At 38.2% G+C, this 72089-nt stretch overlaps 1 protein-coding gene and 1 pseudogene across 1 annotated transcript; one reads left to right on the forward strand and one right to left on the reverse strand.

Moving 5' to 3' along the window:
* Positions 1-6243: 6243 nt before the first annotated feature.
* LOC129020567 (zinc finger protein 626-like) lies at positions 6244-30169 on the reverse strand. Its single transcript, XM_063658825.1, is given in 3 exon segments — positions 6244-9596; positions 29441-29536; positions 30039-30169. Coding segments are annotated over 3 exon segments (1695 nt in total). The 5' UTR covers positions 30073-30169; the 3' UTR covers positions 6244-8031.
* A 39241-nt stretch (positions 30170-69410) lies between these two features.
* LOC129021041 (zinc finger protein 506-like) overlaps positions 69411-72089 on the forward strand; it is a 14205-nt pseudogene continuing 11526 nt past the window's right edge.

The following is a 72089-nucleotide window of genomic DNA, read 5'->3' on the forward strand; positions in this document are numbered from 1 at the left end:
CTGTTTGATCTCAGACTGCTGTGCTAGCGATCAGCGAGACTCCGTGGGCGTAGGACCCTCTGAGCCAGGTGCGGGCTATACTCTCCTGGGGCACCGTTTCCTAAGCTCATCGGAAAAGCACAGTATTCGGGTGGGAGTGGCCTGATTTTCCAGGTGCCGTCTGTCACCCCTGGAAAGGGAACTCCCTGACCCCTTGCGCTTCCCAAGTGAGGCAATGCCTCGCCCCTGCTTCGGCTGGTGCACGGTGCACTCACCCACTGACCTGCACCCACTGTCTGGCACTCCCTAGTGAGATGAACACGGTACCTCAGATGGAAATGCAGAAATCACCCGTCTTCTTCGTCGCTCGCGCTGGGAGCTGTAGACCAGAGCTGTTCCCATTTGGCCATCTTGGCTCCTCCCCCCGGCTCTTAAAAACTTCTGTTATTGGGAGATACTGTGTTGCTCACTGGGGAAAGGATTTTACAGACCCAGTAGGAGAACAAACCTGCTTAGGACAGCAGTATTATAATGAAGCATTAAGGAAAACTTTGTGGTGGGACAGAGATGACTACAAAGCACATCATCCAAATTCGTTCTCCCATTTCTCTTCTCTAAATTACACTTGGTATCAACTTGCAGCTCCAAATACTTGGCAAGCAGCCCCGGTCTTTATTGGATCTGTTGGCCTCAAGCATGTTGACAGTTGCCAGCTAAATGGACAGGGGGCTGTGTGCTTGGAACAATTAGACCATCTTTCTTCCTACTCTCACTGCAACAGGGGAAAACTTTAGGGTATCCTGTCTCTGATGAAATTAGAAGAAGAAACAAAAGAGATGCAGCCATAAAAAATATATAAAAAATAGGAGATTGGGAAGACACAGGGAAGCCCCCTGAAAGAATAATTCAATACTATGGGCCAGCTACCTGGGCACAAGATGGGTCACGGGGATACTGCACTCTTATTTACATGCTTAAACGCATCATAAGGTTGCAGGCAGTACTTGAAATCATCACTAATGAAAGAGCAAATGAATTAGATTTACTGACCCAGCAAACCACAAAAATGAGAAATGCTGACTATCAGAACAGATTAGCTTTAGATTACCTCCCAGGCCAGGAAGGAGGCGTATGAGGAAACTTCAATCTAACTAATTGTTGCCTGGAAATTGATGACAATGGAAAAGCAATTATGGAAATAACTGCAAGAATGAGAAAATTGGCCCATATTCCAGTTCAAACTTGAAAAGGGTGGTCCCCAGATTCTCTCTTTGGAGGCTGGTTTTCATTTTTCACAGGGTTCAAGATTTTAATAAGGGTGGTTCTGGCCATACTAGGAACTGCCTAATACTCCCTTGTGTCTTACCTCTCCTTGTTAGAAGCATTCAATCAACTATAGAGGAAATAGTAGGTAGGCAAACTACCACACAGCTAATGACTCTGCATAAATATCAAGCTTTGTCTAAAGAAGAAAACTTGTCTCTTCAGGCAGAACTAAGTAATAGTGAAGCCTTCTATTAAACTTCTTTCATAAAGTGCATCAGAAAGGGGAAACTGAGGCAGGCATTTAAAAATAATAAGTACTACAATTATTCACTCCAAGAAAAGTAAAAGCTAAGGCCCAGAATGTGGCAAGGCAAGAGTTAAAAAGAAAAGAACAAGTTTTCCTCTGCCTAGCAGCTCACTTCAAGGACAGTTAGAAGATAACACTGTTTGTATAGCCAAGGCCAAAGGAATGGACTTCAGACACCCTCCTCCCTTCCAGAGCAAGGTTGAAGGAAGAAAAAATAAAAAAGAGAGAGAAAGACAAGTTCTTTTACTGTTACTCTTTTCCCAGGCTTCTTAAGCAGGATTATGTTTTACAAATGTCTGTATTTAGCCAGCTCTTGTTTTCCTTCTGATGCAGCTACAAGGCCACTGGCTAGGTCACAAGTTATGTTATACTATAGATTACATGACTTGTCATTGTATGATTAACTGCTTTTGTTTTCCTTCTGAAAGTCCACTTATAAAAACCCCACTCTGTCTTTGTTCAATGCGTTTTTCTATTTTTTTCTAAATTTACCTGTAATATAGAATTGTTAGCTATGAAGACTTTAACTTATTCAAATATGTTTTATCGGATTTCATTGACATTTAAGTGTCTGAATTATCTGGAGTACTCACATTTTCCATTAAGCTAAATTGAGTACTATAGATAATCTTTAACTAAAATTTTTTCTGAGGCAGAATAAGATTTGTAACATTTTATTATCATATGAAAGAAGTGTATTAACCATGTTTTCAGTAATCACTCCAAACACAGCATTCTCAGTTCCTGTTATGCATCCTGAGTCATTCAGGAGAAATCGGTATCTCTGTAAAGAAGCAAAAGAAAATGCTGAGTGAAGGTGCAGCACACTGCACAGCAATGCTTTCCACATGCACCTATTAGGGTCTTCATTTAATTGGGCTGATATTTGCGTGGCTACTTACTGAATTTAGTCATACTATTTTTGAGCAGCTAATGGTGTCTGTTACCCATTAATTTTATACATTTTCTTTTTTTGAAAAACAAATCTTTTGTTAATTTACTCTAAATTGAGACTACATTTACAATCTTCAATTTTTCAGTGTTAAAGCAAATCAGAGAAGAGCAATGTGTATATAGTGTGCATTTTCCTGTTTATCAAAATTCTTTATTGCATTAGAAACCCAAGGAAGCCAACTATAAAATACTCCCTTTGAATACTTTAGCCAGGATTTTAGACTTCAAAAGGTCAAAAACAATGAGCGAAGTCCAAATCTTGTTTTTGTTTCTTGTTATTCATCTGGCCATTTCCAAAAGCATGACAATTAAGCCAAGTCATTGAAAATATGTGGTTTTGATTAATTTTATCCCATTTGGAATGTTTTCTCTAATTGTTTTATCATGTTAATCTAAAAGAAACTGTCTACATAACTAATTATGTGTTCAAGAAGTATTCATATTGTGTTTGCAGTTTAATCGTTTATTACAGTATAGTAAAATCATTTACAATAGAATTATGAATTCATTGTTTTTAAGGTTTTTCAAATATGAAAACAATTAGGTATGATTTGAAGTAAGTTCAACTCTAGGACATTACCCACTGGTCTTCATGGTATTTCTGTGATGAATAGTATAAAACTGGGTCACCAGAATGGTGCAGACATGCTGATTGAATTAGAATGAGTTCAGCCTTGTTGGTAGACTATTGGTATTCCAGAAGCTGATCATTCACTACAGCTTACTAAATGTAGTTCCATAATGCCAGTGAGCACTTTTAGCCAGGTTACCTTTTTCCTTTCATTAATGTGGTCCTGTTTTGGTCTCCTGTTTCTCTTAAGCTATCCCAGATGAGAGGTGATTATTTCTTGCATGAATGAGATTCCCTTTTTTTCCCTCTACCATAGGATCCTCTTATTCTCCCTACTGGAAGCAACATGCAGAAGGTAGAAATAATGACAATATACAAATACGTTTCCTGCCATGTGGCCACCATAAGCAGCTTACAACATGGCCCACCTAGAAGTCACTTACTTTCAGGCCAGCAGTGGTGTTATTCTATGATGTGTCTCTTTCTCTTAAAAGCACCTCTGATTAAGTTTAGCACAATCAGGATAATCTCCATTTTGGTAAACACAAAGTCAACACATGAGTAACCTAATTTCATGAGTGATTTCCCACCACAGTCACACACATTTTTACACTCGAGAGTATTACACAGCAGGTGTGCAACAGACTGGGAATCCAGGGTATTATCTTAGAATGTTGCCTACCCACCTGAATAAACTTTTAAAATAGTCTTTCTACTGCTTTTGTTATCTACATAAACAAAAATGTCATCTGCAAATAATAACTACTTTCCAGTTTTATTCATTACAAATATTAACTGACATTTTTTTCTGGCTTAAATTATTATTCCTTTATGTGTCATTTTATACATTCACACACACATAGAACAATAAAAATATATCCAATTATTCAATTTTGGTTAAATTTTTATTAAAATAAGCGTTAAAAATAATTTTTGTGTGTGTGTTTGAAGAGGGCTTTTATTGTTGTACTCAAGAGTGTTATTTCTGGAGACAAAGTTGCCTGTGCTTTAATACACAGATTCTGGGGAGAATCCAAGCCATAAGCCATAAAATTTTATATTAATAAATTCAATACAAAGCAGAAAGTATACATTTGCTTTCAGAATATTCAAGGTGTTTAGTTTTCCATTAGTCACCTAATTAAAAACTTATTTTGTTCCAATAATTGTGCTTTTCTTCTGAAAATACGTACAAATGCATACTCACCAAGCACACTCACTCCATAATTTTCTTACACCTAAGGTTTATCTTCAGAAGAATATGTGTATATTTCACTCAATGAAAATTAAAAGTCTTTACATTTGCAGGCAGAGAGACCACATGTTCAAAGAAAACTATATAACAAATATTTATTAATAATTTTTCAGGACTCAGAAATGTAAAAATTATATATTTTTTTCTTTTGAGGAGTCTCATCACTCTGTCACCCACGCTGGAGTGCAGCAGCGCAATCTCGGCTCACTGCAATCTCCACCTCCCGGGTTCAAGTGATTCTCCTACCTCAGCCTCCAGGTGTGCGCCACCATGCCTGGCTAATTTTTCTATTTTTAGTAGAAACAGGGTTTCACCACATTGGCGAGGCTGGTCTTGAACTCCTGAGCTCAGGCAACCCACCTGCCTCAGCCTCCAAAATTGCTGGGATAACAGGTGTGAGACACTGCACATGGCCGTATTTTTTTTTATTTTTTATTTTTTAGTGACAGAGTCTTGCTCTGTTGCCCAGGCCAGAGTGCAGTGGCACGACCTCGGCTCACTGCAACCTCCGCCTCCTGGGTTCACACCATTCTCCCGCCTCAGCCTCTGGAGTAGCTGGGACTACAGGCACCCACCACCACGCCCAGCTAATTTTTTATATTTTTAGTAGAGACAGGGTTTCAATGTGTTAGCCAGGATGGTCTTGATCTCCTGACCTCATGATCCACCCGCCTAGGCCTCCCAAAGTGCTGGGATTACAGGTGTGAGCCACCGTCCCTGGCTTTTTTCTTTCTTTTTGAGATGGAGTGTCCCTCTGTCGCCCAGGCTGGATTGCAGTGGTGCTATCTCAGCTCACTGAAACCTCCACCTCCCAGGTTCAAGACATTCTCCTGCCTCAGCCTCCCGAGTAGCTAGGAATATGGGTGCACCACCATGCCCAACTAATTTTTGTAGTTTTAGTAGAGAGAGAGTTTCACAATGTTGGTCAGGCTGGTCTTGAACTCCTGACCTCATGATCTACCCGACTAGGCCTACCAAGGTCCTGGGATTACAGGCATGAGACATGGTGTCTAGCCCATATTCTATTTATATTTCTGTATAATTTTTATTATGACCATAAAAATCACCCTGTAGTCAATTACAATTTAATTGGACATTTAAAAATAACTAAAAGTGTATAATTACACTGTTTGGAATAGAAGGATAAGTGCTAGAGGTGATGGATACCTTATTTACCCTAATTACAACATATTGTATGCCTGAATCAAAATATTCTCTATAAGACATATATACACATACTATATACTCACAAATAGTAATAATAAATTAAGAAAAATGATTAAAAATTTAACTAATGGGAAAAATATTCTTCATTTGCAGTTTAAAGCTACTGGCAAAGTGACTACTAGTGATGATATTCCACTATATACCAAATAGTATACTTCTTCCATCTTTTACTTACACCATTGAGTAAGGCCAGATAGGTTAAAGTTAGTGGCATAATAATGCTTCATTAAATGCACAATAGTTTTAAGATGGTAAAAAATAAAATAAAATTAGGCTGGACATATTGGCTCACACCTATAATTCCAACAGTTTGAGAGCCCGAGGTGAGTGGATCACTTGAGCTCAGGAGTTTGAGACTAGCCTGACCAATATGGGGAAACCCCATGTCTATTAAAAATATAAAAAATAGCCAGGTGTGGTGTCACGCACCTGTAGTCCCCACTACTCGGGAGGCTGAGGCAGGAGAATTTCTTGAACTTGGGAGGCAGAGGTTGCAGTCATCGTGCTGAGATTGCACTGCTGCCCTCCAGCCTGGGTGACAGAGCAAGACTCCATCTCAAAAGAAAAGTTAAATAAGTAAATAAAATATAAATTAAGTTCACACATAATCTAACAATTTTAAATATATTGCATTTTATTACATAACAGTAAAATTAGTAAAATACAATAATTGATACACTTTAATTTATAATTTCTTTCTCTCAGTATAATGTAGAGAAGTATTACTCTGAACACCTACCTTAAACATTACTTAATACAGGTTAACTACAATGAGCCTCTCCACTTATATTTTTGTCATGCATCTTATATTTTAATGTCCTTACTCTTTTATAGAAAAGGTCATAAAGAATGCCCAACTAATAAAGAATCTCTAATATCTCTGATGCAGCAACAATTGATCACATACTTTCACATGAATATAATAAAGTAACAGCATAAAGTAATTTGAAAACTGTATTACATCATTATTCACTTTTCAAAAAACTTGTTTTCAAGGAAACAAATATACTTTCAATGTAATTACAAAGCTTCAAAAAATCTCCTTTTAAAGTTATATACAAGTTTATACAAATTTATATACAAATTTATCTAACAACTTTAGTTGTGAATTCATTTATATACTCAACACTCTTATTTAATGTAATGTCTGAAGTGTCAGTGCCTTAGTTATTCTGTAAATTCTGATATTTACATACAATTAATTTTGAATGAAATATTTTTTCATGTTTACCACATCTGCAAAAATATATTTTAGTATAAACTCTGGTGTTTTCTAAGCTGCAGTTTTTTTTTTTAAAAATGTTTCCAAATTCATTACATTTGCAGGACTCTTCTCCAATATAAGTTCCCTGATGTTGAGCAAAGCTTGAGCAACTGCTTCAGGATTTTCCTCTAGTACAAAATGTGTGCAATAAACCTCCTGTATATTTGTAATGGTTGTTTCAGAATAAATACTCTTCTTCACTTTAAAGGCTTATATTTTCTGAAAGATTTTTTGACAGTAATTGCACTTTTAATGCTTTTATTAACTATGAACCTTCTTACGTTGAGTAAGATGTGAGTAGGCATTAATGGGTTTTCCATATTCTTTATATTTGTACAATTTTTCTCAAGGATAATAGCTTTCCTGCAAAATTATGTGTACACATTGATTACGTTTTGCCACATTCTTCATGCTTGTAGGAATTTTGCCAGTATGAATTATCTTACTATCAAATGTGGCAACTACATAAAGGCTGTTTCACATTTTATATATTTCTAGGGTTTCACACTAGTATAAAATTTTATCTATAGACAGGATGGAGGTGTTGACAAAAGCACTGTCACATCTTTCAGGTTTGTAGAGTTCCTCTTCAGAATGAATTATCACCATGTCTCTTAAGAATTAAGAACTTGTGGCCAGGCATGGTGGCTCATACCTGTAATTGCAACACTTTAGGAGGCTGAGGTGGGTGGATCATGTGAGGTCAGGAGTTGGATACCAGCCTGACAAACATGGTGTAACCTTGTCTCTACTAAAAATACAAAAGTTAGCTGGGCATGGGGGTGGGCACCTGTAATCCCCCTTACTAGGGAGGTTGAGGCAGAAGAATGGATTGAACCCAGAAGGCGGAGGTTGCAGTGAGCCGAGATTGTGCTACTGCACACCAGCCTGGGTGACAAGAGTTGAAACTCCATCTCAAAAAAAAAAAAAAAAAAAAAGAGAGAACTTGTTATATGCTTTGCCACATTCTTCACATTGTAGGGTTCCTTTCCAGTATGAATTATGTGTAATAAAGGTTGAGAAGTTCCTTAAAAAATTTGTCACGTTCTTTATATTTGTAGGGTTTATATTCCATATCAATTCTCATAGTTAGAAATTGAGGGCTGGTTAAAAGATTTTCCCCATTCATCACATTCACACGGTTTCTCTCCAGTATGAATTATCTTCTGTGTAGTAAGGTGTGAGGATAGGTGAAAAGCTTTGCCACATTATTCACATCTGTAGGGTTTCTGTTCAGTATGAAATCTCTTATGTGTAGTAAGTTTAGAGGAGTGCTTAAAGGCTTTGACACATTCTTCACATCTGTAGGGTTTTTTTCCAGTATGAGTTGTCTTATGTGTAGTAAGGTTAGAGAACTGCTTAAAAGCTTTGCTGCATTCTTCACATTTGTAGAATTTCTCTCCAGTATGAACTATCTTATGTGTAGTAAGGCATGAGGACTGCTTGAAGGCTTTGCCACATTCTTCACATTTGTAGAATTTCTCTCCAGTATGAATTCTCTTATGTGTAGTAAGGATTGAGGACTGGTTGAAGGCTTTGCCACATTCTTCACATTTGTAGGGTCTCTCTCCAGTATGAATTTTCTTATGTGTAGTAAGGTTAGAGGAGCACTCAAAAGCTTTGCCACATTCTTCAAATTTGTAGAATTTCTCTCCAGTATGAATTCTCTTATGTGTAGTAAAGATTGAGGACTGGTTGAAGGCTTTGCCACATTCTTCACATTTGTAGGGTCTCTCTCCAGTATGAATTTTCTTATGTGTAGTAAGGTTAGAGGAGTACTTAAAAGCTTTGCCACATTCTTCACATTTGTAGGGTTTCTCTCCAGTATGAATTATCTTATGTGTAGTAAGGTCTGAAGACCGCTTGAAGGCTTTGTCACATTCTTCACATTTGTAGGGTTTCTCTCCAGTATGAATTCTCTTATGTGTAGTAAGGGTAGAGGAGTACTTAAAGGCTTTGCCACATTCTTCACATTTGTAGGGTTTCTCTTCAGTATGAATTCTCTTATGTGTCGTAAGGGTATAGGAGTACTTAAAGGCTTTGTCACATTCTTCACATTTGTAGGGTTTCTCTCCAGTATGAATTATCTTATGTGTGGTAAGAGTTGAGGAACGGTTGAAGGCTTTGCCACATTCTTCACATTTGTAGGGTTTCTTTTCCGTATGAATTATCTCATGTTTACTAAGGGTTGAGGATGACATAAAGGCTTTGCCACATTTATCACACTTATATGGTTTCTCTCCAGTGTGATTTCTCTTATGTGTAGTAAGAGTGGAGGAGTGTTTAAAGGCTTTGCCACATTCTCCACACTTATAGGGTTTCTCTCCAGTATGAATTTTCTTATGTCTAGTAAGGCTACAAGAGTGGTTAAAGGCTTTGCCACATTCTTCACATTTGTAGGGTTTCCCTCCAGTATGAATTTTCTTATGTGTAGTAACAGTTGAGAACTGCTTAAAAGCTTTGCCACATTCTATTTATTTGAAAGGTTTTTTCCCAGTATGTCCTCTCTTTTTTCGGTTTGAATTTGAAAATTGATGAAAGACTTTCACATATTTATCACATTGACATATTTTTCTCGGGGTAGTTGTCAAACATTGGTTAAGTTCATTATAACCTTCTTTGTGCACCTTACACTCATCCACACTTATACATCCTTTTTTTAACTGTAAATTGCCATGTTCACATTTTTCATATTTTCTCAGTACCACGTTTTGGAAAGAATCTTTTATGCTCTGCTCTGGCCAAAGGTCTTGGGCAAAATGAGAACACATTACTGAAAGAAACAATAAAAACACATTACTTCAATTGGTAGACTCAGATAAATATAAATAAATATATGTAGTTTGTATAGTTTTATGCAAACTACATAAGCAAGATGACACAGGAAAATACCACAAGCTGTAATTTCTTCCTGGACATATGAATTTAACAAAAACATACTGACCAAAATACATTTATAAAAAATTTATAAATAAGTCATGAAGGGCCCCAGGTGAGCACAATGCAAACGGCCAAATAGAAGAAATAGAAAAGTCTGTTACTTATACACAACACAGCTGGTTTTGCTCTCCAGTATAACATTGTGCCTTTAAAGGTAAATTGTTGACTGGCTGGGGTGACTCATGCCTGTAGTCCCAGCACGTTGGAAGGCTGACGTGGGTGGATCAGAAGGTCAGGAGTTCAAGACCAGCTTGGCAAAGATGATGAAATTCAATCTGTACTAAAATTACAAAAAAATAGCTGGGTGTGGTGATGGGGCACCTGTAATTCCAGCTACTTAGGAGGCTGAGGCAGAGAATTGCTTGAACCTGGGAGGTGGAGGTTACAGTGAGCTGAGATTCCCAGAATCTCTAGTTAAGACCACTGATTTCAGACTATGCCAGGACAAGCTATATTATAAAGATTGTAACAGGTAGCATTTTGTTAATGTAAAAATCTCAAAGATTACAATAAATACAAAATATTAGAGCAACATGACCCCATCAAAAAGTTATAAAATTTTTAAAGCAACCACAAAATGTATATAAAGTAATTTTAAAAATTCCCAATAAGCTGTACAGGTCAAGCTTGGTGGCTCATTCCTGGAATCCCAACACACTAGGAGGCCAAGGTGGGAAAACCACATGGATCAGAATTTGAGACCAGCCTGGCCAACATGGGGAAATGCTGTATCTACTAAAAATACAAAAACTAGCTTGGCACAGTGGCATGTGCCTGTAATCCCAGCTACTTGGGAGGTTGACACACAACGCAAGAATTGCTTGAACCTGGGAGGGGACGGTTGCAGTGAGTGAATATTGTACCACTGCATTCCAGACTGGATGACAGAGCAAGACTGTCTCAAAAATAAAATAGGCTGGGCACAATGGCTCATGCCTGTAATCCCAGCAACTTAGGAGGCCAAGGTGGTCTCCTAATTTGAGGTCAGGAGTCCAAAATTAGCCTGGCCAACATGGTAAAAACCCGCCTCTGCTAAAAATACAAAAAATTGGCTGGAATGCTGGCAGCCACCTGTAACCCCAGCTACTTGGGAGACAGAGGCAGGAGAATTGCTTGAACTCGGGAGGCAGAGGTACCTATGAGCTGAGATGGTGCCACTGCACTCCAGAGCCTGGGTGACAGAAAAAGACTCCATCTCAGAAAAACTAACTAACTAAATAAATTAATTAATTTGAATAACATTAGGTAAGTGAAACAGACAGATACTGAAGATAAAAATGAGGATAATAATAAGAAATATTGAAATAGAAAAAACAAAAATTGTGGACATAAAAATTCAAAAAATAATTGAAAAATTTCTTAAAAGGAAAAATGATGTAAACATGAAAAAGCTGAAGAAACAAACTAGGATACACACAAAGATATTTATAACAAACACACATACAAGCAAAACTTCAAAAATCATAGATAAGAGAATTTTAGGAGCTGTAATGTAGGCAGATGTAATGGTGAAGAATTTTTGTATTCAACTGAAGTTTATTTTTTACCACATTCAAATATATTGCTGGATCTTTTTGAAGTTTTATGTAATCCCCCAAGGTACCACTAAGAAAATATTTGTATGGATACACAAAAGAAAATTTAAAAAATCCTGAAAGCATACCAATAGAAAAATCAACAAAACACAAAAACCACAGAAAGAGAAAAGGAGAGACAAAGATATAAGAATCAAATAAAACAATAAAATAATATTAGTAACTTTTTCTCTTTCAGAAAACCATTTAAATATATATATAATTATCTTTCCAATCAAGAGATATACTTTCAATAAACAGGTTTATTAAAAAATTTTAAAAATCAAAAGTCAACTTGCCTTTCTACAGGAGTCAGTTGAGATCTAACAACAAAAAACGACTGAAAGTGGCAAGACAGAAGTAGAATTTCATGTAAATATATATTTTTTAATTTTATTATTATTATACTTTAAGTTTTAGGGTACATGTGCACAATGTGCATGTTTGTTACATATGTATACATGTGCCATGTTGGTGAGCTGCACCCATTAACTCCTCATTTAGCATTAGGTACATCTCCCAGTGCTATCCCTCCCCCCGTCCTCCACCCCACAACAGTCCCTGGTGTGTGATGTTCCCCTTCCTGTGTCCATGTGTTCTTATTGTTCAATTCCCACCTATGAGTGAGAACATGCGGTGTTTGGTTTTTTGTGCTTGCAATAGTTTGCTGAGAATGATGGTTTCCAGTTTCATCCATGTCCCTACAAAGGACATGAAGTTATGATTTTTTAGGGCTGCTTAGTATTCCATGCTGTATATGTGCCACATTTTCTTAATCCAGTCTATTGTTGTTGGACATTTGGGTTGGTTCCAAGTCTTTGCTATTGTGAATAGTGCTGCTATAAACATACATGTGCATGTGTCTTTATAGCAGCATGATTTATAGTCCTTTGGGTATATACCCAGTAATGGGATGGCTGGGTCAAATGATATTTCTAGTTCTAGATCCCTGAGGAATCGCCACACTGACTTCCACGATGGTTGAACTAGTTTACATTCCCACCAACAGTGTAAAAGTGTTCCTATTTCTCCACATCCTCTCCAGCACCTGTTGTTTCCTGACTTTTTAATGATTGCCATTCTAACTGGTGTGAGATGGTATCTCATTGTGGTTTTGATTTGCATTTCTCTGATGACCAGTGATGATGAGCATTTTTTCATGTGTTTTTTGGCTGCATAAATGTCTTCTTTTGAGAAGTGTCTGTTCATATCTTTGCCCACTTTCTGATGGGGTTGTTTTTTTCTTGTAAATTTGTTTGAGTTCATTGTAGATTCTGGATATTAGCCCTTTGTCAGATGAGTAGGTTGCAAAAATTTTCTCCCATTCTGTAGGTTGCCTGTTCACTCTGATGGTAGTTTCTTTTGCTGTGCAGAAGCTCTTTAGTTTAATTAGATCCCATTAGTCAAATTTGGCTTTTGTTGCCATTGCTTTTGGTGTTTTAGGTATGAAGTCCTTGCCCATGCCTATGTCCTGAATGGTATTGCCTAGGTTTTCTTCTAGGGTTTTTATGGTTTTAGGTCTGACATTTAAGTCTTTAATCCATCCTGAATTAATTTTTGTATAAGGTGTAAGGAAGGGATCCAGTTTCAGCTTTCTACATATGGCTAGCCAGTTTTCCCAGCACCATTTATTACATAGGGAATCCTTTCCCCATTTCTTCTTTTTGTCAGGTTTGTCAAAGATCAGATAGTTGTAGATATGTGGCATTATTTCTGAGGGCTCTGTTCTGTTCCATTGGTCCATATCTCTGTTTTGGTACCAGTACCACGCTGTTTTGGTTACTGTAGCCTTGTAGTATAGTTTGAAGTCAGGTAGCATGATGCCTCTGGCTTCATTCTTTTGGCTTAGGATTGACTTGGTGATGCGGGCTCTTTTTTGGTTCCATATGAACTTTAAGGTAGTTTTTTCCAATTCTGTGAAGAAAGTCATTGGTAGCGTGATGGGGATGGCATTGAATCTATAAATTACCTTGGGCAGTATGGCTATTTTCATGATATTGATTCCTCCTACTCATGAGCATGGAATGTTCTTCAATTTGTTTGTATCCTCTTTTATTTCATTGAGCAGTGGTTTGTAGCTCTCCTTGCAGAGGTCCTTCACATCCCTTGGAAATTGGATTCACAGGTATTTTGTTCTCTTTGAAGCAGTTGTGAATGGGAGTTCACTCTTGATTTGGCTCTCTGTTTGTCTGTTATTGGTGTATAAGAATGCTTGTGATTTTTGTACATTGATTTTGTATCCTGAGACTTTGCTGAAGTTGCTTATCAGCTTGAGGAGATTTTGGGCTGAGACGATGGGGTTTTCTAGATATTCAGTCATGTCATCTGCAAACAGGGACAATTTGACTTCCTCTTTTCCTAATTGAGTACACTTTATTTCCTTCTCCTGCCTGATTGCCCTTGTCAGAACTTCCAACACTATGTTGAATAGGAGTGGTGAGAGGGGGCATCCCTGTCTTGTGCCCATTTTCAAAGGGAATGCTTCCAGTTTTTGCCCATTCAGTATGATATCGGCTGTGTGTTTGTCATAGATAGCTCTTATTATTTGGAGATACGACCCATCAATACCTAATTTATTGAGAGTTTTTAGTATGAAGTGTTGTTGAATTTTGTCAAAGGCTTTTTCTGCATCTATTGAGATAATCGTGTGGTTTTTGTCTTTGGTTCTATTTATATGCTGGATTACATTTATTGATTTGTGAATGTTGAACCAGCCTTGCATCCCAGGGATGAAGCCCACTTGATCATGGTGGATAAGGTTTTTGATGTGCTGCTGGATTCGGTTTGCCAGTATTTTATTGAGGATTTTTGCATCGATGTTCATCAAGGATATTGGTCTAAAATTCTGTTTTTTGGTTGTGTGTCTGCCAGGCTTTGGTATCAGGATGATGCTGGCCTCATAAAATGAGTTAGGGATGATTCCCTCTTTTTCTATTGATTGGAATAGTTTCAGAAGGAATGGTACCAGCTCCTCTTTCTACCTCTGGTAGAATTTCATGGTGAATCCATCTGGTCCTGAACTTTTTTTGGTTGGTAAGCTATTGATTATTGCCTCAAATTCAGAGCCTGTTATTGGTCTATTCAGAGATTCAGCTTCTTCCTGGTTTAGTCTTGGGAGGATGTATGTGTTGAGGAATTTATCCATTTCTTCTAGATTTTCTAGTTTATTTGCACAGAGGTGTTATAGTCTTGCTAGTGGTCCATCAATTTTGTTGATCTTTTTGAAAAAGCAGCTCCTGGATTCATTGATTTTTTTGAAGGGTTTTTTGTGTCTCTATTTCCTTCAATTCTGCTCTGATCTTAGTTATTTCTTGCCTTCTGCTAGCTTTTGAATGTGTTTGCTCTTGCTTTTCTAGTTCTTTTAATTGTGATGTTGGGACGTCAATTTTAGATCTTTCCTGCTTTCTCCTGTGGGCATTTAGTGCTATAAATTTCCTTCTACACACTGCTTTGAATGTGTCCCAGAGATTCTAGTATGTTGTCTTTGTTCTCGTTGGTTTCAAAGAACATCTTTATTTCTGCCTTCATTTCATTATTTACCCAGTAGTCATTCAGGAGCAGGTTGTTCAGTTTCCATGTAGTTGAGCAGTTTTGAGTGAGTTTCTTAATCCCGAGTTCTGGTTTGACTGCACTGTGGTCTGAGATACAGTTTGTTATAATTTCTGTTCTTTTACATTTGCTGAGGAGTGTTTTACTTCCAGCTATGTGGTCAATTTTGGAGTAGGTGTGGTGTGGTGCTGAAAAGAATGTATATTCTGTTGATTTGGGGTGGAGAGTTCTGTAGATGTCTATTAGGTCCACTTGGTGCAGAACTGAGTTCAATTCCTGGGTGTCCTTGTTAACTTTCTGTCTCGTTGATCTGTCTAATGTTGACAGTGCCATGTTAAAGTCTCCCATTATTATTGTGTGGGAGTCTAAGTCTCTTTGTACATCACTAAAGACTTGCTTTATGAATCTGGGTTCTCCTGTACTGGGTGCATATATATTTAGGATAGTTAGCTCTTCTTATTGAATTGATCCCTCTAACATTATGTAATGGCCTTCTTTATCTATTTTGATCTTTTTTGGTTTAAAGTCTGTTTTATCAGAGACTAGGATTGCAAACCCTGCCTTTTTTTTTGTTTTCCATTTGCTTGGTAGATCATCCTCCATCCCTTTATTTTGAGCCTATGTGTGTCCCTGCATGTGAGATGGGTTTCCTGAATACAGCACACTGATGGGTCTTGACTCTTTATCCTATTTGCCAGTCTGTATCTTTTAATTGGAGCATTTTACCCATTTACATTTAAAGTTAATATTGTTATGTGTGAATTTGATCCTGTCATTATGATGTTAGCTTGTTGTTTTGCTCGTTAGTTGATGCAGTTTCTTCCTAGCCTTGATGGTCTTTACAATTTGGCATGTTTTTGCAGTGGCCGGTACCAGTTATTCCTTTCCATGTTTAGTGCTTCCTTCAGGAGCTCTTTTAGGGCAGGCCTGGTGGTGACAAAATCTCTCAGCATTTGCTTCTCTGTAAAGTATTTTATTTCTCCTTCACTTATGAAGCTTAGTTTGGCTGGATATGAAATTCTGGGTTGAAAATTCTTTTCTTTAAGGATGTTGAATATTGGTCCCCACTCTCTTCTGGCTTGTAGAGTTTTCTGCTGAGAGATCAGCTGTTAGTCTGCTGGGCTTCCCTTTGTGGGTAACCCGACCTTTCTCTCTGGCTGCCCTTAACATTTTTTCCTTCATTTCAACTTTGGTGAATCTGACAATTATGTGTCTTGGAGTTGCTCTTCTCGAGGAGTATCTTTGTGGCATTCTCTGTATTTCCTGAATTTGAATGTTGGCCTGACTTGCTAGATTGGGGAACTTCTCCTGGATAATATCCTGCAGAATGTTTTCCAACTTGTTTCCATTCTCCCCGTCACTTTCAGGTACACCAATCAGATGTAGATTTGGTCTTTTCACATAGTCACATATTTCTTGGAGGCTTTGTTCATTTCTTTTTATTCTTTTTTCTCTAAACTTCTCTTCACGCTTCATCTCATTCATTTCATTTTCCATCACTGATACCCTTTCTTCCAGTTGATTGCATCAGCTACTGAGGCTTCTGCATTCATCATGTAGCTCTCATGCCTTGGTTTTCAGCTCCATCAGGTCCTTTAAGGACTTCTCTGCATTGGTTATTCTAGTTATCCATTCCTCTAATTTTTTTTCAAAGCTTTTAACTTCGTTGCCATTGGTTCGAATTTCCTCCTGTAGCTTGGTGTAGTTTGATCATCTGAAGCCTTCTTCTCTCAACTCGTGAAAGTCATTCTCCATCCAGCTTTGTTCTGTTGCTGGTGAGGAGCTGCGTTCCTTTGGAGGAGGAGAGGTGCTCTGATTGTTAGAGTTTCCAGTTTTTCTGCTCTGTTTTTTCCCATCTTTGTGGTTTTATCTACCTTTGGTCTTTGATGATGGTGACGTACAGATGGGTTTTTGGTGTGGATGTCCTTTCTGTTTGTTAGTTTTCCTTCTAACAGACAGGACCCTCAGCTGCAGGTCTGTTGGAGTTTGCCAGAGGTCCACTCCAGACACTGTTTGCCTAGGTATCAGCAGCGGTGGCTGCAGAACAGTGGATTTTGGTGAACCGCAGATGCTGGTGCCTGATCGTTCCTCTGGAAATTTTGTCTCAGAGGAGTACCCGGCCATGTCAGTTGTCAGTCCGCCCCTACTCTGGGGTGCCTTCCAGTTAGGCTACTTGGGGGTCAGGGACCAACTTGAGGAGGCAGTCTGCCCATTCTCAGATCTCAAGCTATATGCTGGGAGAACCACTACTCTCTTCAAAGCTGTCAGAGAGGGACATTTAAGTCTGCAGAGGTTACTGCTTTCTGTTTGTCTGTGCCCTGCCCCCAGAGGTGGAGCCTACAGAGGCAGGCAGGCCTCTTTGAGCTGTGGTGGGCTCCACCCAGTTTGAGCTTCCCGGCCTCTTTGTTTGCCTAATCAAACAACTAACTCGGCAATGGTGGGCACCCCTCCCCCAGACTTGCTGCCACCCTGCAGTTTGATCTTGGGCTGCTCTGCTAGCAATGAGTGAGATTCCATTGGTGTGGGACCCTTCAAGCCAGGTGAGGAATATAATCACCTGATGTGTCATTTTTTAAGCCCTTTGGAAAAGCACAGTATTAAGGTGGGAGTGACCTGATTTTCTAGGTGCCATCTGTCACCCTTTCTTTGACTAGGAAAGGGAATTCCCTGATCCCTTGTGCTTCCTGGGTGAGGCAATGCCTCGCCCTACTTTGGCTTGTGCACAGTGTGCTGCACCCACCGTGCTGTGCCTACTGTCTGGCACTCCCCAGTGAGATGAACCCAGTACCTCAGTTGGAAATGCAGAAATCACCCGTCTTCTGTGTCATTCACGCTGGGAGCTATACACCAGAGCTGTTCCTAATCGGCCATCTTGGCTCCTCCCCCCTTATATAAATATTAACAAAACGAGAAGAGAAGGGGTCAAGATAATATTACAGAAGATACAAGTTAAGTTAAAAGCTGTCATACTTTATAAAATGTATTTAAGTCAAAACTTCAAAAAGACAAAGAAGGACATTAGATTCATTCACTGGGAACCTATTACAAATTTGTATATACATGTGTGTATTTATCTGTGTGTGTCTCATATTGGGGTTTCAGCTATATAAAGCAAATACTAACAAAACTGAATAAACACAAAGAGAGCAATATAAATATAGTAGGATATTTCAATACTCCATTTTCTGTAATAAAACAAGAGAGAATATTAGTAAGGAAACAGAAGACTGGAAGGCAGTAAAAAACAATTATTTCTAATGAAGGTATAGAGAACACTCCTCAACAAAACCAGGATACACAGCCTTCTCAATAGCTCATACAACTTTCTTCTTTATAGACCACCTGTTAGGCCAAAAACGAAGCCTTAACACATTTTTTAAAACTGAAATTTTATAGATCACTTTCTATGACAAAAATGGAATTAGAGTATAAAACAATAATATAAATAATTGATAAATTTAAAAATATTCAGAAATGATATAACACAGTATTAAGCATGCACTTGTTGAAATAACTGGGATGGCTGCGGTGGCTCAGGCCTGTAATCCCAGCACTTTGGGAGGCCGAGGTGGGTGAATTTAACTCCATCTCAAAAACAAACAATTGAAAAAGGAGCAATATTGTGAATATGTCTACACTGTTCAATTTATTCTACAGAATTAATGCACTATATTTCAAATTTCTCATTGCACTTTTGAATAAAAACAGCAAATCCAGAAGTATATGGAATCTAAAGAGACAATAAAGTACTCAATAATCTTCAAGGAATAATGTTGGAGGCATTGCAATTTCTGATTTGTAAACACATCAAAAAGCTACAGAATTAAAACAATTTGGTATGAGTATAAAAGTGAAAAAGTAGAACGATAAAACAGAATGCAGCACATGTTAGCTTTCACATAATTATTGCAGCATTGTTACTGAAAGCCTATAGATTATAGCAACACAAATTTCTGTCACCAAATCATTCAGTAGATAGAAAAATACTGGAATCTCATTCAGTTTTCAAATAGCAGAAAACAGTCTAACTATTAAGATAAATATTGATGACATTATGCAAAATAAAATGAGCCAGCCAGAAAAAGACATAGATTATATGAGACATGTAAAGCAGTTATACTCCTAGAAACAGAAAACAGAGTAGTGTTTGAAAAGTGCCACGAAATTGGATGAATTGGTAGTTGTTTAATGTGTAATGAGATTTAGCTTTGCAAGATAAAAACATTCTAGTGATGTTGCATAACAATGTCAATATAATTAATATGACCAAACTGAATATTTAGAAATATATACTTGTCACTCTAACTCTCAGGCAAAACTGCAGTGGCATTATCTCAACTCACTGCAACCTCCACCTCCTGGGTTTAAGTGATTCCCCTGCCTCAGCCTTCTCAGTAGCTGGAATTACAGGTGAGCGCCACCACGCCTGGCTAATTTTTTGTATATTAGTAGAAACAGGGTTTCACCATGTTGGCCAGGATGGTTTAAATCTTCTGATACTGTGATCCACCCACCTCGGCCTTTGAAAGTGATGGGATTACAGGCATAAGCCACCGCGCCCAGCCTAGAAAATTTTATTGTTAATTTTGCTATGTGTTTTTGACACATAATGCATAAGTAAAAAATAAACAATAATACCTAAAAGAGATACAGAGTAATTATTGTTTTTAAATTATCTTCAAATTCAAAAATGTTTATCTGACACAAAATTAATATAGATTCACAAATAAATAGATGTTGAAATTGGGAGAGATTTTATGACTACTCACCTAGACAGGATTAAAAAACTGTTACAGGCCAGGCAAAGTGGCTCATGCCTGTAATCCCAGCACTTTGGGAAGCCAAGGCAGGCAGACCACCTGAGGTCAGGAGTTTGAGACCAACCTGACCAAAATGGTGAAACCCTGTCTCTAAAAGTACAAAATTAGCCAGGTGTGGTGGCACATGCCTGTAATCCCAGCTACTCAGGAGGCTGAGGTAGGAGAATGGCATGAACCCAGAAGTCGGAGGTTTCAGTGAGCTAAGATCCCACCATTGTACTGCAGCCTGCATAACAAGAGTGAAATTCCCTTTCAAAAAAACCAAAACCAAAAACAGAAACAAAAACCTGTTACACCAGACCTACACAACAAATGTACAAGTGACACAAAGCTACAGGGATAATATTTATACAGGCAAAGACACACAGAAACAATTATATTGGCAACAGATACATGGCTTTTTCATATTTAATTTTGCTCTTCACTGTCTTAAATTATACAGAGTTAAATATTGTTATATACAATTATAATATAAACTAAAAAATATATTGTTATATACAATTATAAACTAAAAAATCAACACATAACTGATGTGATATGACATTCCCAAAAATATATAACACAAAATATTAAATTACAAAAAAATTAAAACATGGGATGTAAAACAAGTAGATCAATGTATTCATGAAAGGAATCTTAGAATATAAGGTAAAGTAATACAGAGGTTACTTGAAGATTAAAAAAAAAAAAAAGCTGAGAACTTCCCAAACTTTGATGTAACAACAACAAAAACTTCTAACTAGTAATACTCGGTTCAAAATTATTTTACTTCAAAAAGAATATAAAAATAAAAACTTTCCAAAATAAAAGTTGAGACTGTTCATCACCATTAGCACAGTCCTACAAGATATAATATACAGGGTTGTGCACCCTGGCTCACGCCTGTAATCCCAACACTTTGGGAGGCCAAGACAGGTGGATTGTCTGAGGTCAGGAGTTCAAGACCAGCCTGAATAACATGGTGAAACACCGTTTGTACTAAAAATGCAAAAATTATTTGGGCATGGTGGCACATTCCTGTTGTCCCAGCTACTGAGGAGGACAAGGCAGGAGAATTTCTTGAAATCAAGGAGGCGGAGGTTGTAATGAGCCAAAATCATGCCATGGTACTCCAGCCTATGACAGAGAAAGACTCCATCTCAGAAAAAAAAAACAAAAACAAAAACCGCCAGGTGCAATGGAGCCCACTGCACTCCATCCTGGGCCACAGAGTGAGACTCAGTCTCAAAAAACAAAACAAAACAAAACAAAAACAAAAAACATCAAAATGATTATTCATAAAACCTTTAAAATTCTTTTATAGAATATAAAAAACAATATGTAAATGTGCTTAAATCGGCCAGGCTCAGTGGCTCATGCCTGTAATCCCAGTGCTTTGGAAGGCCAAGGGGGGAATCACAAGGCCAGGACTTCGAGATCAGCCTGGCCAACATGGTGAAACCCTGTCTCTACTAAAAATACAAAAATTACCCGGGCATAGTGGTGCACACCTGTAATCCCAGCTACACGGGAGGCTGAGGCAGGAGAATCACTTGTACCTGGGAGATGGAGGCTGCAGTGAGCTGAGACTGTTCCATTGCATTCCTGCCTGGATAACAGAATGAGACTCTGTCTCAAAAAAAAAAAAAAAAAAAAAAAATTCTGCCTAGATTTGTTAATATACCATATTAAACAATTTTAATATCAATAAACAACTGGCAAATGTAGAGACATAGTTTTTGTATTAAATTGAAGTTGTTATAAAATTAAAACATATTGTTTTAACTTTAAGATGTATGTAATCTCCAGCTTTCAAGATGATTACAAAGATAATATTTATAGAAAGTATGCAAAAGAAAATAAAAAATAATGCATGCCAGTACAAAATTAAATAAAAATTAAGAAAGTAAAATGGGAAATGAGAAAAATAAAACTACTAGAAACACATAAAACAATAATAATATAACTGGAAAAAACAACTTCATTTCTTTAAGCAATCATTTTAAATATAAATTAATTAAACTACTTAATAAAATAAAATGTAACCTTAGGACTTTAGAAGACCAAGGTAGGCTGATCACTTGATCCTGGTTCAAGACCAGCCTGGGCAACATGGAAAAACTCTGTCTCTACTGAAAATACAAAAAAGCTATCTGGGTTTGATGGCACATACTAGTAACCCAGCTACTTGAGAGGCCAAAATGAGATGATAATCTGAGTTTGGGAGGTCTGGATAGCAGTGAGACATGCAAATCAGCCTGGTTGACAGAGTGAGGCCCTATTTCAAAAATAAATGAGGCCAGCTGTGGTAGCTCATGCCTGTAATCCCAGCACTTTGGGAGGCCAAAATGGGCAGATCATCTGAAGTCAGGAGTTCAAGACCAGCCTGGCCAACATGGTGAAACCCTGTCTCTACTAAAAATATTAAAAAATTAGCTGGGCATGGTGGCGTGTGCCTGCAATCCCAGCTACTCTGGAGGCTGAGGCAGGAGAATTGCTTAAACCCAGGAGGCAGAGGTTGCAGTGAACTGAGATTGCACCATTGCACTCCAGCCTGGGCAACAAGAGCAAAACTGCATGTCTAAATAAATAAATAAATAAAATTATATAAAGAAAAAGAAATAGAAAGCCTGAGGAGTTTTTTAAAAAACAATGCTGCCTATGAGAGACTCATTTTAGCATTCAGTCAAATAGGCTGAAGTAACAGAATGGAAAAAACGTATATTCCATGAAAATAGGAACCACAATTGAGTGGGGTAGTCATAATTAGACATAACATGCTTTCAGTTATGTTCTACTATGAGACAAAGACTGATATTATATTATGACAAAGTGAGTTGATGTACCAGAAATCTATAATATTTATCTTTCTATATGTATATGTGTATATAACATCAGTGCTCCAAAATACGTAAAGCAAATATTGACAAAAGTGAAGCAAGACATACATAGCAACATAATCATTGTAGACATCAAGACCCTATTTGCAATAAATGGAAAATTCAGATAAAAAAATAAGAAACAGAAAACTTAGAAAACATTATAGACTATGTTAATTATTTTGCAAATAGAGGAATAATTGAGAGTACGTTATTTATAACGAAAAGGGGTTTATTTGGCTCACAGTTTGGCAGGCTGTATAAGAAGTGTGTGTCAACATCTGCCTCTGGTGAGGATCTCAGGAAACTTAAATAATCATGGTGAAAAATAAAGAGTAACTGGATGTATTATATGGTAAGAGACAGAGCAAGTGTGAGGTGAAGGAGCCAGGTTCTTTTAAGGAACCTACTCTCATTTGAATTAATAGAGTGTAAACTTTTTGATTACCAAGAAAATATACCAGCCATTCATGAGAAATTTGCCCCTGTGACCCAAACATGTCCCACCAGGTCCTACATCCAATATTAAGGATTTATACTGCAGCATGAGGTTTGGAGAACATGGATATCCAAACCATATTATAGACCAACTAGGCTTCACAGATGCATACAAAACTTTCCAGTGAAAACCAAGATAATACAAAATATTCTTATTTGCATCTGGTGTGTTCTGTTAGGACACATACCAAGTTTTATTAAATTCAGAAATACTGCTTGGGTGCCATGGCTGTTGTCTATAATCCTAACACTTTGGGAGATCAAGGTAAGAGGATCCATTGGTGCCAAAAGTTTAAGACCAGCCTGGGCAATGTAGTCAGATCCAAACACTACAAACAAACCAACCATTAAACAGACGTGTAGTGCATATCTGTAGTCCCAGCTACTCAGAAAACTGAGGTAAAAGGATCACTTGAGCCCAGGAGGCTGAGGCTACAGAGAGCCAAAATTATGCCACTGCACTCCACACGAGGTGATGGTAAGATCTTGTCTCAAAACAACAAAAACAATCATTTAAAAAAGACTAAAATTACACACTGTGTGTTTTCTAACAAAAACTGAATGAAACTAGGAATTAAAAGCAAAAGTCAAACTGGCAAATTCAAAACTGTGTATATGAAACACACTCTTCAACATATTCTTGCTCAGGGGTCAAAAAATTTCATTTTTCACAAAATGTCAATAAAGTCTAGAGTTAAAAGCTACAGAACATAAACAATGTAGTACTAACACAAAGATAAACAGATGAAAGAACAGAATGGAGAGCTCAGAAATGAAACTTTCTGTATATGATGAAATGATCTTCCACAAAGTTGCCATGAGTACAAAATGGAGAAAAATAATCTCTTCAAAAAATGATGTTGAAAAGTGAATATCAACACCAATAAAATAAAGTTGGATTATTTCCTTGAATGTTACAAAAATATATTTTTAATAAAATACTTAGACATAAAATAACTAACAAATCTTTTAGAAAATAATACAGGAAAGAGACATGACATTGGTCTTGGCACCATTTTCTTAGACACAAAATTAAATGCCTGAGCAACAAATGAAACAGAAAAGTTTACACTAGACTTCAAAATTTCTGCATATTAGAAACAATTCAAGAGTAACAACATCCCTTAGAAAATGGGTAAAACATTTGCCTATTACATGTGAAAGAAATTAATATTCAAAATATATAAACTACCCTTAAAACTAAACAATGAAGTTGAATAACTTGATTTAGAAATGGACAAATGAAATTTTTATTAGAAAAGTACACAAATAAAAAAAGCATTTGAAAGGACACAGAAAATTACTAGTTTATAGAGAAATGAAAAAAAAAAAAACACAATGACAAACAAAATCACCTCACGCACATTAGAATGGCCACTATAAATTTTTTTAAAAACACCAAATCTGTTGATGATGCAATAAAAATGAAACCTAAGTTGAATGTTGGTGGATAACAAAGGTGCAGTCATTATTTTAAAAAGTTATAAATGTTTCTCATTTATAAATCTATATCCAAAATATGTAAAAAAAGCCAGGCACAGTGGCTTAAGCCTGTAACCTTAGCATTTTGGGAGGCCAAGTTGGGGGCAGATCACCTGAGGCCAGGAGTTTGAGACCAGGCTGTCCCTGTCTCTACTAAAAATACAAAAAATTAGCTGGGCATGGTGGTGGGCACCTAAAATCCCAGTTACTTGGGAGGCTGAAGCAGGAGAATCGCTTGATCCCAGGAGGCAGAGATTGCAGTTAGATGAGACCACACCACTGCACTCTAGCGTGGGTGACAGAGTGAGACTCCATCTCAAAAAAAAAAGCAACACAGGACCTGGAAGACATATTTGAAAATCTATCTTTATTATACCAGTATTCAAAAAAGCCAAAAGGCTGAAGCAACCCAGATGACTCTTGATTTAAAAATACATCAAAAAATGTAACATATACATAAAATGGAATATTATTCCACCTTAAATAAAACAATCTTGTCACATTTTAAGATAAACATTGAGAATATTATGTCACTTGAATAATCCAGTAACAAAATTATGGATACTGTATGATTCCACTTAAATGAGATACCTTAAGTAGTCAAAATCATAAAAACAGAAAGCGGAAGGTTTGTCTGTCAAGGGCTGGAGAGAGGGTAAAATGAGCAGTTGTTATTTCATGGGTATTGAGTTTTAGTTTTGCAAAACGTAAAATTTCTAGAAGTCTTTTGCGTAACAATGTGAATATACTTAACATGCCTGAAATGAACAGCTTGTTTATTTTGAGACAGGGTCTCACTCTGTCACCCAAGCTGGAGTGTAGTGGCACAATTTTGACTCCAGCTCAAATCTCCCATGTAGCTGGGACCACAGCTGCACACCATGATGCCTGACTATTATTAATTTTTTTTTTATAGAAAGGGGTCTCCGTATGTTCCCCAGGCTGGTCTCAAACTTCTGGGCTCCAGGAATCCTCCTGTCTTGGCCTCCCAAAATCCTGAGATTACAGACGAGAGCCACAACCATGCCTGGCCCTGAAATGTACACTTCAATAAATTTAAGATGGTAAATGTTATGTTACGTGTTTTTAAAACAATGTTTAAAAAAAAAACTGAAAAAAATCCAGAATTATTAATCTTTTTGAAAATTACCTTCAAATCACTACTAAAGTGTTTCTCTCACAAAAGGAAATATATATTCATCATTAAACCCATGTTGAAAATAAGACTATCTTCATGACTACTCACTTAGACAAGATAAAACTACCATCAAAAATCAGCTAAGAATATAAGATAAGCCATAACTAAAACTGGGGTCATATTTATAGATAAACACACATACACATATGTAATCTGATTGTGATAGACACGTGCAATTTATCTCTTAAACCTGAAATGGACTTAAAGTGTACAAACAGAATTGCAAATTCTCTAAAATTATAATATGTAAGTAAAACCAATAGGCACAATAAACTGATGTTAAGAAACCTACACTGAGGCCAGGCTCAGTGGCTCATGACTATAATTCCAGCACTTTGGAAGGCCAAGGTGGGTGGATCATGAGGTCAGGAGTTTGAGATTAGCCTGAACAATATGATGAAACACCATCTCAAATAATAATGTAAGAATTAGCCGGGGGTGGTGTCGTGCCTGTAGTCCCAGCTACTCGGGAGGCTGAGGCAGAAGAATGGCTTGAACTTGGAAGGTGGAGGTTGCAGTGAGCTGAGATCACGCCAGTGCACTTTAGCCTGGGCAACAGAGCGAAACTTCCTCTCGAAACAGCAACAACAACAGCAACAACAAACAACAATAAACAAAAAAACTACACTGAAGAAACATGCTAATACAGAACTTCAAACAATACGACAAATGTTTACTCATAAAATCTGGTGTAACACATGGACGTATCATTACAAAAATTTGTCAGGTCAGGCACAGTGGCTCATGCCTGTGGTCTTGCACTTTGGGAGGCTGAGGCGGGCAGATCACCTGAGGTCAGGTCGACCAGTCTGTCAACATGATGAAACCCAATTCTCTACTAAAAATTACCAGGCATAGTGGCACATGCCTGTAATCCCAGCTACTTGGGAGACTGAGGCATGAGAACTGCTTGAACCTGGAAGGTGAAGGTTGCAGTGAGCCAAGATCGCACCACTGCACTCCAGCCTGGATGAGAGAGGGTAACTCCTTCCCAAAAAAAAAAAAAAAAAAAAAAAATTTGTTGAAGTAACTGCAATCTTTAACTAGTATTATGTACTCATCATATACAGCTATTTTGAATCATTAGCATGCACTGTGTAGCAGTAAAATTTTGAGAATATGCAGTATAATTATAAATAGATTCTAATGAGAAACTTTTAATAAATTAGCATTTAAAAGAAACTGGAGCTTCTTTTCATGTTTTAAATATATGCTATTCTTACACAAAACGAAACTGCTGTATTCTAACTTTAGAAGCAAAGAATAGCCTTACATTGTTAAACACAGAAAAATATATATATATATTTTGCAGAATAGGGTTAGACCCTCTGATATGTAAAACAAATATTAGGAAATAAACTCATTATTTATATACAGGGTGAAGAAAGTAGATGAAAATTCCATAATTTTATAACTACTTATAACTAGTAACAATTTATGTTTATATTTAGTAACTATAACTATTTAGTAACTATTTTCATAAATATGGAGTGCTTACTAATTATCTAATTTACTTTCAGCATACCGTGCAAATTCTAGCATATTATCCTAAATAACTGAATCTAAAATTACAAATTTGAAATAGAATATAGAAAGAAAAAATGTATAAGGAAAGTGACATCAGTAAGATAAAAATAATAAAAGTGCTCTATTTTCATATCCCCTTATAGCAAAAAAAGTCAGCCATCCCTGACCAAAAATGACTTTATGAGACAACCAGGCATTATGGTTCACACCTGTAATGACAGCTACATGGTACATTACTGTTGGAGAGAAATGCTTCAGGCCAGGATTTTGAGACCAGCCTTGGTTATGTAGCAAGACGCCATCTCCAAAATAAGTGCCTCTAAGAGAGATTTGAGATCCAGGGATGCAGTTGTGAAACCCTATTAAAGCTTAAGTTTGAGACGTGTTCTATTCAGAAGGCAGGCCCTCATTCAGGTGGGAAATTACAGGACCCCCATTCTTGGCTACAGACCAGGATAGGGTTCACCCAACTTGGTCCCACTGAGAATTCTGAACTTACTCTGTAACCACCACAAACTCCTCCCAAGCCAGAGTCTGGCAGAGGTCCTGCTATTCCAGAGACCTGGAGGAAGGCATCTATTTACAGCCATGTAGGCAGGCCTGCAGACCTTGGCCTTTACCATGGTCCCTGAAACAGTTCACTGACTCAGTTTCAGTTACACAAGCGACAGTTTATGGTCAGTTCTACCTATATAGAAACCCACACAGTTACCTGAGGAAATGCTCTCTGGTACTCACTGAAAGCCACACTCATCCACATCCTGATTTAAGGCCCAGCATATGCAGACCTGACTGCAAAAACATGCCCTAATGTCTGCCCTACAGAGCAAAGTCCTGAAGGATATGCAATCTGTCCAAAGATAAAATGGGAATTACAACTACCCAAGCCCCTGTAACAAGCCAACTGAAGGTGAACCCTAGTGGAGACCCAGCAGCCTTGTGACCAAGCTACAACCCCTCTTCACTACAAATTCAGAGGGCATCTCATCACCCTAAGGGCCTAATAAAAGAAAATCTTTACAATCTAAAATCAGTTTATGAAAACTTGAAGAGGTGTCTGCTCCATCAAATTCAAACACCAATACAAAACTATATTGTGCCCATTTTCAATGCTTCTCTTTTAATGTAGCACTGGAAGTATGGGCAGAAGAATTAGTCAAAGAAATAAATAAATCCATTGAAATTAAAAAATAAGTAATCTTATATTTAAAAAACCATAAATGGTACATTAAAACCTCTCTAAACTAATAAATACACTCAGTAAATTAGCAAAATATAAAATTAACATACAAGTGTATCTATGGTTTCATACACTTAAACTATCTAATAGAGGAAGAAAATTTTATTGACTATACCTTAAATAATAAATTTCTGAGGAAAATATTAACCAAGGAGGTAAAAAAAATCTACAATAAAAAAAGGAAAAATTAGAAAAGATACAAATAAATTTTCAAATATTTTGTCTATGAATTGAAAAAATGAATATTATTTAAGTGCCATATTATCCAAAGTAATCTATAGATTCAATAAACTTCCTATTAAAATTGCAGTGGTACTATTTTCACCATAATGGAAAATACAATTCAAAAATTTACATGAAACTAAAATAAACTTTGAATATCCAAAGCAATCATGAGGAAAAATAACAAAGCGGAAGGATGTCATACTTATAATTTCAAACTATATATTTCAAGACTAGATAGTAATAAAAACAGAATGGACTGTGCAGAAAAATGAACAAAAAAAAATTCAACAGAAACTATTACTCTCAGACATTTCAGATCTGATGCAAAAAGAGAACTTTGAGAGTAATTTTAGTTTCTCAAAATCATGCAGACATTTGTGCGTCCCAAAAATTATGGAAAAGCAGTCAGATTGTGCAGTCTCTTATATGTCATGAAGAGGACTTTGGCTCTCACTGTGAACCTGAAGGAAGCTCACTGAAAGAAAAGGAAAATCTTTAGAGAATTTAAAAGCATAAGACAGAAGATGCCCCTTTGTAAGCAAAATTAAAAAAGAAAAAACCAAACAAACAAACAAAAAATAGCTGCCCAAGAACTATTTCCTTTGGAACATAGCTCCCCAAATCACACTTTAAGGACTGACTTTCTCTTTGACTTTGGGACCCCTTATCTGTGTCATCTGTTGTATTCATTTTCACTCACACCTACCTGAGGGTTTGGCAATCATCTCATTTCTCTTCATAGTCAAAGGTTTTTTTCCTTGCTCCAGACAGGTGATCAGGTCTGGCTTAGAAACAGTAATATCTGTTTTATTAAAAATAAATAACATAAATCTTGCTTATATTCTCCAATTACAAGCTAGTAATGTGCTCAGCACAGAGGATGTGATAAAATATTCTAGTAAATTAATCCAAAAATACTAAGTTGTAACAAAAATTTCTAAATATTTAGAAAATACTTTCAATTTGTAGGTTTCTTAATTTTACTACCTGGTACTACTGAATCAAAAATTGGTGGTGGCAATTAGATTTTCAGATGGAGCAACAATATTTTATGCCACTAAATTTCTGGAATTACCACGAATTTAGAGTGAAAAATACAGCTCAACTCAGGAATGTAGAAAGTTTGGATTAAGAAAAAACATGTTGAAGAAATTCTTTTCTAAATGAACAAGTTCTGAAGATTTTCTGGAAAATGGGGATCTGAAACTCTGTTATGCAAAGAACAAATTACTAAAAAACATTCTACACAAAATAAATAAATAAAATCTTTAGGGTATATTATTATGTACTCAAGTTATCCTCACCAAGGAAGATCAGGTTTCTGTAGTTCTCTAACATCACATCCTTATATAAATTCCGCTGCTCAGTGTCCAGGCAATGCCACTCCTCCAGAGAGAATTCTATGGCCACATCTCTAAATTGCAATGGTCCCTGAAACACACACACACACACACACACACACACACACACACACACATTTTTACCAAGTGGCCATGGGCGGAATTTTTAATTTGACTTAAGGTGAAATGAGAGAGTAAAGAGAACTGGTTCTGACTTATAGGACTGACTAAAATTATCCAATAAAATGATTTCAAAACAGAAATATTCTCTAATGTATTCTCTAACTCTGAGAAGAAAGAGCAGCATAAGATCCACAACATCAATTCATGTATTTTTCTAGATAATAAAGTATAAAATTAAGGGCAAGAACATGAACATGTAAATTTTTGAGTGCTATAGTTACATTATACAGAATGAGTTGTGAATATTTTTCAGATGGAAAAGACATGTTGAGTTAGAAGGCATCTCTAAAGTTTTAATATGTACAATAAGCTGAAGACATCATTATGCAGGGTTTTTTTTCCCCCAGAAGATCTGGAATAAAGTCTGATTTATTTATTTATTTATTTATTTAGAGATGGAGTTTCGCTCTTGTTGCCCAAGCTGGAGTGAAATGGTGCCATCTCAGCTCTCTGCCATCTCAGCTCACCGCCACCTCCGCAGGTTCAAGCAATTCTCCTGCCTCTGCCTCCTGAGTAGCTGGGATTACAGACATGTGTCACCACACCCAGTAATTTTTTTTTGTAGTTTTAGTAGAGATGGTGTTTCTTTATGTTAGTCAGGCTGGTCTTGAACTCCCTACCTCAGGTGATCTGCCCACTTTGGCCTCCTGAAGTGTTGGGATTACAGGTGGAGACACCACGCCTGGCCAATTTGGTGAATTTCTAACAAGCTCACCAGTAATGCCAATGTCTTTGGCCCAAGAAGGATATTTTGTCAAACATTTAGTAAGTGGAAGAGCCTGTGTTTTTCCCATTTTTTCTAGCCTGTAAACAAACATAACAGCCCTCATTTACCAAAGAAACATGTGTAGAAAAAAAGTAAGGACAGTTGCCAGATTAAATGTGATGGTTTATGCACATCAGCTGCATAAAGATACTTAATAATAAAGAGGAAAAATAATTAACTCTATAGTGAAAAAAATATGTCGGAGAGATCTTTAACCAATTAATTAATGGTTAATGCATTAACTGTTAACTGCACTAGGACAATGGTTTTTTTTTTTTGAGACGGAGTCTTGCTCTGTCGCCCGGGCTTAAGTGCAGTGGCGCAGTCTCGGCTCACTGCAAGCTCCACCTCCCAGGTTCACGCCATTCTCCTGCCTCAGCCTCCTGAGTAGCTGGGACTACAGGCACCCGCCACCACACCCGGCTAATTTTTTTGTATTTTTAGTAGAGATAGGGTTTCACCGTGTTATCCGGGATGGTCTCGATCTCCTGACCTCGCGATCCACCCATCTCAGCCTCCCAAAGTGCTGGGATTACAGGCGTGAGCCATCGCACCCGGCCTAGGACAAATTTTTATGATGTGCTAATGCACACAGAAGAACACAGCATCACTGTTGAAATATTCCTCCCCAAAAAAGTTAATTATAGTCTGAATGTAACCATAAACATCAGTTTTAGGCCAGGTATGGTGGCTTATGCCTGTGATAGCAATTCGGGAGGCTGCGGTGGGAGGATCACAAGGTCAGGAGTTCGAGACCAGTGTGACTAACATGGTATAATCCCGTCTCTACTAAAAATACAAAAATTAGCCGGGTGTTGTGGCAAGCACTTGTAATCCTGGCTACTCAGCATGCTAAGGCAGAATTGCTTGAACCTGGGAGGTGAAGGTTGTGGTGAGCCGAGATCATGCCACTGCACTCCAGCCTCGGTGACAAAGCCAGACTCCATGTCAAAAAAAAAAAAAAGAATCATCAGTTGTATACAAACTTTAAAATACAGACGACTCTATGTTCTATAACTTTTAGTAGTAATTTTAAGTAGGCTTCATTTAGCATCCTAAAGAGCAGGTATCTCCTAATAATTTTTTTCAGAACTTTCTGGGTAATAAATGCCATCCCATTTAAATAAGTTCTTTCTTTTTTTTTGGAGATGGAGTCTGGCTCTGTTGCCTAGCCTGGAGTGCAGTGGCACAATCTCGGCTCACTGCAACCTCCACCTCCTGGGTTCATGCCATTCTCCTGCATCAGCCTCCCAAGTAGCTGGGACTACAGACACCTGCCACCATGCCCAGCTAATTTTTTGTATTTTAGTAGAGACGGAGTTTCACCATGTTGACCAGGATGGTCTCAATCTCCTGCGTGATCCACCTGCCTCAGCCTCCCAAAGTGCTGGGATTATAGGCGTGAGCCATGGTACCTGGCCTAAATAAGCATTTTCTTAATCCTCTTCTGCACAGAGCTAATGGAACACACAGCTGGAGCCTCAACATTACATGTTCTCCATCTTTACTAAGGACCACAGTTTTCCCCAATAGAAATCTTAAGTATCCACATCTTTCCATGTTCAACAGCCACAAAGGGAACACTCTTAATATTGCAGATCATAAATTCTTGCTGAGAATTCTGCATGGCATATAAGAAGCTATAATGCAGAGAATAAGGAGAAGGCTCTGAAATATAGGAAAGAAATATTTTTCAGACTCTTGACTATCATAAGAATTTAAAGAAGTAGTTAAGCCAAACTCATTAGGGAGGAAAAACACAAGCAGAGAAGTAAAGGTCTGTGAGTACTAAACGCATGGCAGTCCAGGAGGCAGAGTCGACATAGCTCTTCATCTGACACATTTACCTGAAGAAAAGCCACTTTTTTTCTTTCTCCTCCTTCTCTGGATTCCTTCTCAGATGAGATTCTCTAGACAAATTACACCTGTTATCTTGAGAATATGTCTTTAAAGGTGTCAGTACCACATGTTTACCTGCTAGCATAACATCAACTGGCAGAAAAACAGACAGAAAAAGTCCACCCATTTCTGTCCTTTACAACAGAAGACATTCAGGAACAATGAGCTGCTCCATGAAGGTAAAAATATAAATTTCTCTTTCCTGTCCTCAGATGCTCTCCCCTGCCATGGACACCAGCCATTTCTGCTACAGTAATGGAAATAAGTGCCACACTGACCTGTCCCCTACCAAACCCAAACAGAATAGGCCCCATGACCACCCTTTAGGGCAAAGGTGGAACTTAACTCTCATGAATGTATTTTGAACCCCTCATACTTGGTTCTGGTCTCACCTTAGAGTCACATAAGGGACTTCATGGATGCTTCCACCCACAACAATAAACAGAAGCTGTGGGGAGGACACAAGGAATTTCTGCAAATTGGCCATGTGATTCTAATGAAAAGCCTGGGTTGATAACCACAGAGCTAAGCATTTTCTCTCAAGCTTTAATGAGCTTATAAATCACTTGGTAATTTTGGCCCCAATTTATGTAATGTGACTCTGGAGGTTTGAAAAGCGTCCATGAATGGGTGTTTTAAACAAGTTCCCTTTCAATGCTGATGTTGCTCCCTCGCCCCTTGGTGCATTAGCATTAGTTAGAGAAAGCAGGTACAGCACAGGGTCTCTTACAATTAGCACTCTTGTCACAACCAAATACTTCTTGTACAAATAAGGACAACCCATCTCCATCCAAAAGTTTTATATCCTTTGCTGGTTCTTTAAAGTTTACAGAAAAAAACAGAAGGCAGCAATGTCTGAATAAGTCTGGATTTAAAAAACAACATGTACACATGTACTAATGCAATGTTTATTAAGCAGGTACTATGTGCACAATAGTATGATACAGAGCACTGTGCTGGGCATAACACATTATGTGATTTAATTCTCATAACACCCTGGGAGCTGGTACTAAGTGTATAATAATTTTCAGGATTTAGGTAAAGGGCCCAGCATTTTTATTGCTTCTTCTGTTTCTCTGCCATCAAATTTGTTAAAAACTGTAAAAAATTAAAACTAAATATAGACAGATGAAAGAAATATGGAAAGCAAGAGTTTAATGTAGTCCAGAGAAAATTTTATTCTGTTTATATTTACATTTTTGTAACTTGTGGAGCAATTACTGGATCTGCAGGAATGGAAAACAAGTTCCTAAATAGAATGTCTCTGCAAACACTAGTTTTAATATAAAATTTAAAAACTAAGACCCTATAACACATAATTTACTTTTCCTATTTATCTGCTTTTGGATTTCAGGAAATTGTAAGCACCAGCTCTAGAAAGACAACAGGATTCACCAGCCAAAACTCTGACCTCTTCTACACAGTTCTGTGAGACAAGACTCCAGGGTAGGATCAGACCTAAATTAGGCCTCCAAAAGGGTGAATCTCAAGTGAACTGGGACAGGAAGTGGATCCTATGTAGAATTCTGTTCTCTATGCCACTGGGGTATTTCCAGTTTTGTTTTTTCAAAACTTACCTAAAAGAAACTTAAATCCCAGAGTCTGTATAATTTTAACCTTTTCTAGCCACTGCCCTGTCAACTTTAGATTATGTGCTAATATGAAATTTAAACAAATCCCTTAAGGTTTTCTAGGGTAAGTTTATTAGGAAACAAATATGTACACGTAACAGGATGAAAGAAATAGAAATACGGCTGGGCCTGGTGGCTCATGCCCATAATCTCAACACTTTGGGAAGCTGAGGTAGGTGGATCATGAGGTCAGGAGTTCAAGACCAGACTAACCAAGATTTTGAAACCCCGTCTCTACTAAAATTACAAAAATTAGCTGGGTGTAGTGGCAGGCACCTGTAATCCCAGCTACTTGGGAGGCTGAGGCAGGAGAATCACTTGAACCCAAATGTCAGAGTTTGTGGTGAGTCGAGATTGTGCCACTGAACTCCAGCGTGGGTGACAGAGGGAGATTCCATATCAAAAAAAAAAAATGAAATTATAACAACAATTCTTCTGTTCATAGATATCCTTTCAAGTATAGACATCAGAAGTCACAACAATATAAAGTGGCAAATAATGCCCAATATTTTGGACATATCTATTTGTTATACCAACCATATGATGCATAATTCAAGTATTCATCTAGTTGCTAGTCTAGACTAAAAGTTTCTGGATTATAGGAACCATGGCTGCTTCATGTTTTATTTTAACGGCCATATGAAATGGAAGCTACTAGTTTATGTATTTGGGTCTCCAGATCTCCTCCTTGTTTATCATCCCAGTACCAGGAAATTGGAGAAACTCTCATTTGAGTAGCAACCAAAGACACCTCTTGTATGAGGGGATGAACAAACAGGATGATTCATTTCTCTTACACTTTTCTTTTCTTTCTGAGAAAGAAGCAGAATTAACCACTCTTGTCAGCCTGACACAATTCTGCTCTGGACATCCTCAAATCCCTCAAAGACCACTAGATGATTGTGAGAGAATTCCCAGTGACCTGGGGCTGATGGCCCAATGACAAGCCAGGCTGGAGAGACTCAGGCTGATTCTAAATAGGAAATAGAACTGCCTTGGTGGAGCTCCAGAACCTGGATCACCTGTCCTGACTTGCTAGCTCTTGTGTCAGAGAAAGAACACAAATACTCTACTCCAGTATCACATTTTACAGGTAAATACAGTTGTGGTCATAGCTCTGGATACTTTGTGGCCTTGTTCTCTCACTCACAAGATGCTTTTTTTTTTACACTTACACATATTCTGTCATCAGATTCTATTTCCTCCTGGAGGCTCTCACATCACTGTAGCAGGTCAATGAACAAGATGTGAAAAATCTCACAGAGCCACAGTCCCAAATGGGAGCTGTAAGCTGTCTAGGTTGACATCGCACAATGCAGAAAATGTCTTTTCTTAGTTTGCTGTACATTCTCTATCCAAAGTCCAGTCCTTTTTTATAAATCCCAGGCAGAGGCCAGACGTTATCTGCAGATTCTAGGTAGGATCCACCTGGCTCTGCATCCTTTGGTGTTACAGCAAGTGGAGTACAAATGAAGGAGACATCCCCTCATAGAGGCTGCTCTAGCACATTGTAAATGATATGTCTACAAGAAAAAAAAAAAAAAGCTGACACAACATAAATATAAGTAGACAGTTTATTTGGGTAAAGTTTACAGATTATAACCTAGGAGCAAAGATTAAAGTTGCCTGGAATCTACACTTTGAGTAGTAGCAGTTATGAGAAGATTCATAAAGACAATAAGAGAAACACAGAGAGTGGACAAAGTTGTTTGTCAGAAATTTCTATTTATTTACAAAAATAATATTGATTATTGATTAGATACATATCATTACAGTTTAGGGTATGGGATATAGTGTCCAATGTGGCATTATTAGTTTAATTTATAGCTACATGTGGCAATAGTGAACAGTTTCAAAAGATGAATACAGAATTCAAAGGGAGGAGAAAGACATAATTGCACTTTTATTTTAACATCTCTGAGTTTGATAACTAAAAGGACTTGCATTTTTCAGATAAAAGTTTTTTAATTCCCAAATCTCAAGACCTGGATTCAAAATATGGAGCTGCAGATTTAGGGCTTGAGTGGCTGGAGTAGCAGCACATGTTACCTGCACATTTGTGAGCTTTTTAGCAAGAGAAGGAAGAAAGAAATGGAGATTTTCTTGTCTACATGTCTACTCAATGCACACATGTTACTCTACTTGGGTTTGTTGGCCCCATGGTCTCTGAATCAGTTTCAGGTTTGAAGATAAAAGACTCACTGAAAGAGGTAAAATGATTGATTGCTGCTCTGTGAAATTTATAGAAATCTGATCTAGACTCTCTAGAAGTGACTGTAGAGGACTATAGATAACAAACAGGCAGAAACACAATTCTGCCTGTACATTTAGGGGATGGCATGCACTTTTCTGCACAAGTGTGAGTTGACTGGAAGCCTGAGAGGGAATGTCCCCTCTAGAGTAAATTCTGGTTGGCCCTTTTGTGTTTATATCATGCCTGGTAATTCTAGACTGTTTGGAAACAATAATTAAAAGAACAATTTTCTCCAGCCCCAGAGAGACTCCACAATAATAGAACAAAAAGAAAATGGTTTTATTACACAATTAAACTTGAATGTGACATGCATCAATCTGCTTAAGAGACTGCAAAGATAGAAAGACGGTCACCATAATTAGTTCACAAGTAGAAGAATTTCCAGCACCATGTCATACATAGTTTATCCTAAATTCACCTGGAGATTGAAGAGGTCATCTGTGTATGCTAATTACTTATATTCAATGACAAATAAACTTTTCACCTCTTTATAACAGGAGATAGTTTAGCAGGAGAATCGCTTGAACCTGGGAAGTGGAGGTTGCAGTGAGCCCAGATAGCACCACTGCACTCCAGCCTGGGGGACAGAGTGAGACTCTGTCCCCCACTTCCCCACCAAAAAAAAAAAAAAAAAAAAGAAAGGAAAAGAACAGGGACATATTTTCAGAAGAATTTTATAAAGTTTCATTTCCATTTCTGCTGTTCTCTCCTCTCCTAGCCATTGAGTGGGGGTCTATATTGAAATACATCTTACAAGTTCCAACAACACATTTTGATGAAAAAATAGAATCTGACTGTGTTCACACACTGGAATATATTAGAACTTGCAACACAGCTTATTGAAGAGCTACTATAGTTTTTGGGTGGCCACATCACCTGTCTTTATTTGTCCTATAACAGCAGCATACAAATTTAGTGAAATAAAAGATACTAAAATTGTTTACTCATAATTATCCTGATTGAATAAAGTAATAAACACATCTGACTAGTATCTACTAACTGTAACAATTTGGTTGTAAATATTCTTTTGATATTAGATATAAATATCTAAGTATGAACAATTTTAGTGAACTAGTCATAATGTATGTAGCATTAAAAAAAATTAAAACTATACATCAGTTAGGCTTGGCGTGGTGGCTCAAGCCACCTTTGGGAGGCCGAGGCAGGTGAATCACAAGGTCAGGAGTTCAAGACCAGCCTGGCCAACATAGTGAAACCCTGTCTCTACAAAAACCACATAAAGAAATTACCTGGACCTGGTGGCTCACAACTGTACTACCAGCTACTTGGGAGGCTGAAGCAGGAGAATTGCTTGAACCTCGGAGGTGGAGGTTGCAGTAAGCCAAGATCGCACCACTGCACTCCAGCCTAAGCAACAGAGGCCGGGCGTGGTGGCTCACATTGTAATCCCAGCACTTTGGGAGGCTGAGGCGAGTGGATCATGAGGTCAGGAGATCGAGATCATCCTGGCTAACATGGTGAAACCCCATCTCTAGTAAAAATACAAAAAAATTAGCTGGGCGTGGTGGCAGGTGCCTGTAGTCCCAGTTACTTGGGAGGCTGAGGCAGGAGAATGGCATGAACCTGGGAGGCAGAGCTTGCAGTGAGCCGAGATGGTGCCACTGCACTCCAGCCCGGGCGACAGAGTGAGACTCCGGAAAAAAAAAAAAAATCCATACTTCAGTTAAAACATTTTATATTTCAAAAGCACAAATAACAGTATTAAAATAACCATTTAAGTGATTAATTCAAAGTAAATATTGTGGCTTTGTATTCATACTATTTTAGAAAATACTGTTTATGGCTCACGCCTGTAATCTCAGCACTTTGGGAGGCTGAGGTGGGTGGATCACCTGAGGTCAGCAGTTCAAGTTCAAGCTGGCAAACATGGTAATACCCCATCTCTACTATAAATACAAAAACTCAGCCAGGCATGGTGATGCATGCCTGTAAACCCAGCTACTCAGGGGACTGAGGCAGGAGAATCACTTCATCCCGGGAGGCAGCAGTTGTAGTAAGCAGAGATCACACAACTGCACTCCAGCCTCGGCAACAGAGTGAGACACTGTCTCAAAAAAAAAAATGAAAAAATGGTTTAATTTATATGAATGCAGATTATCTACAAACATAACTGCCAATTGCTCTGAAATAATAAACAGAAAGCAAGGTACAACTACAGACTCAACTGTTCAGTTTATACCCCGAACTGTTTTTGCTTTCACAGTATAAGTACTTCAGCCTGCAAATATTGGATAGTTACCTTGGATTATCAGGTTTCTGTCAAAGAAACTGAGTATCATTTAGTCTTTATTATTCTGTATTGCTACCTTTAATCCTATCTTTGTGCTAAGCTTCTGTGTGCTCTTAAAATGAGCTTGTATCTAAACAAATCTGTGTCTACTTTAAAGGAATAAAAATAAAAAAAATAAACTTTTCAGAACCAAAAACAAAGCAATAAATCTTAAGTACTAAAAATAATCTGGAGTCAGAAAAAATGACAAAACTTTTATTTAGCTATTGACATGATTTACACATATTTCAAACAAGCAGAGAAAAATATCTATATATATTCTAAATCCCTTAAGAAAAGAGGGAATAGCGGCCAGGCACGGTGACTCGTGCCTGCAATCCCAACATTTTGGGAAGCCGAGGCAGGTGGATCACGACGTCAGGAGATCAAGACCATCCTGGCTAATTTCCTGAAACCCCGTCTCTACTAAAAATACAAAAAAAAAAAAAATTTAGCTGGGTGTGGTGGTGGGTGCCTGTAGTCCCAGCTACTTGGGAGGCTGAGGCAGGAGAATGGCATGAACCCAGGAGGCAGAGGTTGCAGTGAGCCAAGATCGTGCCACTGCACTCCAGCCTGGGTGGCAGAGCGAGACTTCATCTCAAAAAAAAAGAGGGAATAGCAAAATTTTTTTTGGAACTTTTTAAAGAGTTTGAACTCTTGGACATCTGAAATTAGCACACTGTATGCACTTGAAATAATGTTTATGGGGGAAAAACCAGAAGAGAGAAAGATAGTATATGAAATCCATAAATGCACAAGACCAACACAACAGAATAGAGAGCCCAGAAATAATGCCACCCTCCTACACTCATCAGATTTTTGACAAAGCTGACAAGAGGAATATGGGAAGAATTCTCTCTTTAATAAATGGTGCAGGAATAACTACCTAGCACTATGTAGAAGACTGAAACTGGACCCTTTCATTACACCATATACAAAAATCAACTCAAGATAAAAATTAAAGACTGAAATGAAAAACTTAAAATTATAAGAAACTCTGCAAGATAACATAGAGAATAACATTCTAGATATAGACACTGGCAAAGACTTCATGATGAAGCTACCAAAAGCAATTGCAACAAAAGCAAAAATTGACAAATTGGACCTATTTAAACTAAAGAGCATCTTCACAGCAAAGGAAACTCTAAATAGAGCAAACAAACAACCTACAGAATAAAAGAAAATATTTGCAAACGTTGTCTATGACAAAGGTCTAACATACAGAATTTATTAAGAACTTAAACAAGTTTACAAGAAAAAGGCAAACAACCTCATTAAAAAATAGGCAAATAACATGAACAGATGCTTGTCAAAAGAAGACATACATGTAGTTAACAAGCATTATTTAAAAAAAAAAGGTCATCCCTAGTCATTAGAGAAATTAAAAGGAAAACCACAATGAGATACCACCTCACACCCGTCAGAATGGCTGTTTTTACTAAGTCAAAAAATAATAGATGCTGGCAAGGTTGCAGAGAAAAGGGAATGCTTATACTCTTCTGGTGGGAGTGTAAATTAGTTCAACAACAGTAAAAAGCAGTGTGGTGATTCCTCACATAACTAAAAACAGAATTATCATTTGACCCAGGAATCTCATAATTGGGTATATAGCCAAAGAAATATAAATTATTATATTATAAAGACATATTCACATGCATGTTCATTGCAGCACTATTCACAATAGCAAAGATGTGGATAGGCCCTGAATGCCTATCAGGGGTAGACAAGATAAAGAAAATATGGTATGCTCAGATGCGGTGGCTCATGTCTGTAATCCCAGCATTTTGGGAGGCTGAGGCAGGTGGATTGCCTGAGCTTAGAAGTTTGAGATCAGCCTGGTCAACATGGCAAAATCCTGTCTCCATGGAAAATACAAAATGAAAAATTGGTATTTTCAATTTGTAGGCATGGTAATGCATACATGCAGTCCCAGCTACTTGGGAGGATGAGGTAGGAAAGGATTGCTTGAGCCTGAAAGATTGAAGCTAAAGTATGCCAATATCATGCTATGACACTCTAGCCTGGGCAATAAGCCTATCATCTCCAAAAATAAAATAAAATAAAAGATTTAGTAAAAACAAAATATGGTACATAAACATCACAGAATACACTGTGGCCATTAAAAAAAAAAAAAAAAGACCATGTCCTTTGCAATAACACTGATGAAGCTGGAGACAATTATTCTTAGAAAACTAATGCAGAGTCCAGGCATGGTGGCTCATGCCTGTAATCCCAGCACTTTGGGAGGCTGAGGTGGGATAATCACCTGAAGTCAGGAGTTTAAGACCAGCCTGACCAACATGGAGAAACCCCTCTCTACTAAAAATACAAAATTAGCCAGGTGTGGTGGCATGCAACTCTAATCCCAGCTACATAGGAGGCTGAGGCAGGAGAATTGCTAGAATCCAGGAGGCGAAGGTTGCGGTGAGCCGAGGTGGCACAATTGCACTCCAGCCTGGGCAACAAGAACAAAAATCCATCTCAAAAAAACAAAACAAAAAACAAAAAAAGAAAACTAATGCAGAAACAGAAAATCAAATGCATGTTATTATTTATAAATAAGAGCTAAGTAATAAGAACACATGAACACAAACAGAACAACAGGCACTGAGGCCTAGTAGAGGGTGGAGGGTGGGAGCAGTAAGAGGATCAGAAAACAGACCTGTTTGGTGCTATGCTTAGTACCTCAGTGACAAAATAATCTGCACTCCAAACCCCCAGGACATGATTTTAGCTGTATAACAATCCCACATGCGTACACCCAACCAAAAATCAAAGCTAAAAAAAAAAAAAAAAAAAAAAAAATCCCTGCATGGGAGAGAGTGCAATGTAGGTGAATGGACTGATTTTCATTACAGACGGTGGCCCAGGTGGGGCTGTATTCTGATTTATTTTTGTTTGCATGCAGACAGATGAGATTATAACCAGGAGGTCCAGAATGTCAGGTTGGTGGAGAAAACGGGTTGGTGCAGAAGTTTCTGTATCTAGGGGTGGGGATATGCTAGGAGACCTGTAGAGACTTTTGGGTTCTTGGCTAGAAACACTAGGATCAAAAATGCCATGGTGAAGTTCCTGAGGGTGGTGCCTAGTCCTGGGAGGAGTGATGACATGTCAATGTCTACTGTGTGTGTTTAGGCATGGGTGGGAATCCTGTGGTGGCAGCTGCAAGAAAAGGGGGTCTGTTATCAGAGCTCTTTCCTCTAAGTTTTCAGTCTTCTGTCACCCTGGAAGAAGACCTTAAATCACAGGACAACAGGCAGTGTGACAGCCTATGTACAGGAGAGCAGAGCCTCCCATTTTCAAATACCCAGAGCTTTGTTCTAGGTCAGGCCTCAGTGATATCTTTTTTCTGGCACCAAATCTATAGAGTTTGCTGAACATCAAACAATTCTCCAACACCAAGTCATTGCCTAGTAATTGAATTCTGACACCACCTAGAGTCAGCACAGACCCTGATCCAGGGCTGGGTCCCACAATATTGGCCTCACTGCAGATGCCAGTCACAAACCCCACAGGCCCATCTATGCTTCTGAGCTACTGTTTGAAAACTGAGGACTCCCAAAACCTCCCTGAAGTTCAATAATTTGGTACAGCTACTTACAGAACTCAGCAAAACATTGTAGTTATGTTTACCGGTTTCATATATAAGATGCAGCCCAGGAAAAGCCAAATGGAAGAAATGCATAGAACAAAGAAAAGAGATGGGGAAAGATGAAACACATAGACAATCCTGGAAAATATTTGTGATTAATAAAATTCTCCACCTTTTGTGTGCTCCAGGAACAGTATATGGAAAGAAACGCCCTTCTCATTATGACTTAGATGGTGCTCTCTTTTCTTACCTATCACATAGCCAGACACACACACTGCACATTTTCTCCTTTTTCTCATTAAGAAATTCAGCTGAATTTGTCTTCAGTGGTCAAAATAATTTTTTTTTTGAGATGGAGTCCCGCTCGGCCACCCAGGCTGGAGTGCCTTGGCACCATCTCAGCTCACTGCAACCTGTCTCCAGGGTTCAAGCAATTCTCCTGCCTCAGCCTCCCAAGTAGCTGGCATTACAGGTGGCCACCACAACTACTAGCTAATTTTTGTATTTTTACTAGACACAGGGTTATCACCATGTTGACCAGGCTGGTCTCAAACTCCTGACCTCCGGTGATCCACCTGCCAAGGCCTCCCAAACTGCTGGGATTACATGCCTGAGCCATGGCGCTCAGCCTAAAATATTTCTTAATCAAACTTTACTTAAGTTTATCTCCATCCCTCAGGCTAGTGAACTTTGAGCCACCCTCAGTCTGGGTCAACATACAACCCCATTTTATGTCCCTCCTAAGAACACGCTGATTTCAGGGTAAGACATTCTCTGATCTAAAATCTGACTTTTTCACCCTCCATTTGCCATTCCCCTCCTGCCTTCTCTGTAATCTTGTTTACTTCTCCCTACGAAAGCAAGCCCGTTTCTGCCTACATTTTTGCAAACCATAAAGATTTTTTAGTTAGCTGGTACTTCTTCCTGTTGCAATACTTTTTAGGAATTCATTTTTGTTTTTTTACATAAATCTAACATTCTTATTTTAGAAAGCGTAAAAAATGCCTCAAAACCATAACAACTTCATTACCAGTAAGACCCTCCCTGTTTCCTTTCATCTTAATCTTAACTGCATCTGCCTGTGGGGCTCCAGCTTTCCAGGGCTTTGTAGCTTCTTTCAGAATGAAGGTTCCTTCCATGGCTGGGGTGAGCAGTCTGAGATATCTGCAAGGGAGACTCCCCAGAAAAAACTAACAGGGCCTTTAATAACCTCCTACTGGCCAGGTGCGGTGGCTCACACCGATAATGCCAGCACTTTGGGAGGCCAAGGCGGGCCTGAGGCAGAGAGTTCAAGACCAGCCTGACAAACATGGAGAAAACCCGTCTCTACTAAACACCAAAATTAGCCAGGCGTGATGGTGCATGCCTGTAATCCCAGCTACTGGTGGGGCTGAGGTACGAGAATCGCTTGAACCCAGTAGGCCGAGATCACGCCATTACATTCCAGCCTGGGCACCAAGAGCGACATTGGGTCTAAAAAAAAAACCCTGTTGCAGGCTTAATATTAGCCTTAGCTTGGAGTCACTAGGTTCAAGCTTTAATGTCCACGTCAGAGTTATTCACTTGGTTTTTGAAACTAAGTGTTAGAAAATCCAGTGAAATTACTCACAGTGTTTACATAAAGGAATTTTTAAGATGCTTACTTTTTTTTTTTTTTTTTTTTGAGCCGGATTCTTGCTTTGTCACGCAGGCTGGAGCGCGATGATTGGATCTCAGCTCACTGCAACTTCCACCTCCTGGGTTCAAGCAATTCTCGTGCCTCAGCCTCCCAAGTGGCTGGTACTACAGGCACGTGCCAACACGCCCAGATAGTTTTCGTATTTTTAGTAGAGACGGGTTTCACCACGTTGGCCAGGCTGGTCTAGAACTCCTGACCACGTGATCCACCTGCCTCAGCCTCCGAAGTGCTGGGATTACAGGTTTGAGCCACCGCGCCCAGCCAGGAAGGGGTTTTGAACCCTAATGCAGTTCCTGTTTTTGTTTCCATCCCCTATTGGCTGGGATCAGACCGCACAATCTAAGCTGATCCCGGTAAGCTTAGACCCAAACTTTTTCCAAATAAAGTAAATGCGCGATTTGCAAGAAAAGGAAAAGGGGATAGAAGAAAGGGTAGGGTTGATTTACAACTTTTACAAGTTATGACCAGAAAGTTGAGTCATTTAAAAGGAACTCAGTTGTCCTGACACCTCTTTACCTCAAGTGATCCGCCCGCCTCGGCCTCCCTAAACGTTGGGATTACAGGCATGAGCCACAGCATCCGGCCCCATAAATTTTGAATAGGAGAAAAGAGAAACTGTAAACCCAAAGGAACAAAGCTCTTCCCATTCATGAACTCGCACCCCGAGTCAGGATTCTCCCCTGCTCACCCTCCCCTGGTCCCCGCACAATCTGGGAGAGACGCCACGATGCGGGTGCAGAGCTGCTCACAGAGGGCTCCACACTAGGGCAGTCACCGCGCAGTGAAGAGACAAGACACTCGGGAGCCGGCTGTCAGCGCAGCTGCCATTTTATGGCTGAACAGGACTGAGGCTGAGCTGAGCAAGGAGAACTGTGGGACCAGATTGTGGAGCTGACTGCGGGGAGGCCTGAGTCCCGCCACAGCCGCTTTCCACCGGTTTCAACCAGTCCCTCTCCTCTTTCGGGATGTCAGACCCTCACTCTCACCATTTTTGGCTTCCAGGAGGTCCCGGTGTCTTAGCTGTGGATCTCCCAATACCTGCAGGACACAGGGCCACAGAGCCTGGGCCTTTAGGACTAGTAAGAACCAGACCTGGATCTCTGGCTGCAGCCAGAGGCAAAGGCCGCACCAAACCCGGAAACCGTCCTCTTCGCTCCAGCTGCGTTCCTGATTGGATGGTTTCCAGCCCACCATCCCTGATTGGATAATGCTTAAGTCCCCGCCCCCTCAGGCCCTGAGTGACAGTAGATGTGATCAGAGGCTGGGCCGAGTGAAGAAAGAGTGACAGCCTAAGCTGCAGCCTTTTCAGGCAGGGCTTCCTTCCTGAGCTGAGCCAGGCCCACCCCAGAGCATGGGAAAATTCTGTCTTTTCTTTTCTCTCTCTCTTTTTAAATGTATTTAAAAGGTGAACAGAAGTATTTTGCTCTCATATTAATAATAAATAAAATTTTTGTTCAAGAGAAAATCAACTTTTACTTTGGCAATAATGTATTGTCAATACTAAAGGTAATTTTGATAAAACCTTATAAAAAAATCAAATTTGTCATTTTTGACCTCTCGAGATTTGCATATATATTTTGTAATCTAATGTAATTTTTTAACTTTTTATATTTTATTTTTATCTACATTCTTTTTATTTTTTCAATTTGAAACAACCTTTAAGTAATTTCAAACTGTTACAGGAGACAGAAAGAAATCATTTAGGGCCAGTCCGCTGGTGCACGCTTGTAATCCAAGCACTTTGGGAGGCCAAAGTGGGTGGATCACTTGAGGTCAGGAGTTCAAGACCAGCCTGGCCAACATGATGAAACCTCATCTCTAGTAAAAACACAAAAAATTAGCCAGGTGTGGTGGTACACACCTGTAGCCCCAGGTGCTACGGAGGCAGAAGCAGGGGAATCGCTTGAACCCAGGAGATGGAGGTTGTGTAACGGCCTAAGGGCTTCATCTTGCCTAGACAGAGATGATTCATCAAGACAGGGGAATTTGTGGAGGAAAAGTTAAATATTAAATTTGAACTCAGTTGAACCTGGACACAAACAATGGTTACCAAGTCCTGGAACAGGTTGTGTGAGCCCCTTGAGGCATTCACCTGCCGACCTTCTCCGGTCCCTGCACAATCTGGGAGAGACGCCATGCTGCAGGTGCAGAGTTGCCCAAAGAAGGCTCCAGGCCAGGGCACAGTCACAGCGCAGTGAAGAGACAGGACGCCTGGGGGCCTGGCTGTCAGCGCAGCTGCCATCTTCTGGCTGAATGGGACTGAGGCCAAGCTGGGCAAAGAGAACTGGGCGCAGATTGTTTCGGAGAAATCTCTATTTTAATGTATTCCTATAAGTTAGTTATTGAAAAACAGTAGCCAATCGCAAAAAAATCAAGTTGACCTTTTTGTGTTCCTTGAGCCCAGTTGTAAAGAGCCCAGTTGCAGCTGGGCCTCATGCCAAACAACTTGTTACAAAAAGAGCTAGGATCCCAGACTGCACCAAAGCTCCAAAGACCTCTCCTTGTCTGTGCAGGGATGAGTGGCCGACTCTGTAGCCCAGGCTGTTGGTTCCTGGTCTGCTGATGAATCCTCCATAGTCTGGTGAGTGTAAAGATATATATTTTTTCTCTTCTCCCCTTCCCATTGCAATGTTCTTATTATATCAATTTGCTTATTATTATATGCATTGCCATTTACCTGGGATAAAGCTTGTTTACCCTTAAAGGTATTGTGTGTGTGTCTTTTCTTCTCCCCTCGTGTTTCCTGCACAGAACGTTATATTTCTCAAAGGCTTCGTTTGTTCCTTTTTATTCATTTTTGTTTAATCTTGTCTGCATGCCTTATTTTGGCAAGGTGGTCTTCAAACTCTGATGTTCTTTCTTCTGCTTGGTCAATTCAGCTACAAATACTTTTGTATGCTTCAGGAGGTTCTCATGTTGTGTGTTTTAGCTCCATCGGATCATTTATGTTCCTGTCTAAACTGATTATTCTAGTTAGCAGTTCATCTAACCTTTTATCAAGGTTCTTAGCTTCTTTGAATTGGTTTAGAACATGTTCCTTTAGCTCAGCAGAGTTTATTACATATCTTCTGAAGCCTACTTTTGTCAATTCAACTATCTCATCCTCTGTCCATTTCTGCACCCTTGCTGAAGAGACATTTTGATAACTTGGAGGAAAAGCAGCACTCTGGCCTTTCAGCGTTCTTTTGTTGATTCTTTCTCATCTTCATGAGCTTGTCTAGTTTTGATCTTTGAGGTTGCTGACAACTGAATGGTTGTTTTTGTTTTGTTTTGTTTTGAGACAGAGTCTCACTCTGTCACCCAGGCAGGAGGGCAGTGGCACAATCTCGGCTCAATGCAACCTTCGCATCCCAGGTTCAAGTGATTCTCGTGTCTCAGACTCCTGAGTAGCTGGGATTACAGGCATGCAACACAATGCCTGGCTAATTTTTGTATTTTTTCAGTAGAGACAGGGTTTTGCCATGTTGGCCAGGCTGGTTTTGAACTCCTGACCTCAAGTGATCTGCCTGTCTCAGCCTCCCAAAGTATTGAGATTACTGGTGTGAGCCACCATGCCCGGCCTCGGATGGGGTTTTTGTCGGTACTTTTTTGTTGTCGATGTTGTTGTTGTTGTTTTCTGTTTGTTTGTTTTTCTTTCAGTGGTCAGTTCTCTCTTCTGTAGGGCTGCTGCAGTTTGCTGGGGGTTCACTTCAGGCCCTATTCATCTGGTTCACTCCTGTTCCTGGAAATGTCAATCAAGGAGATTGGAGAATAGCAAAGAAGAGTGCCTGCTCCTTCCTCTGGGATCTCTGACCTCAAGAGGCACCAACCTGATGCCAGTAGGATCACTCCTGTATAGGGTGTCTGACAACCATTGTTGAAGGATCTCACCCAGTTGGGTGGCATGGGGAGAACCCATTTAATGAAGCACTTTGTTCCTTGGTGAAGGGGAATGTTTTGCTGGGGGGAAACCCAGTCATGTGGGCTGCCGCATTTTTCAGAACTAGCAGGAGGAAAGGCTAAGTCTGCTGGTCCACAGAGACTGCAACTGTAGCAGGATGAGCCACAGACAAAACTCCTCAGACACTGAGTTAAAGAAGGAAGTGGTTTATTCGGCCGGGAGCATCCAGCAAGACTCCTGTCTCAAGAGCCGAGCTCCCCGAGTGAGCAATTTCTGTCCCTTTTAAGGGCTCACAACTCTAAGGGGGTCCACGTGAGAGGGTTGTGATGGATTGAGCAAGCAGGGGGTACATGACAGGGACTGCATGCACCGGTGGTCAGAGTGAAACAGAACAGACTGGGAAGTTTCACAGTGTCTTTTCTATACAATATCTGGAATCTATAGATAACATAACGGGTTAGGTCAGGGGTTGATCTTTAACTATCAGGCTTAGGTCAGACCGGCCCAGGCCTGGTTTCAGGTCTGGTTCCTAGGCGCCGGGCTACCTGCCTTTTGTTTCACTTTTCTTTTCTTTTTTCTTTTCTTTCTCATTTCTTTTCTGAGTATAAAACAATATAAAACAGTATGAGAGGGTCTGTCTCTCTTCTCTCACAGCCACCCCTTCCCCTAGGGGCTCAGGCCCAGGGACATCAGAATTCTGTCACTGAGCCCCTGACTGGAGTTGTTGGAGTTCCTGCAGGGAGGCCCAGCCCAGTGAGGAGCGTTGAGTCAGGGTCAGGCCTGAAGAGACACTTTGGCGGCTGTCTGCCACAGCCAGTGTGGTGGGCTGTGGGGGACACCTCTTGAGACCAAGCTGTCCAACCTCCCTGGCTCTAGCAGGGGAAAAATGCAGCCAGGAGCTCTAGAAATGGCTGCTGCCCTTCCCGTGCCCAGGGAGCTTAGCCTATTAGGCAATTGGGAGTCTCAGTGCTGGCTGCTGTCCCTCCTCCAAGGAGCTCAAAAGGCTGAGACTGCAGGCAGCCACAGTGCTGGTCGGCCCTCCCTGGGGAACTCAGCAGGCTTAAGCAGACTTTAGCTGAGAGGCTGTTTATCTGTTCAACTCCGGGGTTGGAATCTGAGGCTCCAGTTGTGTGGGTTCACAAGCGGAATCTTCTGATCTGTGGATTGCACAGTTTCATGGAAAAAGCAGTTTCCTAGGCTGGGTAGCCTGCTCAGTCACCACCTCCCTTGGCTGGGAGATGGCTGTGGCAGGACTCAGGCCTCCTGCACTCAGCTCCAAAATCTGCCCTCGGGGTTTTTCTTGCCCAGCTCGGCCTCTGTTCCCTTCAGCCATAACATGTTGGCTAGGCTGACAGCCGGCTCGGCCGTCCTGTCTCTTCCCTGTGCAGTGACTGCGCCCTGGCCTGGAACCCTCCCTGGGCAGCTCTGCACCCGCAGCGCCGCGTCTCTCCCAGATTGTGCAGGGACCAGGGCAGGGCAGGCAGGGGAGATTCCTGACTGGGCTGCGGGTTCACGAATGGAAAGAGCTTTGGTCCGTGGGGTTCACAGTTCTTCTTTTCTCCTATTAAAAATGTATGGGGCCAGGCGCTGTCGCTCACGCCTGTAATCCCAGCACTTTGGGAGGCTGAGGTGGGCGGATCACTTGAGGTCAGGAGTTGAAGACCAGCCTGGCCAAAATGGGGAAACCCCATTTCTATTAAAAATACAAAAATTAGCTGGATGTGATGGTGAATGCCTGTAGTCCCAGCTACTCGGGGGTCAGAGGAGAGAGAATCGCTTGAACCCAGGAGGCAGAGGTGGCAGTGAGGTGAGATCATGCCACTGCACTCCAGCCTGGGCGACAGAGCAAGACTGTCAAAAAAAAAAAAAAAAAAAAGGAAGTCACCGCAAAAATATCAAGTAATTTAAAGAGTGATTCGAGAATTGTAGAGCACCCAGCTACAGTTTGTAGTTTGTGGTCCATGGGAGGGGCTTGAAGAAAAGACATTTATAATTTGCATGATGAAGAAAACCAAATTCAATAACTGGTTAGATATAGTTAGGTAGTTTCTTAATTTGTACAATCAAGGTGGAAATTTCCTGATTATGTAATCAGAGCTTAATTGGCATTTTATAGTTGTTTAAGCTTGAATTGCATTTCCCCTAATGTAGTGATTTACCAAAAAATGCACTTGAGTTTATATTTTTTTCTTAGAAGTAGAAATCCGGGGAATAGAGCCTCTTCAGTCTCTCAGACTCCTAAAGTCTAATTGCCTGCCACTTAATTATTTTCACACCCCACAGGGGACTGATTTTCTCTGGCATTTTTCACGTGTGTCCCAAGCAGGGCCTCAAGTGTACCCCATGTTCCTCAATTAATCATTTTTAACACTATTAAATAAATTTGTTTTCTGTTTGTAAATATTTCCCCTTAGAAGAAAGAAAAGAATAATCCCCTGGCACTATATTGTAAAAATATTTGTGCCTCTTTTCTTCTATTTTTCCAGAGAACTTACCAGAATGTTTTTAGGTTAAGATTACCCTTTGGAAACTTTTTAGGGTGATGTGTCCTCAGCTATCCTTCAGTTTATTTTCTGGCCCTAGGTTTTAGTACTTTCTGGGGATAAACCAAGATACCCACCATGGCTATGTCTGCTAGAGTGTCTAGTGACTATTAGCTCTTGGGTCATTTTCTCCCATAAGACCACCTGAAGTATGGAGTGTAGCCTCTCAAGGGAGCAGGTGGCAGCCTTGGTGCTGAAAGACATCTCCTGGGGCACTTTTTTTTTTTTTTTTTGGAAAAACTAACTCCTTGAGACATGAAGATTGTCTTCACCCAACCTAGCTTCCATTTTTCGGAGACACATTGCTGGGCAGCCAATCAGATGCTGATATTGAGGGGAAAACAGATAATTTTTGCCCCCTGGATTATTTTGAGTGGGATAGAAAAATAGTGAAGAAAAAATAGTGAAAAATTTGGAAAAAAAAAAAAGAAAAACTCCAACAGACAAAAAAACTGACCCCGGTGTGATGGCATAAAAACTTATGAAGTAAAATGCACCTGGGGCACTCACTGGGGCATAGCGCACTGTCTCCTGGGAGATTATTGAGCATGTAAGTGAACAGGATGGGATAGGTAATTGGATGTGTACCTTGAAAAGATTTGTTCACTTATTTTGACCTCAGGTTTTTATTTATTTATGTATTTACTTACTTACTTATTTATGAGACAGTCTCCCTCTGTTGCACAGGCTGTAATTCAATGGCTCGATCTCAGATCACTGCAACCTCCACCTCTTGGGTTCAAGTGATTCTCATGCCTCGGCCTCCCAAGTAGCTAGGTCTATAGGTGTGTACCACTGCGCTTGGCTAGTTTTTGTATTTTTAGTAGAGATGGACCAGGCTGATCCCAAACTTATGGTCTTAAGTGATCCACCTGCCTTGGCCACCCAAAGTGCTGGGATTACAGGCATTAGCCACTGCACCCAGCTGTATCAGTTTTTTTTTTACTGTAATTTGCATTTTATTCATAGAGCTTAAAAGGTAAGAAAATATTTACAAAGGACAGAAAAGAGATGAGTTTCAAAAAAATTGGTATTTAATAATATATTCCATTTGTTAATAATTCTCATTTACCTTTTTCTTTCCCAGAGTAAGCTTAGGAATTTTTTCAGGTGTGTTTTTTATGGCTGAGTTATTTCAAACAAAATTCCAAGCCTTAGCTTTAAGAATGCTAGCTACCAGCTAAGTGCAGTGTCTCATGCCTGTAATTCCAGCACTTTGGGAGGATGAGGCAAGCGTATCACGAGGTCAGCAGTTCAAGACCAGCCTGTCCAAGAAGGTGAAACACCGTCTCTACTAAAAATACAAAAATTAGCCAGGCGTGGTGGTGGGCGCCTATAATCCCAGCTACCCTGGAGCTTGAGGCAGCTAATTGCTTGAACCTGGGAGACAGAGGTTGCAGTGAGTGGAGATCATGCCACTGCACTCCAGCCTGGGTGACAGAGTGAGAATCCATCCTCCATCTAAAAAAAAAATTAGAGAAAATCTTTCTTTCATTTTGACTGCAGACAATGAATATATTTCCACAGGAAAATGTGGTAGATAATTTATGGGTTACATAGATTCATCAAAACACCAGTTCCTCTTTTTGCAGGGTAAATTTGTGACAGTGAATATCTCGGTTCTATATCATGTTGCCTTGATTTCTTAGTTTAATGCTAAATTATATGTGATGAAACTTATGTACCTTCTACAAGCGTCCCCATATGACTAATTTTTCACTACATTATTTTTAATAGAAATAATAAAATAATACATGTATTTTCTGAAAGAAGTAGACATATTTGCTTTTCTTATGGAGATACAAAATGCAGGCATCTTAGCCATTTTCAGTGGTTCACACCTGCAATCCCAGCACTTTGGGAGGCCGAGGCAAGTTGATCACTTGAGGTCAAGAGTTCGAGACCAGCCTGCCCAACATGGCAAAACCCCGTCTCTACTAGAAATACAAAAATTAGACAGGTGCTGTGGCACATGCCTGTAGTCCCAGCTACTCGGGAAGCTGAGGCAGGAGAATGGCTAGAACCTAGGAGGCAGAGGTTGCAGTGAGCTGAGATTGTGCCATTGCACTCCAGCCTGGGTGACAGAGCGAGACTCCATCTCAAAAAAAAAAAAAAAAAAAAAGTAAGCACCTTAAAATGTCCTTCCCTTATGTAAACACTTTGAGTAATTTCACTGGATTTTTCAAGCAGTTAGTTTCAAAATCAAGTGAATAACTCTGACATGGAAATTAAAGCTTTAACCTAGTGACTTGAACCTAAGGCTAATATTAAGCCTGCAACAGAAGGTTATTAAAGGCAGAGTTAGATTTTTTTTTTTTTTTTTGAGTCAGAGTCTCACGCTGTTGCCTGGGCTGGAGTGCAGTGCCAGGATCTCGGCTCACTGCCACCTCTGCCTCCTGGGTTCAAGAGATTATCCTGCCTCAGCCTTTTGAGTAGCTGGGATTACATGTGCCTGCCACCACAACTGGCTAATTTTTTAGTATTTTTAGTAGAGACAGGGTTTCACTATGTTGACCAGGCTGGTCTCGAATGCCTGACCACGTGATCCACCTGCCTCAGCCTCCCAAAGTGTTGGGATTACAGGCGTGAGCCACTGCGTCCAGCCAAAGGCCCAGTTACTTTTTTCTGGAAAGACTCCCCTGCAGATGTTTCAGCCTGCTCACCCCAGCCATTGAAGGAGCCGTTATTCTCAGAGAAGCTACAGAGCCCTGGAAAGCTGGGGTCACACAGGCAGATGCAGTTGAGGCTAAGATGAAGGGAAACTGGGAGGGTCTTACTGATCATGAAGTTGTTTGTTTTGAGGCACTTTCCAGATTTTGTAAAATAAAAATGTTAGATTTGTGTAAAAAAAAGAATTCCAAAAAATTATTGCAACAGGAGAAAGCAACAACCAACTATAAGATCTTATGGCTTGCAAAAATGTAGGCATAAAAGGGCTTTCTTCCCTAGGGAGGAGGAAACAAGTTTAGAAAGGAGGTGGGAGGGGAATGGCAAATAGAGGATGAAAAACTCAGATTTTGGATCAGAGAATGTCTTACCCTGAAATCAGCATGCTCTTAGGAGGGATGTAAAATAAGGTTGTATGTTGACTCAGGCTGAGGGTATCTCAAAGTTCAGGAGCCTGAGGGAGTGAGAAAACCCTAAGTAAAGTTTGATTTAAAAATATTTTATTTTAAGCTGGGCACGGTGGTTCACACCTGTAATCCCAGCACTTTGGGAGGCCAAGGCAGGCGGATCACCTGAGGTCAGGAGTTTGAGACCAGCCTGGCCAACATGATGAAACCCTGTGTCTACTAAAAATACAAAAATGAGTCAGGCATCCTGGTGGGCACCTGTAATCCCAGCTGCTCGGGAGGCTGAGGCAGGAGAATTGCTTCAACCCGGGAGAAGGATGTTGCAGTGAGCCGAGACTGTGCCACTGTACTCCAGCCTGGGTGACAAAATGAGACTCCATCTCAAATAATATATATATTTTGACCAGTGAAGACAAATTCAATTGATTTTCTTAATGAGAAAAAGGAGAAACTGTGCAAAGTGTGTGTCTGGCTGTGTGATATGTAAGAAAAAGTCATAACAGGAAGAGTGCTTATTTCCATAAACTGTTCCTGGAGCACACAAAGGATGGAGAATTTTATTAATCACAAATATTTTCCAGGATTATCTATGCGTTTTGTCTTTCCCCATCTCTTTTCTTTGTTCTACACATTTCTTCCATTTGGCTTTTCCTGGGCTGCCTCTTATATAGGAAACTGGTAAACATAACTACAGTGTTTTTCTGAGTTCTGTGAGTAGCTTTACCAAATTATTGAACTTCAGGGAGGTTATGAAAGTCCCCAATTTTTAAACAGTAGCTCAGAAGCATAGATGGGCCCATGGGGTTTGTGAGTGGCATCTGCAGTAAGAACAATGTTTTGGGACTGAATTGCAGTCTGTGCTGACTTTGGGTAGTGTCAGAATTCAAATGTTTGACAATGAGTTGGTGTTGGAGAATTGTTTGATGTTCAGAAAACTCTACAGATTTGGTGCCAGAAAAAAGATACCATGAAGGCCTGGCCTGGAATAAAACTCTGGTTGTTTGGGAATGGGAGGCTCTGCTCTCCTGTACACAGGCTGTCACACTGCCCATTGTCTTGTGATTCCAGGTCTTCTCCCAAGGTGACAGAAGACTGAAAACTTAAAGGAAAGAGCTCTGATGACACAACCCCTTTTCTTGCAGCTGCCACCACAGGATTCCCACCTACTCCCAAACACACACAGTAGACATTGACATGTCCACACTCCTCCCAGGACTAGGCACCATCCTCAGAAACTTCACGACGGCATTTTTGATCAAAGTGTTTCTTGCCAAAAAGCCACAAGTGTCTGCAAGTCTCCTTGTATATCCCCATCCCTGAACAATGAATCTGCAGCAGCAATCTGTTTTTTCCACGAGCCTAGGGTTCTAGACCTCCTGTTCATAATCTCATTTGCCTGCATGCACACAGAAATGAATCAGAATACAGCCCCACCTGGGCCACTCTCTGTAGCAAAAAATTATTCCTTTCACCTACATTGCACTCTCTCCCACCCAGGGACTTTTTTTTTTTTCTTTTAGCTTTTATTTTTTGTTTGCGGTACACATGTGGGCTTGTTAAACAGCTAAAATTATGTCACGGGGGTTTGGTGTGCAGATTATTTTGTGACTGAGGTACTAAGCATAGCACCAAACATGTATATTTTCTGATCCTCTGAGTCCTCCCACCCTCCACCCTCAACTAGGCTCCAGTGTCTTGTTTTCTCCTCTTTGTATTCATGTGTTCTTATTACTTAGCTCTTAGTTATAAATAGTAATATGCATTTGGTTTTAGTTTCTGCAGTAGTTTTCTTTTTTTGTTGTTTTTTGTTTTGTTTTGTTTTTGAGTAGGAGTTTTGCTCTTTTTGCCCAGGCTGGCGTGCAATGGTATGACCTCGGTTCACCGCAACCTTCATTTTCTGGGCTATTCCACTGCCTCAGCCTCCCAAGTAGCTGGTATTACAGGTGGGTGACACCATGTGTGGCTAATTTTGTATTTTGAGTAGAGATGGGGTTACTCCATGTTGATCAGGCTGGTCTCAAACTCCCGACCTCAGGTGATCCACCTGCCTCAGCCTCCCAAATTGCTGGGATTACAGGTGTGAGCCACAGTGCCCAGACTCTGCATTAGTTTTCTAAGCATAATGGTCTCCAGCTTCATCAATGTTATTGCAAAGGACACGATCTTTTTTTTAATGGCCACAGAGTATTCCATGATGTTTATGTACCATATTGTTTTGACTAAATCTTCTATTTTATTTTATTTTTGGAGACAGGCTTATTGCCCAGGCTAGAGTGCTATGGCATGATATTTGCTTACTTCAGTCTCAACCTCCCAGGATCAAGCAATTCTGTCGCCCTCATCCTTCTAAGTAACTGGGACTACAGGTGTGCATTACCACACCTGGACAATTTTTCATTTTATATTTTCCGTGGAGACAGGATTTTGCCATGTTGACCAGGCTGGTCTCAAACTTCTAAGCTCAGGCAATCAAGCTGCCTCGGCCTCCCAAATTGCTGGGATTACAAGCATGAGCCACCACATCTGACCATACCATATTTTCTTTATCCATCTACCATTGATAGGCATTTAGGGCCTGTCCATGTCTCTGCTATTGTGAATAGTGCTGCAGTGAACATGCATGCGGGTGTGTCTTTATAATATAATAATTTATATTTCTTTGGATATATACCCAATTATGAGGTTCCTGGGTCAATTGATAATTCTGTTTTTAGTTATGTGAGGAATCACCACACTGCTTTTTATAGTTGTTGAACTAATTTACACTCCCACCAGCAGAGTATAAGCATTCCCTTTTCTCTGCAAATTTGCCAGCATCCGTTACTTTTTGACTTTTAAAAAATAGCCATCCTGATGGGTATGTAGTGTTCTGACAAGTGTGATGTGGCATCTCATTGTGGTTTCTCTTTTAATTCTCTAATGATTAGCGATGAGCATTTTTTTCATTTGCTTGTTAGCCACATGTATGTCTTCTTTTGAACAGCATTTGTTCATATTTTTTCCCTCTTTTTAATGAGATTGTTTGGTTTTTTTCTTGTTAACTTGTTTAAGTTCTTAATAAATTTTGATTATTAGACCTTTGTCAGAGGCAAAGTTTGCAAATATTTTCTTTTATTCTCTAGGTTGTCTGTTTACTCTGTTGATAGTTTCTTTTGCTGTGAAGAAGCTCTTTAGTTTAAATAGGTCCCATTTGTCAATTTTTGCTTTTGTGGCAATTGCTTTTGGTAGCTTCATCATGAAGTCTTTGCCAGTGTCTATATCTAGAATGGTATTTCTTAGGTTATCTTGCAGGGTTTCTTATAATTTTAAGTTTTTCTTTTCAGTCTTTAATTTATCTTCAGCTGATTTTTGCATATGGTGTAATGAAGGGGTCCAGTTTCTGTCTTCTACATAGTGCTAGGTAGTTATCCCGGCATAATTTATTAAAGAGAGAATTCTTCCCACATTCTTCTTGTCAGTTTTGTCAAAAATCTGATGGCTGTAGGAGGGTGACATTATTTCTGTGCTCTCTATTCTGTTCCATTGGTCTTGGGCACTCATGGATTTTTTATAACATCTTTCTCTCTTCTGCTTTTTCTCCCATAAACATTCTTTCAAGTGCACACAGTGTGCAAAATTCAGATATTCAAGAGTTCAAAAACTCTTTAAAAAGTTCCAAAAAAATATTTTGCTATTCCCTCTTTTCTTAAGGGAATTAGATTATTTGTAGATGTTTTTGTCTGCTTTTTTGAAATACATGTAAATCATATTAACAGCTGAATAAACCTTTGTCATTTTCTCTGACTCCAGATTATCTTTATCTAGTACTTCAAATTTATTGCTTTGTTTTTGCTTCTCAAAAATTTATTTCTTTTTTTCATTTTTAGTCCTCCAAAGTAGACACAGATTTGTTTGGATAAGAGCTAATTTTAAGAGCACACAGAAGCTTAGCACAAAAATAGGAATAAATTTAGCAATACAGAATGATAAAGACTAAAAGACACTAAGGATCTTTGACAGAAACCTGATGATCCAAAGCAATTATGTAGTATTTGCAGGCTGAAATACTTATACTGTGAAAGCAAGAACATTTCAGTGTATAAACTGAACAGTGGAGTCTGTAGTTGTATCTTGCTTTCTATTTATTACTTCAGAACAATTAGCATAGTTATGTGTAGTGTTTGTAGACAACCTGCATTCATATAAATTAAACAGTACTTTCTTTCTTTTGAGACAGAGTCTCACTATGCCACCCAGGCTGGGGTGCAGTGGTGTGATCTCATTTCAGTGCAACCACTGCCTCCCAGGTTCAAGCAATTCTCCTGCCTTAGCCTCCCAAGTAGCTGGGATTACAGGTGCAAGCCACCATGCCAGGCTAAGTTTTTGTATTTTTAGTAGAGATGGGGTCTCACCATGTTAGCCAGCTTGATCTTGAACTCCTGACCACAGGTGACCCATCCGCCTCACTCTTCCAAAATGCTAGAATTACAGGTGTGAGACATAAACAGCATTTTCTACAATCGTATGAAGATAAAACTGCAATACTTACTTTGAATGAATCATTTAAATGGTTATTTTAGTATTGTTATTTATACTTTTGAAATATAAAGTGTTTTAACTGATGTAATTTGTAATTTTTGAAAATGCTACGTACATTATGACTAGTTAATTAAAATTATTCATACTTAGATATCAAATATCCAAAAAAAATTTACCATGAAATTGTTACAGTAAGTAGATATTCATCTGAAATGTTTATTACTTTATTCAATAGGGATAATTATGAGTAAACACAATATAAGTATCTTTTATTTCACTAAATTGGTATGCTGCTGTTACAGGGCAAATAAAAACAGGTGATATGGCCACTGAGAAATTGCTAGAGTCTGTGGCAGGGGAGGTCACCTAAGAACAGGAGAGGAGAAACTTATATTTTTATCTTCATGGAGCAGCTCATTTTTCCTGAATCTCTTCTGTTTTAAAGGATAGAAATGAGTGGATATTTTCTGTGTTTTTCTTCCAGTTGATGTTATGATAGCAGGTAAACATGTGGTACTGTCATCTTTAAAGGCATATTCTCAAGATGCAGGTGTAATTTGTCCAGAGAATCTCATCTGAGAATAAATTCCAGAGAAGGAGGAGAAAGCAAAAAAGTGGCTTTCCTTCAGGTAAACATATGTCAGATGAAGAGCTCTGTCCACTCTTCCTCCTGGACTGCCATGTGTTTAATACTCACAAACCTTTACTTCTCTACTTGTGTTTTTCCTCCCTAATGAGTTTGGTTTAACTACTTCTTTAAATTCTTATGATAGTCAAGGGTTTCTGAAAAATATTTCTTTCCTATATTCCAGAGCCTTCTCTACATTCTCTTCATCATAGCTTCTTATATGCCATGCAGAATTCTCAGCAAGAATTTATGATCCACAATGTAGGGTACTGTAAATTTATCTTCAAAGGTTTTAGCTTGTTAACTTCCTTTCAAATCCAAAAGGGGAAGATCATTAAGTACAATGAGTTCTGAGGTCCTCTTCAAAGAATCAATGTCAGTATGTTCTGCTTTCCTGTTGTTTATTCTCCATTTTAAAGTTTAACTTCCTCAATCTTTATGTTCCTTGCCCTAGTTTAGTAAACAACCCCCTTCTAACTCACATATTTAGAGTTTTTAGTCATCCCTCATCACTTGCTGTATCCTGAGTCACCTCTAGTTACCTGCTCTGAGTCACCCCTGTCACCTGCTGCATCCTGAGTTGCTCCAGTCACCTGCCTTGTAACTGTCCTTTCTGCCAAAACTACTCACCATGCCACTCTGGCTTGTATCCTTGGTCCCTTTAAAATAGCCTATCAAAATTAGCTTAAACTGTGTGGACCAACCCTACCCAATAGGGGAAAGACACAGCAGTAGGGACTAGTGGCCTTAGGGATAAGACCCCCTTCTCCTCCCTTGTCCAAAGGTACTCTCACCATTGTTGCATCCATGAGGTGCTGCCTTCTATAGAAGTAAATTTGCCTTGCTGAGACGTTCTCTGTTTGAGTGCTTGTTTTCTGTTTGACTCTGAGCAATTGTTTCCAACATGCAATATCAAAAATGTTCCCTTTGTGGCTGTTGAACATGGAAAGATGTAGAAACTCAAGATTCCTATTAGGGAAACCTGTGGTCCTTAGTAAAGATGGAGAACATGTAATGTTGAGGCTCCATCTGTGTGTTCCATTAGCTCTATGCAGAATAGGATTAAGAAAATGCTTATTTAAATGAGATGGCATTTATTACCCAGAAAGTTCTGAAAAACATTATTAGGAGATACCTGCTCTCTAGTGCTAAATGAAGCCTACTTAAAATTACTACTAAAAATTACAGAACATAGGAGTAATCTGTACTTTGAAGTGGGCATAACACATGTTTCTTCATGGTTAAATTGAGATTTTATTTACTTTTTTGGGAGGAATATTTCAACAGTGATGCTGTGTTCTTCTGTGTGTGGTTTTCCTTGGTGAGTATAACTTGAATACATAATTCATAATATACCCTAAATGTTTTATTTCTTTTTTTCTAGAATATTTTTTACTAATTTATTCTTTGCATAGAAGAGTTTCAGATGCCTTTCTCCAGAAAGTCTTCAGAATTTGTTCACTTAGAAAAGAATTTCTTCAAGAATTTTTATCTTAATCCAAACTTTTGACATTCCTAAGATGAGCTGTATTCTTAACCCTGAATTAGTAGTAATTCCAGCAATTTAGTGGCATAAAATACTGATGCCCCCACCTGAAAATCTCATTGCCATCACCAATTTTTGATTCAGTAGTACCAAGTAGTAAAATTTAAAAACCTACAAGGAGGGTCAGGTGGGGTGGCTCATTCCTGTAATTCCAGCACTTTGGGAGGTTTAGGCATGTGGATTGCCTAAGGTCAGGAGTTCAAGACTAGCCTGACCAACATGGAGAAAATCTGTCTCTACTAAAAATACGAAGATAGCCAGGCATGGTGGCACATGCCCATAATTCCAGCTACTCTGGAGGGTGAGGCAGTAGAATCTCTTGAACCCAGGAGGCAGAGGTTGCAGTGAGCTGAGATCACGCCATTAAACTCCTGCCTGTTCAACAAGAGTGAAACTCCATCTCAAAAAAAAAAACCTACAAGTTGAAAGTATTTTCTATATATTTAGAAATTTCTGTTATAACTTAGTATTTTGGTACTAATTTACTAGTGTTGCAGGAAGTCAGGGACCCTGAATGGAGGGACTGGCCAAAGCCATGGCAGAAGAAGATAAATTGTGAAGATTTCATGGACATTTATTAGTTCCCCAAATTAATACTTTTATAATTTCTTACGCCCGTCTTTACTGCAATCTCTGAACATAAATTGTGAAGATTTCATGGACACTTATCACTTCCCCAGTCAATACCCTTGTAATTTCCTATGCCTGTCTTTACTTCAATCTCTTAATCCCATCATCTTCGTAAGCTGAGGAGGATGTATGTCACCTCAGGACCCTGTGTTGATTGTGTTAACTGCACAAATTGTGGAGCATGTGTGTTTGAACAATATGAAATCTGGGCACCTTGAAAAAAGAACAGGATAACAGCAATGTTCAGGGAACAAGAGAGATAACCTTAAACTCTGACCTCTGGTGAGCCGGGCAGAAAAGAGCCATATTTCTCTTCTTTCAAAAGCAAATGGGAGAAATAATGCTGAATTCCTTTTCTCATCAAGGAACATCCCTGAGAGAGAATGCATCCCTGAGGGTAGGCCTCTAAAATGGCCACTTTGGGGGGTGGCCGTCTTTTATGGTCAAGCTGTAGAGAAGAAATAAGCCCCAGTCTCCCATAGTGCTCCCAGGCTTATTAGGATGAGGAAATTCCCACCTAATAAATTTTTGGTCAGACCTGTTGTCTGCTCTCAAACCCTGTCTCCTGATAAGGTGTTATCAATGACAATGCGTGCCCGAAACTTCATTAGCAATTTTAATTTCACCCCGGTCCTGTGGTCCTGTGATCTCGCCCTGCCTCCATTTGCCTTGTGATATCTTATTACCTTGTGAAGCACGTGACCTCTGTGACCCACACCCTATTCGTACACTCCCTCCCCTTTTCAAAATCACTAATCAAAACTTGCTGGTTTTACGGCTCAGGGGGCATCCTGGAAACTGCCAACACGTGATGTCTCCCTCGGACACCCAGCCTTAAAATTTCTCTCTTCAGTACTCTGTCCCTTTATTTCTCAGACCAGCTGACACTTAGGGAAAATAGAAAGGAACCTACGTGAAATATCGGTGGTGAATTTCACCCAATATCTGGCTGAATTTCCCCCGATAACTGGAATATATATATATAATGTATATATACATTTTATATATAATGTATATATATACATTATATAATATATATAAAATATATATACATTATATATAATATATATAAAATATATATATAATTTATATATAATATATAAATATATAATTTATATATAATATATATAAATATATAATTTATATATAATATATAAAAATATATAATTTATATATATTATATATAAATATATAATTTATATATTATATATAAATATATAATTTATATATAATATATATAAATATATGTATTATATATAAAATATACATATAATATATATAAAATATATATTGTATATAAAATATACATATTATATATAAAATATATATATTATGTATAAAATATACATATAATATATATAAAATATATATATAATATACAGTATATATTATATATAAAATATATCTTTAATATCTAATATATAATATATAAAATATATATATATAATATATAAAATATATATAATATATTATATATAATATATAAAATATATATAATATATAATATATAATATATATAAAATATATATTATATATTATATATTATATATATTTTATATATTATATATATTATATATATGAAATATATATATTATATCTAAAATATATAATATATAATATAAAATATATATTGTATATAAAATATATATAATATATAATATATAATATAAAATATATATTGTATATAAAATATATTGTATACAATATATATTGTATATAATATATAATATATTATATAATATATATTGTATATAAAATATATATAATATATATAAAAAATATATAAATATAATATATAATATATATAAAATATATATAATATATAATATATATAAAATATATATAATATATAATATATAATATATTATATATAATATGTACATATTATATATTATATATTATATATTATATATAATATATATTATATATAATATGTACATATTATATATAATATATATGATATAGATATAAAATGTATATAATATATAAAATATATATAATATATAAAATATATGTATTATATATAATATATAAAATATATATATTATATATAATATATAAAATATATATTATATATAATATACAAAATATATATATTATATATAAAATATATAAAATATATAAAATATATAATATACATTATATATAAATATATAATATATGTTATATATAATATATATAAAATATATATTATATATAAAATATATAAAATATATATTATATATAAAATATATAAAATATATATTATATAAAATATATAAAATATATATTATATATTATATATAAAATATATATTATATATAAAATATATAAAATATATATTATATAAAATATATAAAATATATATTATATATAAAATATATAAAATATATATTATATAAAATATATAAAATATATGTAAAACATAAAATATATAAAATATATATCATATATAAAATATAAAATATATAAAATATATATCATATATAAAATATAAAATATATAAAATATATATCATATATAAAATATAAAATATATAAAATATGTATCATATATAAAATATAAAATATATAAAATATGTATCATATATAAAATATAAAATATATAAAATATGTATCATATATAAAATATAAAATATATAAAATATATATCATATATAAAATATAAAATATATAAAATATGTATCATATATAAAATATAAAATATATAAAATATGTATCATATATAAAATATATAATATATAAAATATGTATCATATATAAAATATATAATATATAAAATATATATCATATATAAAATATATATAATATATAAAATATATATTATATATAAAAAATATATAATATATAAAATATATATTATATATAAAATATATATTTTATATAAAATATATATTATATATAAAATATATATTTTATATAAAATATATAATATATAAAATATATATTTTATATAAAATATATAATATATAAAATATATATTATATAAAAAATATATAATATATAAAATATATATTATATTAATATATAATGTATATAATATATATAGAAAAAATATATATAATATATATATAAAAATATATTTTCTTTTTTTTGAGACAGAGTCTCGCTCTGTTGCTCAGGCTGGGGTGCAGTGGTGCAATGTTGGCTCACTGAAAGCTCCGCCTCCCGGATTCAAGCCATTCTCCTGCCTCAGCCTCCCAAGTAGCTGGTACTACAGGCACCTGCCACCATGCCTGGCTAATTTTTTGTATTTTTAGTAGAGATGGGGTTTCACTGTGTTAGCCAGGATGGTCTCGATCTCCTGACCTCGTGATCCACCCACCTTGGCCTCCCAAAGTGCTGGGATTACAGTCATAAGCCACTGCGCCTGGCCTAACTTACTAGAATATTTTATCACATCCTCTCTGCTGAACACATTACTAGCTTGTAATTGGAGAATATGAGCAAGATTCATGTTATTTATTTTTAATAAAACATGTATTGGTGTCTCTGAACCAGACCTGATCACCTGTCTGGAGCAGGAAAAAAAACCTTCGACTATGAAGAGACATGAGATGATTGCCAAACCACCAGGTAGGTGCGAGTGAAAATGAATACAACAGATGACACAGATTATAGGTCCCAAGGTGAAAGAGAAAGCCAGTCCTTAGAATGTGATTTGGGAAGCTGAGTTCCAAAGGAAATAGTTCCTGGGCAGCTGTTCTATTGTTTGCTTGTTTGTTTGTTTTTTAAGTTTTGTTCTCACAAAGGGGGTCTTCTGCCTTATGCTTTTAAATTCTCTAAAAATTCCACTTTTCTTTTTTTTTTTTTTTTTTTTGGAGACAGGGTCTTGCTCTGTTGCCCAGGCTGGAGTGCAGTGGCGCGATCTCGGCTCACGGCAAGCTCCGCCTCCTGGGTTCACGCCATTCTCCTGCCTCAGCCTCCCGAGTAGCTGGGACTACAGGCGCCCGCCACCACGCCCGGCTAATTTTTTGTACTTTTTAGTAGAGACGGGGTTTCACCGTGTTAGCCAGGATGATCTCGATCTCCTGACCTTGTGATCCGCCCGCCTCAGCCTCCCAAAGTGTTGGGATTACAGGCGTGAGCCACCGCGCCCGGCTAAAATTCCACTTTTCTTTCCATGAGCTTCCTTCAAGTTCACAGTGAGAGCCAAAGTCCTCTTCAGGGCATATAAGAGACTGCACCATCTGGCTGCTTTTCTATCATTTTGGGGACACAAAAATATATGCACGATTTTGAGAAACTAAAAGTTTTTTAAGTTTTTTTTTTTTGCATCAGATTTGAAATGTGTGAGAGTAGTAATTTCTGTTGAATATTTTTGTGCATTTTTCTGCCCAGCCCATTCTGTTTTTATTACTATATAGCCTTGAAATATAGTTTGAAATTATACGTATGTATTTTTCTACTTTGTTGTTTTTTCTCAAGATTGCTTTGGCTATTCAAAGTTTATTTTAGTTTCATGTAAATTTTAGAATTGTATTTTCCATTACTGTGAAAAAAATAGCACTGCAATTTTGATAGGAAATTTATTGAATCTATAGATCACTTTGGATAATATGGCACTTTAATAACATTTATTCTTTCAATCTATAGACATAAAATATTTTAAAATTTATTTAGATCTCCTCTAATTTTTTCATTTTTTTTTATTGTGAAGATTTTTACCTCCTTGGTTAATTTTTTTCTCACAAATTTATTATTTAATGCTATAGTAAATAAGATTTGTTTCATCTTCTATTTTATCTGACAGTTTAATTGAAGTTTCTGAAACCATACATATACTTGCATGTTAATTTTATATTTTGCTAATTTACTGAGTGTATTTATTAGTTTAGATAGCTTTTAATGTACTGTGATGGTTTTTTTAAAATACAAGATTGTATGATCTACAAACAACAACTTTTTACTTATTTTTCTTTAATTTCAATGGATATTTTTGTATCTTTGAGTAATTCTTCTGCCACATACTTCCAGTTCTGTATTGAAATAGAAGTATTGACAATGGACACAATATAGTTTTGTATTGGTGTCTGAATTTGATGGAGCAAACACCTCTTCAAGTTTTCATAAACTGATTTTAGAAGGTAAGGATCTTTTTTTGGGCCCTTGGAATTATGAGATGCCCTCTGAATTTGTAGTGAAGAGGGGTTGTAGCTTGGTCACAAGGCTGCTGCGCTGCAATAGGGTCCACCTTTAGTTGGCTTGTTACAGGGGCTTGGGTAGTCATAATTCTCATTTTGTTTTGGAGATGCTGCAAATTTTTTAGGACTTTGCTCCATAGGGCAAACATTAGGGCATGTTTTTGCATTAGGGTCTGCATATGGTGGGCCTTATATCAGGACATGGATGAGTATGGCTTTCACTGAGTACCAGAGAGCACTTCCTCATGTAACTGTTTGGGATTCTATGTAGGCAAAACTGGCCATGAACTGTGGCTCAGGTACTGAAACTGAGTCATTGAACGATTTCAGGGAGCACAGCAAAGGCCAAGGTCTACAAGTCTGCCTGCATGGCTGTAAATGGGTACCTTCCTCCAGGTCTCTGGAATGGCAGGACCTCTCCCAGACTGTGGCTGGGAGGAGTTTGGGATGGTTACAGGGTAAGTTCAGAATTCTCACTGGGATCAAGTTGGGTGAACCCTATCCTGGTCTGTAGCCAAAAGCAGGGGTCCTGTAGTTTCCCACCTAAATGACATCCTTTCTTCTTAATAGAACACTTCTCAATCTTAAGCTTTAGTAGTGTTTCACAACTCCCTCCCGGGATCTCAAATCTCTCTTAGAGGCACTTATTTTGGAGATGGCTTCTTGCTACTTAACCCAGGCTGGTCTTGAAATCCTGGACTGAAGCAGTTCTCCAACCTTAATATACCATGTAGCTGTCATTACAGGTGTGAGCCATAATGCCTGGTTTATCAAAAAGGCATTTTTGTCAGGGATGGCTGACTTTTTTTGCTGTGAGGGGATATGAAAATAGGGCACTTTTAATCTTTTCATCTTACTGATGTCACTATCCCTATACATTTTTTCTTTCTATTTTCTCTTCCAGATTTGTCTGTAATTTTAGATTCAGATATTTAGGACAATATGCTAGAATTTGATGGTATTCCTGAAGTAAATTAGATAATTAGTAAGCACTCCATATTTACTCAGTTATTTGTAAATTTAAGTCTGCCGCAGGCAAAAAGGAATTATGGTATTTTCATCTACTTTCTTCAGCTTACATCTACATAATAAAATAGTTTATTTCCTAATATTTGTTTCATATATCAGAGGGTCTCACTTTATTCTGCAAAATATATATGTATATATTTTCTATATTTAACAATGTAAGGCTATTTTTGCTTCTAAAGTTAGATTACAGCAGTTTCATTTTGTGTAAGAATAGCATATATTTGAAACATATAAAATAATGTTGGTTTATTTTAAATGCTTATTTATTAAAAGTTTCTCATTGTGTTACCCAGACTGGTCTCAGGCTTTTGGCCCCAATGGATCCTCTTATCTCGATCTCCTAAAGTGCTAGGATTATAGGCAACAGCCACTGCACTCAGTCAGTATTTTTAAATTTAATAAAACTTGGTGTGTGTCCTAACAGAATACACTAGATGCAAATAAGAATATTGTACATTATCTTGGTTTTGACTGGAAAGTTTTGTATGTGTCTGTGAAGCCTAGTTGATCTATTATATGGTTTGGATGTTCATGTTCTCCAAACCTCATGCTGCTATATAAATCCTCAATGTTGGATGAAGGACCTGGTGGGACATGTTTGGGCCATGGGGGCAAATTTCTCATGAATGGCTCGGTACATCCTCTTGGTAACCAAAAAGTTTACACTCTATTAATTAAAATGAGAGCTGGTTCATCACATGAACCTAGCTCCTTCACCTCACACTTGCTTAGTCTCTTATCATATAATATGTCCAGTTACTGTTTACATTCCACCATGATTGTAAGTTTCCTGAGACCCTTACCAAAAGCAGATGCTGGCACACACTTCTTATACAGTCTGCCAAACTGTGAGCCAAATAAACCTTTTTTCTTTATAAATTATGCACTCTCAAGAATTTCTCATGCAAAATAATTAATATAGTCTATAATGTTGCCTAGGTTTTCTGTTTCTTATTTTTTTAATCTGAATTTTCTACTTATTATTACAAATGGGTTCTTGATATCTACAATTATTATGTTACTATGTATGTCTTGCTTCACTTTTGTCAATATTTGCTTTATTTGTTTTGGAGCCCTGATGTTATATACACATATTCATATAGATAAATAAATATTATAGTTAAAGTTTCCTGGTAAATCAGCTCACTTTACCATAGTATATTATCAATTTTTTCTCATGGTAGTACTTGACTTAAAGCATAATATGTCTAATATAATTATGACCACTTCACTCACTTGTGGTTACTATTTTCATGAAATATACATTTTTTTCATTCAGTTACTTTCAGCCTATTTAACTGAATGCTAAAATGAGTCTCTTGTAGGCAGCATACTGTATGCTTTTTAGAAAAACCACTCACACCGGGCATGGTGGTTCACACCTGTAATCCCAGCACTTTGGGAGGCCAAGGTGGGTGGGTCAACTGAGGTCAGTAGTTTGAGACCAGCCTGTCCAACATGGAGAAACCCCATGTCTACTACAAATACAAAAATTAGCCAGGCATGGTGGCGTGCACCTGTGATCCTAGCTACTCGGGAGGCTGAGGTGGGAGAATGCTTGATTCCAGGAGGCAGAGGTTGCAGTTAGCCAAGTTCGCACCATTGCACTCCCGCCTGGGCAACAAGAGCAAAATTCAGTCTCAAGAAAAAAAAAAAAACCACTCAGGCATTCTATATCATTTTCTTTATATTATTTATTTATTTTAAGATGGAGTTTCTCTCTTGTTGCCCAGGCTGAAGTGCAATGGTGCAATCTCAGCTCACTGCAATCTCGACTTCCCAGGTTTAAGTTATTCTCCTGCCTCAGCCTCCCAAGTAGCTGAAATTACAGGCACCTGCAACCACACCCAGCTAATTTTTGTAGTTTTTGTTGGGGTGATCAGACCCAACACCAGGTTGTGGGGGCTACGAAGTCTGGTAGAGTCAAGGGAATGGGACAAGACAAGTTAAGAGTACATAGGGTGGGTCCAGAGGGCCAAAGCCAGTTTGGAGGCTGTGAAGACCCTGAGTTCTGGGAGTCCACGCTATTTATTGGTAATCAAACAATGAAGCAGGTGGTGAGGATGTGTGGATATGAGGGTAGACAGGTGAGGACATGAGGATAGAAAGGTAGTGGTGCATCAAGTGTAGCTGTGACAGTTTAGCATATGCTGTGCTACTTAAGATAAGGGAGAACAGGTTCTTCTAATTCAAGATCCAATCAATTTATGATCTTGGGAGAGCAAGGAGCAAGGGGCCAGTGAGTCTGGACACATTCCAGAGGCTACAAGGGGTTTTATGCCCTGAACCCTGGGTTCTCTCCAAGCCACAAGGGGTTTTATGCTCTGGGCTTAGACTGTAGTGTGGCAGGGCAGCCTTCCACCATTTGGTACAGAGCTTGGTGTTCCAAAGGTCATGAGGGGTTTTAGACCCTGGACCCAGGACATGTTCCAAGACTCTTTTACATTATGTCAGACAAGCAAGCCCTGCCTCAGCTCTTCTGCCAACAGTTAATAGAGACGGGGTTTTACCATGATGGCTAGGCTTGTCTTGAACCCCTGACTTCAGGTAATCTGCCCACCTTGGCCTCCCAAAGTGCTGGGATTACAGGTGTGAGCTATTGTGCCCAGCCCCATTTATTTTTGAGATATGATCTCAGTCTGTCAACCAGGTTGATTTGCATGGTTCACTGCTGCCTGAACCTCCCAAACTCAGATGATCTTCTCATTTTAGCCTCTCAAGTAGCTGGGTTACAAGTATGTGCCATCACACCCAGATAGCTTTTTTGTATTTTTAGTGGAGACAGAGTTTTTCCATGTTGCCCAGGCTGGTCTTGAACTCCTGGGATCAAGTGGTCAGCCTACCTTGGTCTTCTAAAGTCCTAAGATTACATTTTATTTTATTAAGTAGTTTAATTAATTTATATTTAAAATGATTGCTTAAAGAAATGAAGTTGTTTTTTCCAGTTATTTTTATGGTTTTATGTGTTTCCAGTAGTTATATTTTTCACATTTTCTGTTTTACTTTCTTAATTTTTATTTAATTTTGTACTCACATGCTTTATTTTTTATTTTCTTTTGCATACTTTCTATAAATATTTTCTTTCTAATCATCTGAAAACTGGAGATTGCATGCATCTTAAAGTTAAAACAATATGTTTTAACCTCATAAAAACTTCAACTGAATACAAAAACTATGCCTCTGTATTTTCCAGTTTGTTATTGATATTTAAATTATTTTATATGGTATATCTATTAACACATGTATGCAGATTTACACATTATTTTTATATTCTATAAAAGAACTTTAAAAGTTTTATGTACCATCATTTTTGGTATTTTTGGTTTTTTTGGTTGTTTGTTTTGATTTGTTTTTGAGACTGAGTCTCGCTCTATTGCCCAGGATGGAGTGCGATGGTGCAATCTTGGCTCACTGCAACCTCTGCCTCCTGGGTTCAAGGGATTCTCCTGCCTCAGTCTCCCAAGTAGCTGAGGTTACAGGTGCCTGCCATCAGGCCGGCCTGGCTAATTTTTTGTATTTGTAGTATAGATGGGGTTTCACCATGTTGGCCAGGCTGGTCTTGAACTCCTGACCTCAGGTGATTCGCCCACCTCAGCCTCTTAAAGTAATGAAATTACTGACATGAGCCACCATTCCCAGGGTGTAACATCATTTTGATAGTAAAGAATTCTATATGTGTCCATATGTTTACATTGGAGAGCTTTATATTTACATATGTTTTTATGATGCTGTCCAGCATCATTTTATATTTCAACATAACGGACACATTTTAACATTTCTCTATTTTTATTTGTAGGGTCTCATTATGTTGCTCAGGCTAGTCTTGAACTTCTGGTCTCAAGTGATGTGACTGCTTTGGCCTCCCAAAGCTGTAGGATTACAGGCATGAAGCACTGTGCCTGAGCCCCATGCAGTATTTTTTTTTTACTTTTTTTTTTTGAGACTGAGTCTCCCGCTGTCACCCAGGCCTGGAGTGCAGTGGCATGATCTTGGCTGACTGCAACCTCCGCCTCTCAAGTGCAAGCACATCTCCTGCCTCAGATTTCATCCCGAGTAGCTGGGGTTACAGGTGCATGCCACCATGCCCAGCTAATTATTATTATTATTATTATTATTTTTAGTAGACATGGGGTTTCAACATGTTGGCCAGGCTTATCTCGAACTTCTGACCTTTGATGATCCAACCGCCTTGGCCTCCCAAAGTGCTGGGATTACAGGCTTGAGCCATCTTGCCCAGCACTTTTTTTTTTTTTTTTTTTGAGATGGAGTCTTGCTCTGTTGCCCAGGCTGGAGTGTAATGGCATGATTTTGGCTCACTGCAACTTCCGCCTCCTGGGTTCAAGTTATTCTCCTGCCTCAGCCTCCTGAGTAGCTGGGACTACAGGTGTGCTCCACCACGCCCAGCTAATTTTTGCATTTTTAGTAGGGACGCAGTTTCACCATATTGTTCAGGCTGGTCTCGAACTCCTGATCTCAGGCAATTCACCCACCTCGGCCTCTGAAACTGCTGGGATTACAGGCATGAGCCAGTGTGCCCAGCCCCATGTAGTATGTTTTGTAGAACTGTGTTAGTGGTGATGAACAGTCTCACCTTTTATTTTGGAAAGTCTTTATTTTTGTCTTCTTATTGAAGTAGTGTAATTTTGAATTGAGTTTTACTGGTTAGAAAATTTGTTTTAGTTACATTAAAATTTGGGAAGTTCTCAGCTTTTTTTTTTAATCTTCAAGTAACGTCTGTATTACTTTTTCGCT

Source organism: Pongo pygmaeus, chromosome 20 (genome assembly GCF_028885625.2).
Source record: "Pongo pygmaeus isolate AG05252 chromosome 20, NHGRI_mPonPyg2-v2.0_pri, whole genome shotgun sequence".
Lineage (NCBI taxonomy): Eukaryota > Metazoa > Chordata > Mammalia > Primates > Hominidae > Pongo > Pongo pygmaeus.